General features: G+C 26.1%; 4 protein-coding genes across 4 annotated transcripts in view; 2 read left to right on the top strand and 2 right to left on the bottom strand.

Annotated features, from left to right (window-relative positions):
* The window catches only part of LOC145845658 (uncharacterized), a 13470-nt gene extending 8896 nt beyond the window's left edge, over window positions 1-4574 (top strand). Inside the window, exons 4-8 of the mRNA XM_082952775.1 lie at window positions 724-852; window positions 2290-2431; window positions 2887-3118; window positions 3383-3419; window positions 4025-4574. Of these exons, the coding sequence (XP_082808901.1) occupies window positions 724-852; window positions 2290-2431; window positions 2887-3118; window positions 3383-3419; window positions 4025-4058 (574 nt within the window). The 3' untranslated portion in view covers window positions 4059-4574. The remainder of the gene's footprint in view (window positions 1-723; window positions 853-2289; window positions 2432-2886; window positions 3119-3382; window positions 3420-4024) is intronic.
* Window positions 4575-16382: 11808 nt separating this feature from the next.
* On the bottom strand, window positions 16383-18612 carry LOC145845657 (dehydrogenase/reductase SDR family member 11-like). The gene is made up of 4 exons (XM_082952774.1): window positions 18480-18612; window positions 17975-18196; window positions 17263-17543; window positions 16383-16874 (listed from the first exon to the last, which is right to left on the bottom strand). The coding sequence occupies exons 1-4, from the start codon at window positions 18573-18575 to the stop codon at window positions 16727-16729; spliced, it is 747 nt and encodes a 248-aa protein (XP_082808900.1). The 5' UTR covers window positions 18576-18612; the 3' UTR covers window positions 16383-16726.
* A 12349-nt stretch (window positions 18613-30961) lies between these two features.
* Window positions 30962-34063, top strand: LOC145845661 (TBC1 domain family member 15-like). Its single transcript, XM_082952777.1, has one exon. It carries the CDS (start codon window positions 31069-31071, stop codon window positions 32923-32925), a length of 1857 nt encoding a protein of 618 aa, XP_082808903.1. The 5' UTR covers window positions 30962-31068; the 3' UTR covers window positions 32926-34063.
* A 10662-nt stretch (window positions 34064-44725) lies between these two features.
* Window positions 44726-67403, bottom strand: LOC145845660 (threonine synthase-like 2). The gene is made up of 10 exons (XM_082952776.1): window positions 67292-67403; window positions 65455-65565; window positions 59598-59792; window positions 57863-58005; window positions 56196-56436; window positions 54308-54429; window positions 54066-54162; window positions 51490-51635; window positions 48286-48408; window positions 44726-44872 (listed from the first exon to the last, which is right to left on the bottom strand). The coding sequence occupies exons 1-10, from the start codon at window positions 67401-67403 to the stop codon at window positions 44726-44728; spliced, it is 1437 nt and encodes a 478-aa protein (XP_082808902.1).
* Window positions 67404-72089: the final 4686 nt, after the last annotated feature.

Raw genomic sequence — 72089 nt, 5'->3', positions numbered from 1 at the left:
AAAGGAAGACTACTGTATAATTTGTTTTTATTTATATTCCAGTGAACTTGTTTTACTAGGATCTTTTGTTAACAAGCTATTAAATCTATATTTTAAACAGTTAAAAGTTAAATATTGATAAAAGGTTTAATTATGGCTTGAAGTTTTTAAAAACAGTTTATGTAATCAGTGTTTTATGATATGATTTATAATTTTATAATTAACTTTAAGATTTATACTTGTAACAATCTATACCTTAAGTAAGGTTGATAAAGATAACATCGGCTAAAGGATACAGGGGCTAAGCCTATACTTTCGTTTACCGTGAGACAAGCTCAAGTTGACATAAAAGGTTGCTTGATGGTAGAACATGTTAAACCGTATGTAGTTTCTGTTGCAGCTGACTGATGAGTTTCAATAAGAACGAAATCCGGGTCTCAGTCTACCGAAAGCTTGTAGTCTGATGATCGAATTGGTATGATCAAACCTTTATGTTAACTTGCGCTTGTCTCACGGCAAACGAAAGTCAAGGATTAACTCCTGTAGACTTTCGCCATTGTTGTATTTTATCGTATTCAATACGAGCGTACCAGCTGTCTTGCCTAGTGGACAATGTATTAAACATTGCACGGTAAAAGACAATGCTGACGTCACTAATCAACACCAGCAAACGGTTGCTTCATGGTAGAACATCATAAATTGTATGTATTTTTTGTATTTATTATAAACTTAAATATTTTAAAGGTTTGTTTTCTGTGCAATTCAATCCAGAGAACTTGTTACAAACTGCATGCAGATTGCTCCACTTGTTGTTCCCACACACCAACTTTCCTACTACATCCATCTCACTGACCTTCTCATTTTACAAGCAGAGTTAGTAATAAAAAATTTTTAAATCTGTAACATTTTATTAAGTTGAATAGAGTTTAAAGATTATTAAGGATCTTGTTTTGAAAATTTAAAAGTTTTATTTTATTTAGAGTATTGGGTCATACACATCAAAATTTATCATTTTTTTAGTAAACTTATTTACTATTTGAACTTTACAGAACTGTAGTTGTATAACTATAATACATAAAGTATTAGCTCATTGTATCGTATTTCATAACTATCATTATCTTTAAAAAATGTTTATTAATTAAAACTAAATGATTTTAATAGATTAAATAAGGAGTTATTCTTCATGTAATGTATACAGTTTCGAATTAGTTTTCATACAAGAAATACAATTAAGATTGGGAGGTACTTTGCAGAACAAAAAAAAAAACAAAAAAAAACGTGTAAACTTTTTAGCTTAGAGAAATATGAAATTAAAAAAGACTTATCACTTAAAAAAAGACAACAACTCTGCATACATAATCAAACTACTTGTTAAAAAAAATCTATTGCCGAAAATACTTGTACATTTGCATTTTAATTATTTGACCAATTAATTTAATTAAATACGTTATAATGTGTATGTTTGTAAAATATGTAAAATATCAATCAATAAATTTAACTTTAGTTTGTTTAGACAGTTTTTGCAAAAAGCACTGAAACAATTTCAACAATTAAAAAAAAGTTTATATATAACAGGGTGTTTAGAAAAACTCGAGCTTTAAATTTTCAGCCATATAAAATTTTACAAGAAGGAAATATCACATCCAAAACAAAATAACGTTCGAAAACTTCACTAGAAGTAAAAAATGTTCGCTAAAGTTCTATTGTCGGAAGGAATTTTGTTTTATTTAAATAACACTTGCAACTTAACTAAAATATATTTTTGATTTTAAAAAATTCTTAAAACTTAAATCTTTTTATATCTTATCTCTGATTCTTTTTTAAAAGTTTTGAATATTGATATAAAGGTTTAAAATAAATTAATTATGACGTAGTTGTACAAATTTATAAAACACATGCTAATAAAACAACAATTAATAACAATAATTGAGTTATATTTTCAATTCCATTTCCTTTTCCTTTACATTTCCAGAAACTTGCGTATTTAGTTTTGGTTTTTCTTTTTCGATGAGCATTGATTCGAAACTATAATGCTCACCTCGGGCACCCCTTTTAAGGACTTTTAAATTATTATCGATATTAGGACTTCAATATGAAAAATATACTCTTGTTAAGTTGCAAGTGGTATTTAAAGTTCGCCAAAGTAAAATTAATAAAAAAATAATAGTAGTACAAACTTTAATTTAGTTAGTTAAAGAGTTTTACGTTATAGTTATATATAGTTTATAAATTAAAACATTTAATTTTAACAACTCAAGCAAAATATTTGTAGCGTAAGAATTATATATTTACAAATATATTATATTTAAGTGCACAACTTAACCCATTGAGATCAACCTTAAGGAGTTTACTTGATGAAATGATAGAGGCTTATAACACTTTTGCACCCAAATCAATTTTTACTGATTCTAACAAACGGCAAGTCCACACAACTGCATCCAATTTAGCTTTAGTGAGTAACTTGTATGTCGTTGAAAATAATTATTGTTTTATTCACAACTTTTCTTGTAAATACAACAACTTCTTCCATTGCTAAAATTTTAGTAAAAACTATGTCTATCAACTTTGTGACTCAAAAGTTTTATTTTTATACAATGTTTCTCCTTATAATTTTATTTTAATAAGTTGTATTATAACTGTGGATCCCTCTAAGGTAGAAACACTCTATAATGAATCAGTTTTGAATCATTAAAATTTTATTTTTTATTTTGCAGAAAAATTAAGTTGAAGCTTTAATTGTTTTGCTTAAAACTAAAAGTATATAAAACTTTGTCTCACGATTAATAATGTGTTCTTTTACATCAAAAGTAAAATATAGTACAGTCGAAACTGTTTGTTGTAGTTTTTAGGAAAACTATAACTTACCCATTCAAACTAAAGACCTGACCTAATTTTTTTATTAAAAAGATGCTGCCTGAATTCACAACAAGACTGCACCAGCGCGACATGGATATGATCCTTGTCACTCCTGTGAAGCGTAGAATGCTGCTCAAAATGTTTGTGGTTTCATGCTTCATGCGCGCCACACAAAGCGCCCATGTCAGGAGAAGGAAGCAAGCCAGTGACGTGGTGTGGAAGCAGGCGGGACGGGTCTCGTACGTGGACGAAGGATTTTACGATGAATGCAGGGACAACAGGAGTAAGTTTTAATTTTTATTAAAAGCTAAACGTATATATTTTTTCACATTTGAATATTTTGTAAATAAAATAGTATCATTAAATATGTATTTTTAAAACTAGTTACAAGCTTCTTATTTAAATATTTTGTTTATTTTGTTATCATTTGCAGGTATTCAATTTGTAAAAAAAAAATTATGAGGATTATAATTACCATTTGTTAAAACCATTTCTTATCGAAGTTAAAAGTTTGTAAACTGAATAACTAATTTAATTTTAAATGTAGGGTTTTTGGAGCGTAGAGGTCTACTTTCCAGTCGCAAGTTTGTTTTAGTTTTGATTTAACATTTTTTGTTTACTTAACTAAGCATATGTTTAGTTTTTACAATTTTGTAATGTTTAAATGTGTATTAAAGATTCTTGAAGCTTATTTTTTATAAAAATACACGTGTTTTTTTGCTTACCTTACTTATAATTTTGGAAAACTATGCTGTGATTCAAACTTACGCTCATTGAAATTCATAATAGACTGCAGAGTTTCTGCTTTAAACTATTTAAGATTAAAACTTTGTTGAGTTGTTAGTTTTGAGCTGTGTTCGAATTGCGAACTCAAGCGGCAGACTTCTATACATAATATAAAGTTTTATTATAAATTAGTTTCAAAATATCTGGTAGAAACAATTTGTGATCAAATAAGAGTTTATGAAATATGATGACATAAATTAACAAAGTAATTAATTACTAGCAAGTGATGTATACTTAAAAAATAAAAAAGAGAAAGACAATTTAAACTATACATAATTGAAGAAGATTACACAAACAAATGTAAGAATCTAGTTCTAAAGTAACTCAACTTATGTTTTTTTTTCTCTCAGACATAAAAACTGTAAATAATAACAGAATGAAATTACCTTTTAATTATTTGCAGGCCTCAAAGCATATACGAGTCTACAAACTGTTGAAAAATTCAACTTAACTTTTATAGCTTTATAAATTAAGCACACTGTTATTTCTCTTGTACACCCAATATTATTAATCACTATTAACTGCTTTATTTTGCCTTAGAGTTTTATTTTGCTTAATCTTCGCTCATCTTTTAATTTCATCAGATAGTACGTTTTGTTTACTTAATCAAGCTTAGTATTGACATTTTTATTACTGTGACGTTAGTACATTCGTGCCAATAAGATGGTTCCTTGTTATAGTAATTATGCATTTATTTATTTTTATAATCATCACCTCTTTAAGTTTATACACATTTTATTCTAAAGATTAGTGTTTATAAACATCAAAATTGTTTTAATTAATATGATACAAATGATAGTATTTAGAAATTCTTTATGCCTGACGATTTATAATCTAAAATACAGCTTTTATAATTTTTTTTTTAACTTAAAAACTATATATTTATATGGTTTTTGCACTTTCGGTTTTTATTATGCTAATATGCTCGAATAAACGAAAAATCAGCTTTTAAACATATACTATTAAACTGACTTTTATTTTAAATATTTTAAGTAAATACGTAACAAGTACTAACCAAAAAGTTAATAATTTGAACTGTTTAATATAGTGATATAATAAATTGTGATCTACTGGATCCAAGATCCGAAACCGGCTATCTTTTGCTTGGAACCGGATCCGATCGGATCCTAACTTAAAAAAAAGATCCGTAAACGGAACCGGCCGGATCCTAGCTGAAATTTGGCCGGGTCCGAGCCAGTTAGTTTGGAAAGACTTTGTTTTCCGCGATCAGCTTCTTTCAGTTTTATATACTTAGGTTATTGTGATTTTAATATAATATATAGAAAATTAGTCAAGCGAAACAGACTAATTAAACTTTAGTTAATCAATCATTTTTTGTAAAAATACAGGTACATACAGCAGTTCATCAAAAAGTTATTAAGTTTTCATCTTTATTATGACCATTATTTAATTTACTTTTGATACAAGTTTGGAAAAGTTTTGGAGTAGAAAATATTTTTCTAGTTCCATTGTGACAAATTTAGGGAGATATGATTTGGTTCTTCTTTTAAATAAATAAATAAAACATTAGAAACAGGGTTTACACACGGTCAGGATGGTTTTGTAAATTTAAGAACTTTTAAAATTTCAGAAAATATATATTCTAGATTTTAATTTAAGTAAGATTTAGTCGAATTTAATTTCTTATAACTCATTTTTTTATAACCATGTTGTTTGATAAAAACTTAAGTTTTAATAATTTTAAAAAATAAGAAAAACATTTCAAAGCATTTGATAAAACTCAAGATGACTTAGTAAAGTTCCATTGTCAAAAAGAGTTGCAACCCTGTAGAAATATAAGATTAATCATATTATTTTTAATATAATCAATTTCTAACAGTTAGATAGTTTATTTCTCCTAAATAAAAAATGTCAATTGCATGGAAATTGTCAACGTAAGTGAGGAAGACCCTTGTTATGCAATTTGCAGTCTTTGCAATAAACTCATTAAAAAAGGTAATGCTAATTCGTACAGCACTTCTTCTTTACTAAAGCATTTGAAATCAAATCATTAAAGAAAAAATTCAGAGGCAAGAAAATCGTCATCCAATAAAGCAGTCAGCGATAGTTCGTCTCTAAATTCAAAACAAAAAAAAAATAACAGCAATGAAACAAACTAGTATTGAGAGTTATCGCCCTGTGAAACAATGGAAAATAAACAATGAAAAGCAGTAAAAATTCATTAAAGAAAAGTTAATGCTATGGACAACCAACCATTTTCATTTACTAGCGAACAAGGTTCCATAGACTTGTTGGCTGCTGTAGAGTCAGGTTAATTGATTCAGAGCACTAAGTACTTCACTGATACAATGCTTCCTTAGACTTATGAAAATTCCAAGATAAAAATATAAACTGAGTTATCAGAAGCTTCGTTTTGTCATTTACAAGTGATATATGGGCAAATTCGAAAAAAAAAACGTCATATCTTTCTTTAACAGTGCATTAGTTAAATGAAAGCTTTAAGTACAAACACCGAGCTTTGCACTGTAAGGAAATAGAAGGTTCTCACACTGGATTTAATATTTGTGAAAACATAAAGGAGATGCTTGAAAGTTGGGTATTAATGTAAATCGCATTCTCGTTTTTCTGCGCGACAATGCATTTAACGTTAAGGCTGGTATGTTGATGTTAGAATCCTCTTTAGCAACCTGTTTCATTCACACGCTTAAACTGATAATTAAAGATTCACTGTTTTTAGAAAGTAAAATAAGTGTGTTAATAGCCAAGGCCCGTCAAACTATTGGCCACTTTAACCAATTTTCTACAGCGTAAGAGAAACTAAAAGAAATAAATCTAGGTCACTTGAGGTTCATCAGTGTAATTGCAAAAAGCCTTGTTACTTGTGCAAGATGTTGAAACAAGGTGGAACTCAACCTACCTAACGCTGACAAAATTAGAAAAACTAAAAACAAATGTCCGGAACTACGTGGCTAACAACAAATTTAAACTCGAAAATAGTCTTACAGTTGATGAATGGAAACATGTTAGCTTCCTTAATGAACTGCTCGAACATTTTATATAGTAACGCAGAAAGAAGTAAAAACAGTACATTACTGTCAAGTGTAATCCCGCATGCAGTAGAACTAAAAAATGTTTTTTCAATCATAAAGCTAATAGTCCACCAGGTCTAGATCAAAATAGTTCTACAACCTTGGCAGAAAATATAGAAGAGGCTTTCGAAGAATGTTTTATACTACTAATAACAGTACACGAATAATCCTCCATGATAACGACTTGTTATTAATCACAACAGCTGTTGATCCACGGTATTGACTTGATTTTTTCTCTGCTAATCTTAAACAGCAGATTGTAAGGCTACTGAAATCACAAGTAAAAAATCATAGTTGTCATGAGACTGGTCAAAGTGGTCAAGTTCCTCTAGTACCGCCTAATAAACCAAAAGCTAAAATACCTACAAATGATGTTCCTAAAGAAATTTTGTCGTTCTATTTTATATTTGAATCGTAAAGAAGTGTAAATACTCACGAAAGTTAGCAACAAGATTCAGTTGATTAGGAAATTAAGACAGAAATTAAGGCTTTTTTGGCTAAATAAAATTTATCTACTGAAGAAGTTAAAGAAGCTGAAGTCTTGTCTTTGTGGAACTTAAACAAGAAAATATACACTGGTTTTGCCAGGTTTGCAAGAAGGTATCTTTTGGCACCACCATCTTCTGTTTATTCTGAAAGGTTGTTTTTAGAAGCTGGTAACTTGTACGAACAACAGCGGAATCGGTTGCTTCCAAAAAACCGGCCAAAAACTTTTATTTCTTCATCACAAATTGAAAAAACAAGACTAGGTTTCTTTGTAGCTTAATGGCGTTGATATGAGTAAATTTTATTTACTAAATTACTTACTTTCTATATGTAAACAGTTATTAAAGAAAAATCGTAAGTAAAAGTTTAATGTAAAGCCTATCATTAAAAAAAGTTCGTTATTTTTTTAAAGCATTTTAACATTTAATTTTCTTTTACGTCATTCAAAATTAGTCGTACAAGTACCTTGAAGTTGAACATTTAAACTGAGATATCGTATAAGTAGATTTTTGTTTTTTTTTACAACGTTCTTTTTCCTAGTTTTCAAATAAAACATTTTGACAATAACATTGTATCTTTTTTGAATAAAATATTTGTTTTAAACAATTTTTACTAATTAATGGTATTATAATAAAACAATTTTATAAGTTTGTTCTCTATTGAAACTGCACAATCTTAATACATTTAGAGTCTGGAACCGGCCGGATCTTAAATTAGAAAAAATATCCGGAACCAGCCGGATCTTAAATAGTGGATCCGGTAGATCACTAATTATAAACTTGTTGAGTGATGTCTCTAGTTTAGTTTATGACTAGATTAATACAATTTGATAAAATTATTTTAAAGATTAAATGTAAACAATAAATAATTTTAAACAAAATAGTTATTGATTAAATCAAATCAATAACCATTTAAAAAAATTTCAACCATTAAAATATACTTTCTTATAATCAAAAGTTTTTCAAATGTTATATAACTTTTATACCATATGTAATAGTTAATGTACAATTGTTGTATCAAAGAAGTAAGGCATCTTTTTTGGTATGTAAATGCAGGTAAATTATAAAGTTATTTTTAGTTGGTAATGAAAATTTTAGAAACGAAGTAGGGAACATAAGTTAAAACAAAAGTTTTTTATGGATACAGTCTTTAAATAATGCCAAGTAGAACATCTAAACAGTTTTTTTAGCTATTTAAGTTAGTACAACTAACTATCAATCGGACTCCAGCTTATAAAAATCAACTAAGTTTTATGATTTGAGTTATAAATTAGAAAACAACTATTTATTTTAAATAAAACATTGTAGTAAAATGCGTCAATTTTTAGTAGAGTTTAACTTATTATTTAAGTATTTAATGAAACTTAATACTCAAGCTTGTTTTTATCAGTTATTAAACTAAAAATATTAAAAAAAAAGAGAGCATTTTTTGTAATACTTGAAGTGGCTAAGAAATTTTACAAATGCGGTGTCAAAGAAAACTTTTCTATCATTACAAATTTAATCTACAGGCATTGAGTTATTTTTTGTAAATATTTATTTAGCTGAGTAATAAAAATACTTCTTTCATGTGAAACATATTTGTTATTACACAATACAATTTTTAAATCTGCATTGAGTAACACAATTTACACTAACAGCATAAAACTATTGGTAATGGCAACATCTCCCATTAACAAATTTATTTATTCTAATGACATGAAACTTTTAGTATGATTTTTTAAAAACAATATCCCTCGGAAATTGAGATTATTTATGTTAATTTAAAGCAGGGGTCGGCAAACTGCGGCCCGCGGGCCAATTGCGGCCCGCGAAGGGTAAATCTGCGGCCCGCGAGCACATTATTTTTTTGAATGGAATGCGGCCCGCGAAAGAAAATTTTGTGGCCCGCGAGCATGTAAATGTGGCCCGCTGAGCAAAATATGTTTCAAGTTAAATTTTTTCGGTAACTCGATTTAATTTGATTAGTTTGGTTTTAAGTCTCTGTATAACATTTAAAAATAATTAGAAGAAATTACTGCTTTAGTTTAAAAATGTGAAAAAGACAAGTTAGCATTTTAACAGGATATTTTTCTGAGTTTCATAATAACTTCTTTTTTACAACAGCAAGTAATTATCTGAAAAAAGAGTGTAAAGAGTGCTTGAACTTAATAAGTTAGTTATATAATATCTATTTATTAAATAAACTAAATGCAAGTGTTTTCCATTTTGTACAAAAGTAATTCACAGTAATTAACTAAAGTGTAATTTCTTTATAGCTTAGATATATTTTTCACTGTTTTTTATACCTAAGTTTCTTTTATAGATTTTTTAATTTGTAAATGTTATATTTTACTGTAAAAACATTTAAAATAACATAGTGATAAGAAATAAGGTTTTTTTAATTTTTCTTTTGACACATTTTAATTTTTTAGAAGTTCTGTTTGCACTTAAATTAATTTATATGCACACCAACTTAAAAAGATGCTCATATTTTAAACCACTTTTTATTTAATACTTTAGTTAGTCTAAGTTTAGTTTATGCATAATTATCTAACATTGTTGTTTCTACATGTATCATCTAAATTTGTACAGACACATTTAAAAGAGTATATATGATATAAATTAATATAGTTTTTGTTAGGTATACATTTTCATTTTTTCAAACATTGTTTTTGTAAAACTAAGTTAACTTTTATGCCTTGCATATCAATACACACATTTGCTGATTTTTGGAGCTACCTAATAAATATAAACTAGACTTAGGTTGTAAATTTATCAAGGTTGTACACTGTTAATCAAAATAGTTCAAATTCATGCTAATAAACAACTAAACATTGACACACACTTAGACTATCGCTATTTTTAGACTTCAAATCTCAAGCCAACTAAGTCATTTTATAAGTTTTTGGCTAGAACTGTTTTTTGTATACAAAAATATCAGAAATGTTTTTGTTGACTTAGGCTGGCTTTTTGCTTGAAAGAGTGGCAAATTAAACTTATGATGTATGTTTTGCTCAATCCACAGTGTTAGTTTGAGTTATAATATATGTTAAATTTTAAGTCTTGCAGCTGATATAATTCAATACATTATTTATATTATTGTGTACATTTAAGTGTGAACAATCAGTGTTGCCAAAAAAAACTTGAATCCCGGAAAAGCTTTGAACTTGAAAATTAATGCTTAAAAGTTCTGGAAAAAAAACTTGAATTTGAGATTTTTTGAATAAACCTGGAATTTCAAACAACTTTTCAATGTAAAGTAATGAAATTTCGATTTGACACAAAAAATTTAGCAAATAAACATTTCTTTTTTAAAAAATATACTAAAGTAGCTTAACAGTGTTTTTAATATTGATATATTTTTTAAGACACATTATAAACTTTAATTAAACTTTATACTAAAATAAAAAGAAGGAATTGTTCTTCTAAAACCTCTGTATTGGTGCATTGCAGCTTACTTGTAAAATTTCACCGATTGTTGTGCTTCGTGTTGGAACTAAACCGAGAAATTCTACTAAAATGTCAAAGTTAGTAAAAACACCTCTAATAAAAATTCTCAGATGAGCAATAGTTTTTTTATCAGTGTTCTCTTGTTAACATATTGATTAAAGTCTTAATTTGATTTATGCCACTTTATAACCTTAATGCATTTCCTAAATACGACCTTTTGTTGTCATTGAAGAAATATACAAAAGTTTTTCATTACTACCAACATAAATTCTTTAAAAAAGTTTTCAATTATAAACGGTATCTCATTTTAAATAATAAATTTTGCTTCTTTATAACTTTCCTTAACAATTTTTTTCTGATAATTCTGTAGTTACTAAAGATAATCTTGTGCTTTGTTGGAACTGATTTTGGTGATTTGTTTTTTTATCGTTTCTCGCAATAACTCCTAACTAACTTTTTTTTTATTTTTGTAGCTCGTCTTATATTTTGCAATTAATATTTTTAAATGCAATATTCTTATTGCAGATAAAAAATTGCTATAATGCTTAATAAAAAACAAGTTTTTCTATTTCGCTAATGACTCAATAAAGTTAAATACTTATGTTAAAATTGTTTAAGAAACTTAATTGTCCATTCCAGCTGACTTGTAAGTTTTTTTGGCATGTAATTTATTTACTGTTAATAACTTTCGTTATTTCTTTATGCTGTGAACTTTGTTTTAACTGGGTTGCTACACAAACAGGCTATTTTAAAAGCTTAAAAACTTAGGTTTGTGTGAAACTTTTATTTCAAACACTTTAAAGAAATTTTTTAATTTTCAGAATTGTTTTTATGATTGTAGTGTAGTTTACTAATTGTAATTTTTTCTTGTTTTCTTACACTTTGTGTACTTTTTGATGATGATGATATATTTACTAGGTATTTAAGCTTAATTAACAACGATTTATTAGTTTTTTCAACTTTTAATAAACTTAGGCTGGTTTGATACAACTCAGACATTTTTGCTTTTTAAGTGGCAACTATGTAAAAGACTAGTTACTAATAAGATATTTTATTTAAGTATTCGAGAATTAATTATGTTAAAGAATTTGTTCTAGCTTTCTGGAATACAAACAGGTATTAACTTTATTAAGTTAACTAATTGCTAAATTTTTAAATTAATGTAAACTATTTAAAACGCAAAAACATTTTTTTGAAGTAAATATTCTTAGAAATACGAAAAAAGGGGTTAATAGTATAACAAATATATAAAAGTAACCCATAAATTGTTTTTCAATTTTGTTTTTTATAAAGAGTTAGGTTGTTAGTAAAGTTACAAAAGTATTAAGTTTAACTTATTAATGCTTATGAAAGTACATAGTTATTAACACTTAAGTATATTAGTCAATGTAAATTTTATTCTAATAAATGTTTATTTAAATAAGCATTCTATGTATAGCTAAAAGTCATTTAAAATGATAAGGTGAATAAAAGTAAAACATTTCTCTCGTGTGACTAAAACTAAAACCAAAAGATTATTCAAATGTCTATAAAACTAAAACTGCGGCCCGCGAGGACTTCGTAAACTTGAAATTTGGCCCGCGACCACCAACTGCCTGCCGACCCCTGATTTAAAGGCATAGTTGCCAGATTGTTATGAGAAAAACATCAAATAATTACTTAAGAGAACATTTAAAATGACGTAAAAAATTAAACGAAAAAAAAGAAGATTATAAAAATGCACTAATTAACTTAAAGATTAAATGCAGTAGGTTAAGTTTTAATTTAAAATTAATAAATAATACGTTTTATGAATTAGATGAAGTATGTAATAAAGATCCTAAAACAAATAACAAAAAACAATCAGAACAAAGTGAAAAAGTAACTTGGGAAACCAGCTTTAAACAATTTATAAACTTTAACAGAAATGAACAATGTAACAATACAGAATTATTAAGACTAACTTATAAGAGACCAAAAACACTGAGAAATATATTAATAAACAAAAATAACTTTACAAAAAAAGAAACCAACGAAACTGCTTTATGTGGAAATTTTGTAAATTATATTAAAAGTATGTCAAGTAATAATAAAACAATAAAAAATATAAAAATTTAACGTCATTTAAATAGCAAAAATTATGCAACATATGCAAAAATTTATACATAAGACAAACTATGAACAGCTTTATTAAGAGGTGGAATGCCCACAGAAACATATGGAAAACATTCAAACTAAAATAAACCATGAAATAAAAGACCAATTTGCTCTAATTATACATTAGAAAAAATTGCACAAGTAAAGTATACCAGAACATATTGAAAATGCATACACAGTCCAGTTTTTAGAAAGCCCTATAAGAACTAATTTAGACTATACAGAACAATGGTGGATAGAAAAAACTGAAGCAAAAATTAATTTAAACTGTGTTTTTAAGAAATAGTTTTAATAAAAAATTCAAAATGTCATTAAAATTTATTTTTTCTTCATCAAGTACAATATTAGGGGATTTTTCTTTATTGTTTGTTGTTTATAAAAATAGTTTTTTCTTAGTTACAGTAAACAAAAATAATTTTTTAAAGTTTTGTTATCTCAGTTTCTCAAATTAAAAAAATATATCTAACTTAACTGACTAATCTCAAATACAAGTGTTCTAAAAATCTAGAAGTAAAAGTATAAAATTTAGTATTTTAATAAAATAGTAATTTTTTGTTTTAGTTTTATTTTAAAATTTTCATTAAAAAAATCTAATTTACAGTATCTAAATTTCTCTAGTTGCTAGTATGTTTTTTGTTTTCTACAGAATTGAAAATGTTTGTTTTTTGATAAACGAAAGATCTCTTCTAAGTGTGTGTACAAGACTGAGGCTGATTTTTTTGATGGTTCTTGTCATTTTTTTTTTTAAACTGTATTAACTATAAAAATAAAAGATTTATTCTTTTAAAAGACCGAAGTTTTCAAACTTACAAAATATGACCTCTATTAAATTGTGCTGTGTCGTAGCCTAATTTACTGGTTGTGTTGTTTAGTTTCAACTATATATTTTTTTAGACTGACTTGAAGTTTGTAATATCTTAAACATTCACTTATATCCTATAACTCAGACATTGTTTTAACCTGATAAGATGAAAAATAACAAAAATTGTATCAAAATTCCAAAAATTGATGAACTTTTAATGTAAATTATATTAAAAAAATATAATTTTGGTTAAAATTATATTAAACATGCTTTTAAAGTCAATATGTTGTTCACTAAGTGTTGGTATTCAAACTTTGAATTGTTTTAACAATGAATTAAAAAAAAGTGTTTTGTTGCTATTTGCCCAAGACATCCGAAGAAAGATATAAAAAAACAATACTACCGGCCTATTTCAATTATATTTTTTACAAATTGCTTTGATGTATAAAATATTTTTTTTGATTAAAATGTTAGTGTGCGTATACTCTAGTTAACCTATTAACATTATTTAAAAAAAGGTACAATACATCAAACTTGTTGTCATTAAATTAGTATGCCTAGGTAAATAGTAGAGAGCAGGTGTTTTTTACTAAAAAAAATTAGTGAGTATTTAAAATATTTTCAACATAATTGTACCCTAAAATTGTACTTTTTTTGCTTCACCATAGTTTTTCTTAAATTTTTGCTACTAAGAAAAAAAAAGAATTAAAAAGTTTATAAACTGAATAAGTAGTTTAAAATTAAGTTGTTTTTAATATACATATTTAATTCTTAAGATAAAACGAAGTAAAATTAAATTCCAAAGGTGCATAGGATTTCAAAAAGTCTCAGTAACTTTTTATTAAGCAAGTTAAGTATCTTATGTATAAAATGAAATATTAAATTAATCTTATCAATTTTACATATGTTTTTTATTCGAACGACAAAAAAAGACGCTCAAAATATTTTATCCAAGGACCTGTTGCACGAAAAACCTTTCGGTTATCGAGTCATACACCACGGATACCTTTTAACGTCTTGTCCAGGACATTCATATTTACTATTTGTAAAACTCTTAGCTAACATATACTAGATACATAGTTTATTGAACGACAAAAAACGCTCAAAATATTTGGTCCTAGGACCTGTTGCACGAAGAACCTTTCGGTTATCGAGTCGTACACCACGGATAACTTTTAAATTCTTGTCCAGGATTATTAAGTAATATAAAACTAAAAGTTTTGAGATTGTTTTATTTTTGTTTAAAACATAAACTTTGTTTTTTGTAGCCCTGTAGTAAAGGTTGTAATATGTAGTTATCTTGTTTGTCTCTACTTATTTTTATTAATAATACTAATAAACTAATAAATTACTAACTCCTCTTTATCACAGTTGTTTAATTACACCAACTTAAAATTTATTAAGTTTTACTTTTTAAACAAGCTATTGTTTAGATACGAAAGGTAAGTCATTATAAATCTTAAACGGTATATAGATAGATAACTTGTGTGGCAAAAAAAATGTTCAAATTTTTAAAGTTTACAATAAGAAATCGTTTTTTTTTTCAGAATTTAAAAAAATGTTAACGATTTTGTTTTGGCTGTGTTTTAGAGCGAATATAACTACAAATTTTTGTTAAAACCTCGGAACAAACTGATATAATCTCATAAATATAAGTTATTAAGCTATGGGCGTTTTTAGTTATAATTTTTTTAATGTTTTTTTTTATGCGGTTTTAAAAAAAACTTCTGTTGTTCAAATGTTTTTTTATAAAGGGGTAAGTAAACTAAAAGTAATTGTTAAAGTTATACCTTAGTCTGATTTTTTAAAGTTTTCCTTTTTTGTTGTTTAAAAGGTCTACTTTATTTTAGTATGTTTTAAAATATACATTGACTGTCAAAAAGCAGATTTTTAAAATTCTTCTATTTCTTAACAAGTTGACGTAGTTTTTATCCTTTTTAGTTTAATAAAGTTTTATTTTTATTATTTGTATAAATATTTAATAGTATATTTATACATTCAAAACATATACAGAACTTGAAGTTTTTTGTATAGTTAGTAGTGAACATTTATTCTTTTTTATTGTTTTTGAGTTTAATAAAAAAATATTAGTATATTAACTCTTAAGTTAGACAATATCCTTTTACAATTACAAAATCTACTAACAGTTGGTAGTGAGAATAAAGAGAGGCACATAGATATTTAATGATTTTTTTAAAAACTGTAGCGCTACTTCTACTATTTTTTTTTATTTGTGCGTTTTTAACAATTTGAAAGTAGTTTTTAAGTAACATAGAGTTAAGTTAACTATATAAGTTCGATTAAGATTTTAAAAACTATTATTATTTTAAAACTGTTTATCTAAAGAAAGCAAATACGATCGTTTTTTTTTTTGTAAATAAAAATTTTAAACAAATATGTTTTCACAAAAAACATAACATAAACTAATTGGAGAAGTATGCAGATAGTTTTTTCAATTCCTTTTTATTGGTTATTTATTAAATAGTAATTAAAAGTTATTTTTTGTGTCAAACTTTTTAAAACAATGGTAAAACAAATAGTATCAAGATTCAATACATTGGGTTAAAGCTTTATGGTAGTTAAATTGGTTAAGTTAGCAAAAAACTTATCAAAATAGAATTATATTTAAAAAGCTGTCATAAAAAACCTTTATTTAGATAAATGTTATTTTCAATAGTGGTAACAAAAGAACATGCTTACTAAAGTTTTTGAACACAATTTGTTGCAGATACAATTTTTATTAAATCTTAAAAAGTATATATATATATATATATATATATATATATTATTGGTTATTTATTAAATAGTAATTAAAAGTTTTTTTATTGTGTCAAACTTTTTAAAATAATGGTAAAACAAATAGTATATATATGTATATATATAATTTATTCAAATGGCGATTTTAAAAATTCTGGAACATATGTTTCACAAAGCTTTAATTTTTCATAAAGCTTTGATCATCAGCCAGTTAAATTCAAAATACAAAGCACTGTACTAAAATTTCATTTGAATAAATTATTTAAAAGCCCTTCAAGTGGGCTCAGTTGAAAGTGTTTACGTTTAAACATTAACCTTATTTTATATGTATATATATATATATATATGTTTCTCGGATCAGTGAAATTCTGCTTAAAAAAAAAACAAAGTTAGCAGTTGAGCTATGACGGCATCAACCTCAAATTGCAGCGGACACTCGAGGGCTAACAGTTGGGCCTGATTATGACGTCATGAACATCCATCTGTAGCGGACACTCGAGGGCGTACATGACGGTGTCTGCCACCTGTTCGGCCTTCAGCCAACCTCGTTCGTCTGTCACCTTCTTCACGTTCTCCTCGGTTTTCAACAAGCTTTTAAAAGAAAGAGTTCGGTTAAAACAAAGTATGATAAGAATTTTGAAAAACCTAAGTAATAAGAGTTGAGTAAAAAACAAAATATTATTCTTATAAAAAGTTTTGAAGTTTCGAAAAATCTAGTTATTTTTTGATAGAAATTGTTCATTAAAAACTTTATAATCTGATAAGAATTTGTAAACTTTGAAAAAATATAAGTTCTTTTTTATAACTTAACGTATTAACAAATCAGTAGTTTGCGAGAAAAATTAATTGTGTTAGTTTGATCAACACTTAAAAAAATCTAAAAACATTTCAAGACAATTTATCAAAAAAATTAAATTACATAAGATTTACAAAAACCTAAAATATTTTTTCATATTATACTGTACCAACAAATCAGTACTTTGTAAGAAAAGGAGTCTTTATCGCGTCGGGAGAGATCGAAGTTACCCTGATCTTGCTCTTCTTCGCCCGCAGCTCCTGCCTCAAACCCTCTGCTAAACACGTGACCGCGAACTTGGTTGACGAGTAAAACACGGCCAGGTTTAGAACGTTGTGACCCGCCACGCTGTTCAGCATGACAACGTGGCCGTCACTGACACCCGATTGTTCCATTAGCTTGCAGGCTTCTTGCGTGCACATGCTTAGACCCAAGACGTTCACTTCGTACATGGTTCGCCACTCCTGTTATGAATGTTTTAGTGGTTTCAAATGTTTTATTTAGACTAAACAGTCTATGGTACATAGTACGCCACTCCTGTGTGTGTAAACTTGCTCAATACTTTTCCCATTTTTGCTTAGCTCGAATATCTAATTGGATTTAAAGTTGTTTATTTATTTTAAAAGTAACATAGCTTTGCGTGTTTTATGAATATAAGTGATTTTTTTATATTTTGATCAGTCCAAATGTTTGATTTTAGATTGATTTGTACGCTTTTTAAATTAACATAGCCACTCATGTAATTGTGTTGCTCAATACTTTGCTCAGTGTTATTTGGCTTAAAAGTTAGTTTCTATCTTTAAATAGTTTATGAATTTTAAAAACCAACACAGTTTAGCGTACTTATTTACAAAAACTAAAACCTCATCAAATTAAAACTGCTTCTACTTGTTACCTTGAAATCACCAGACAGCAGTGGGGCCGCGTGCGCAATTCCCGCGTTGTTCACGCAAATATGGACTTTTCCGAACTTCTCCTTGACGAAAGCGAATAGCGCACGAACCTGGTCTTCTTTTGTGATGTCACACTTGAACGCGTGCATCTTCCCAGGTCCCTGCTCGTTTATCCGGTCAGCCGTGCTTTTCAACCTCTCCTCGGTTCTCGCACATCCAATTACCTATAAATTTACTTATTTAATTTTTCAAGTTTGTTTTAAGCACGCAATATTCGTTTTTTGTCTTTATTTTTTTAATTTTTTTTTAAACCGGGTTTCAACTAAACGGCTCATCAGTTACGAAAAGTATTATTAAATATAAGTAAAAGAAGTTTTTTTTTGTTTAAGTTGATTTAAAGTTTATTCTGAAAACTAAATATTGCTTACTATTTAATAGTACAGAACTCTATTGTTTCTACTTTCAATCTGAAAGCTTAACAAATTGACATTATCTAAAATTAATTACTTGAACACCAGCTTTTACAAGTCTCAATGTAACTTGTTCACCAACTCCAATACTGGCCCCAGTTACAACTGCTATCTTGCCTTTCAAATCAGTCATTTTTTGTAGTTTATTAATTTAAAAAAATGTTCTACTTTGTTTTCAAAGGTTTAGAATTTAAAAAAAACAACTAAACGTTTATTTATAAATTTCTTTTTCCTAAAACCTTCTGGGAATTGTTTACATTGATAAATTTCGCAAAGTATAAAATTTATTTTCTAGTTTTTATATTTGTAGATGTAAACATAAAGTTTGTTTTTATTTTTTCTGTAATTTTTGAAATGAATTTAGAGTTCATTGAATTTTTTCATTAATAACACAATAAATTAAACAAAAATTAAATGTATTAAAAAATTATACTTTTTTCATAAAAAAAATCATTTAAGTTTCATAAACTTATAATTTAACTTCATGCTAATTAAGATCTTGCCTAAAATAAAAACTTTATCTTTTTATCGTTTGTTTTGTTTGTTAGAGTAGAAAACTCTGAATTCTAAAAATTATTTCTTTAGCTCATATTAGGTTTTAAAAGCATGTTGTGTACGACTCAATAACTGAAAGGTTTTTAGACCAAATTTTTGAGCGATTTTCTCTTATCGTCGATAAACAATACATCTGCAATTTTTTTAATGAATCTTTTTTTTACTAATTTTTAGCCTTGTGTATATAAAATATTTTGTACCATAAAAATTTGTTTAGTCTCTCAGAATGAACAACTTTCATAAATACTTTTCTAAGCAAAAAATAAAATTATTTAAAATATGTATAATTAAAAAAATCATACAAAACTATAAAAATGATTTACTTTAACAACTAAAACTACAGAATATTTGAAAAACACATTTAAAACAACTATTTGTAACAACAAAACTTTAGTCAAGTGTTATTAGCATTTGGAAAGTAGCAATTAACTAAACAAAGACCGAATTTTGTTAATAAATAATTGAATTTATGTCAATATTTACAAATAAAAATTGTTTAGTTTATTACTCTATTAGCATACAAGCATATAATAGTATCTAATATTTTATACTAAAAAATAGTGATAAATAGTATTTTTGTGCATTTATTAGTCAAAAGATAAATAGATACTGGTTTTAAAAATTAAATGATGGTAATATTATTTTAATTGTTTTTAATCTTCTGATGATAAAAAAAGAGAAACTTGAAAACATACGTGATTTAATGTTACAAAGATATATAGACTTTTAAGAGAAATTTACCCAAAATTATTATTTGTAAGTTTAAATAATACTTTATTAAAAAGGTGTATAACACTAAAGAACTGCTAGAAAAAGTTTTGTTTTTTTTCTTTTAAAAAATTCTATCTTAAATATTAAAAAAACTTTATGATAGACAATTTTAACTATCAAAATAGCTGATAGCTAAATCTTTTAAAATTAAGTTTGTAAGATTTATTAGTTCATTATAATTTCAGACAAAAAGCTAACAATTTGACTATATGTTTTTTGCTGACTAAACTACCATTGTAATTTCGCTTATTTTGTATTTAGTGTATTTTTCGTAACCTTAGTTGAAAAAAGAGCTGTTATTGTTTTATGTTTAAATATATTTTATGGAGGCTACCTTCAACTAGATTCTAGTACATACATTTATTTTTTTTCAATTTAGAATACCTTATGTTCCTTTATTTCTGTTTAAAAATTTTAGTTTACAACAGTTGCAATACTAAAAGTAAAACGAAACTAAGTTAGTACACATTTGGCTATAATAATTTATTATTAGCACGCTATTGATAACGTTTAAGTAAATATATTTCTAAAATAACGCATAATTTTTACTTCTTACGCTGTTTTATATTATATGCACTAATTAACAAAACATATGTTTTTTATTTTTTTAAAAGATGTATACTTATGGTATTTACAGCTATACTTTATTCAACTTTTATGAACAAATTATAGACATCCAAAATAGACTTATTTGCACTGTAAATTATATCAAATGTTTTATTTTGATACATTTTTAATAAAATTTTTTTAGTATAAAAAATGCCATTTTTAAATCATCAATGAAAAATACTATCTAAATTTCCGATTTTAAAATTAAAAAAGATTAATACTTTATACATTATAATTTAAATATTATCTTAATTCTCATATTCAATATTTGGTGATAATTAAAGGTCTTTGAATTTTTTTTACATCACTCTTGACTTTATACCATAACTATTTTGAATAAAATAAACTATTTCAACTACAATGAATAGTCTTTAGTATTGCTTAATTTAAAAAACGTAGTGTAAAATATAAAATATATGTCACTCAAAGGCTATGAGAATTTAAGGTAACAATACAACATTTTGTGAAGTCATTGTGAAAATAACTAGTTTTGACTTACAACTAGATATTCTGGAGCAGGGGCGTGTCTAGACTTTCTTAAGTAGGGTTGCACAATTTTTTTGTTTAATATTAGAGTATTTTGTGTACATAGTAGCTCTAACAATATACTTTAGAAACCTACATAACTGTCTACTACATAACTTTCAAAAATTTCTCAGTTATGTTAAAAGATTAAACATAAAACAATTAAATAGTACCAGTAATAGTAACAGAATGCAAAATTTTGATAAGTAATCCATTTTTTTAATTTTTAGTAAATATTTTAAATATAAACCTAAGTCCTGTTTTTCTGACAATGTGAAAACTTTACCTTACATTGTGAGGCTAACATAAATAACGAAATATTTCATACATAAGGAATTAAAAACAAAGTACTAATCAAAGTTAGTAATTAACTTGTCTTAATAGTATTAAAAATATTCAATAATATTAACAAAATACTTAGTCAAACAGTTTTAATTAGTTTGATTTAGCTTAAAGTAAAATTTAAATCAAAAAAAGATTATATATTTTAAAACAAGCTAATAGCAGACGTGAACAACTACTTTACAACTTGATGAAAAAAGTAAACTGTTTTTATAGTTTTATAAATTCATGGTTTTTCTAATGTTATGAAAAATAGAACAGTAAAAGATGTGTTCGAAAGTTTCTTAAGTTAAAAATTAAACCCCTTCAAAATGTAAAATCATTTATTAATAGTTTTCCAAAACACTTTTGATTAGATAGTTTTGAATGAAAAGTTTCTGTTATCAAATTGTGCAACTTTAAAAATTATATATTTTTCTATAGTTTATACATTTTTTAAACCAGGGGTTGACAGGCTGGAGGTACTCGCGGACCAAATTTTAAATTTAAATTACTTCGAAGGTCGCAGTTTAAGTTTTTAACACACGTGTAAAATTAATAAGCTTAAGTTTTAAATATTCTTATAAAAAAGTCAGTACGAGTTTCAAATACACATACAGGGGTTATTAAAAAAAATTAAAATTTTGTCGTAATGAACTCTCTATCTGTATATAAAGTATTATTGTTATGCTTAGCAAGTTAATTACTTAACTATCACCTAGCACCAAAACAAACATGCTTAAAAGTTAACTTAAGGCCACTCCTTTTTTTCAAGTCTTCTTTTCATTCTTTTTGATAAATCTTTTTATAATTTGAATTAATCCTTTCCTTTTTACTTAAAATATAGATTTCAGTGTGTCAGATTAACAAGCTCGCGGGCTTCAGAATCACCTTTCGCAGGCCAAATCAAATAAAAAATAAAAACATGCTCGCAGACCGCATATTCACTCTTTGAGGGCTGCAGTTGGCCCACGTGCAACGTGTTGCCGACCTTGAACTTAACTTTACTTGATATGAATTTTAGCAAAATATTTTAAAATAAAACCATTTCAGTCGCTTTTTTATTACGTTTATTTCAGATTTTAAGGGTCGCACAGGAAACCATTCTAAATACGCCATTGGTAATGTATAAAGAAACGCTAGCGGCGCACTAAGTTACATTTTTGGGTGTACAAATTTTTTTCTGAAGTTTAGTGTGCGCTAACTTTGATCAGGCTGACGACCACTGACCTGACTTTAAATTATGACAAAAACACTTTATATTGTTAAAGTATGTAATTAAAAAAAATATTTTTAGAAATGTACATAATATCTGAATACAAATAAGTAAACAAGTTTTGTATAAAGCATAAAAGTCTAAACAAAAAAATAAAAAGATATACAAAAAAAAATTAAAAGTAGGAGATACATTAACTAAACTTTATATCAATTTAGACAATATTACTGAAGTAAAATATTATAAATTTTAAATTCATCAAATAAAAATTGCTTGAGTATAAAAAATAAATTTAAAACTAGTATACATACTTTAATAATTTGATAAGAAATTTCGTTATTTAGACTTTCCGTAAATAGGTATAGTACAGTCAGTAACTACTTGCGGATCTATTCATTTCTTTATCTTCCAAACAATTATACCTTATTTTATATTTTTTAATTTTTTACTATTAATCTATAATACTTTTTTAAGCAGATTTTTATAAAATTTTGAAATGTTTTAAATTTACTTTTATAATTTTCAAATTAAATAACAAATAAGTTGCAAAAATTAAAAAAAATTGATTAGTTGGCGATAAAAAATTTGATCTAAACTCAATCAATCAAAAAAAAAATTTACATGATATGTCTTTTTTCTAAATATCCTAACTCGAATATACAAACGCATGACATATTATTTATTTTCAAGTTTTGTGTTTTATCTTCTTTTACATATTAAATACTTGTTTTTCAAAAATTGGTTTGATAGTTACATACAGTTTGAGTTAGTTTTGTGCTCAGCAATGTTTTAGCTAGTTATAGAACGAAGAGTCAGTGTTAAAGTTAGGGTCAGCGTTAAGGCTAGGGTTAGAATCAGGGTTAGGGTCAGGGTTACAGTTATGATAGGTTTATGTTAGAGTCAGGATGAATACGTACAAAAGGATTCTGTGCAAAAGTTTCCCTTAGTGCAAAATAGACACCTACCCAATTTTTGCATACCAATAAAGTTTATAGATTTCTAAAATAAAATTGTCACACAAGTACTCAAGCATGAAATTTTTAGTTAAAACAGGCAAATATATGATCATTAACCAAATTTCTGATAATAGCGTACTGAGTCTTTTGATTAACTGTATTTATAATCGTTTTTTTTAAGTTAGTATACATTAAACTTATTTTTAGTTTTTTGAACTCAATATACAACTAGATTCAAACTATAACTTTTATTTCAATTAATTTATAAAACTATGTTATGTTTTATAATAAAGTTATACTTTTAAAAGCTGTAATAATTTAAGTTTTGATAAGATTAAACTTTTCTTGACACTTCAATATCTTACTTCAAAAATTCACATAACTCATTTTTTAACAATAGATAGTTCGTGTTTAACTATTCAGTTGTTTACTAATTAATAAAAATAAAGTTTCAAATCTAACTAATATCGTCAAAAGACAATAAGTATAAAAGTAATAATGATGAGCAAAGGGTAATTAACAATACATAAGTACTTTTAATTACAATAAAACTAAAATTAAATGAATAAAACATACGTAAGAACTTTAAAAATGCTTATGAAAACAAAAAAACAGTATAATCAAAATATTTATGCTTACACAACTTAGGTTTTTTTTATAAAATACATAGAGCCTCAAGTTTAATTAAATCAAAAATGCTATAACAGCTTTTAATTATTTTAATTTTTTTCAAGTTACAATTATTTGCACAGTCAGGGTTATTAACTAGGTGTTTTGCAAAATCAGATCTTTTTGAAGCATTTACGAATCTTTTAGATTTATTTTCCTTATTACTCATTTTTCGAAATTCATCAATAATTTTTGGAGTATGTATGTTCTTTTATAATTTTAGCAAACTGCCTTGAAGCCATAACCAACATAAATATCTTCACAAAAGCAGTTAAACTGGTAAACTACCATATTTTTTTATATTCTGATATCGGATTTTTGCCCCTAAGTCTAATCAATAGTATAAATAATGAAATAACTCTCAGTTTTGCTGAGTGATAAGATTTTACTTATAAATTGGTTGACTTTTTTCTCGATAGTTCTTAAGTTTTTATTGACATAAGGTAATAATAAAGTAATCGAACATTTCTCCGGTCCTGCTGGCTTTATTTTGTTTAAAGTTTTAAGGTGTAAATAAATAAATTTATTTACAAGTTCTTGTGGATAGCCAATTTTACTTTGTATCAGTTTTATCTGATTTATTTCATCAGTAAATAGTTCTCTTGAACAGATTTTATATGCTTGATGGCAGAGAGTAATTATCAAGTTTGTCTTTCTTTTCATACTTAAAAATGAATGAAAGTTTCAATAGTTCCCAGTAAAAGTTTTCTTTTTATAAACATATGTCAAAAATTGGTTCTTGTGTAATTTAACTAAAACGTCAAGAAAATCCAAATCATCGTTATTTTCATTTTCTGGTGTAAATGTTTTAATGGATGTGTTTTGTTAAACATATTTAAGAGTTAATCTTTTGAAAAGTTGTATAGTGTTCAAGTTTAATTGCTTCTGCGAAAGAAGCTATATCAGTCAGACTTCGAGGCATTTAAAAACCAGGATAAAAGAACATTTACCTGTTTGAGTGTTGAAACTCATTGAAAAATAACCTGAAATTAAGACAACGGCAACCAAAAATGCAGCAAAAAGATTTTCAGTTGCAGAACATCTGATAAATAATAGAGATTGTGGTAGGAAATACAACATATCAAGATTTAGAATAATCCATCATTGCAATAGTGTATTTGATCTCGTGAAGTTGGAGACTATTTTTATATCTTCAGAGAAACTAGAATTGTGCAAACAAAAGGAGTTTGATTACAAAGTGTCTTTATTAAGTTAAATTGTCTATTTTGTTTCCGTTAGTAGTATTTGAGTTTAATTAAAAAATACTTTACACTGATTATTTATTGCGTTAATTACTTTGTTAGTTTTAACTTTTTGTGTTTTTAGTAAAAAAACGTATCGTAATTTTATATTTTGTTCTACTGTTAGGTTCTGACGAAAAGTAGTGAAATACGTATTAAACTGTCACATAAAAACTTGGGATAGTATTTTATATCTGTAATAATTTAAATAAAAATGTTTGATATTTTATAATACCTAATTTTTTATTAAGAATTGCAGATATATTTTTTTAGATTAATTTTTTGAACACAATTGTGTTGTAATTTTTAAATTGAATAAGTTTACAGTTGTTTAGTTTTGCATTTTTAAACAAATTAAAAACCATTTTGTCGTACACAGTCGTTCACATGAGCTCCGATCAGGTGATATGCCATAACTTTCCATTCCAGTGATACAATAAATAAGTTTTACAATAAAAGGATAGCAAAAATTATAGTTACATATGTTAATTAGCATAAAAACCATAAGGTAGCTACAGTTGTGACTTGAAAGTATTCACATTGTTTTCTTAAAAAATAAATAACTTCTACTAATATGGAAAAAAATGCATAAAGCTAGCTACAAATTATGTCCAACAAGAAAAAAAAAATATGGTAGAAAATACATCAGACTTATTTTTCCTTCTACAACAAAAAACGTTTTTTAAAGGTCAAGCAAGAAATTATTTATTTACCACAATATTAAATTAAGGTTTTATTAAAGTGTACAGTTGATAAACAGTTAGATTTTAATAATTCAATAAAAAATTTTACAATCTATAAATACTTATTAGTCTTTCTGTTGAACTATTACTTTTTGGACGCATAAATCAATTTTGTTATTTAATGTAAAATTACATATAACGTAACACACTCACTTTTCCCAGGAAAACATTTACTATGCAAATGTAGAGTTTGAGACTGATGTTTGTTTACCTTAAAATGATGTTTATTTTTAATGTTGCTTTTGATCTTCTGATGTTAAACTCAAAAAGTTTTTAAGAATCCCTACACCATCCGGAAACACATTAAAAAATATCATGGGTACTACTATAATTCTTTTCTAAAGTTTTTGTTTTAACTGTTTATTTTATTCTTTATTTTCTTTAAATATAGGATAGGACCCACTTTGTTTTTTACTAAAGGGTCACCACATACTCAGGGTAACCAAGGCTAGTTCTAAATTTTATAAAAAATTGTGTGTACTCAGTCTAACTAAGATATTTTTCTTTAACATAAGACTGTTTTTTTTTTATTGTATAATTATGTTTTTTATCTTAAAGATTAATTTAATATTTTTCTTATATTTATTTTCATAAGTATAGTTATGTTCTTTACCAGCACAATTAAGTTAAATTTTTCTTAGTTTTTTGTTTATACTACTAAAAGATAAAAATTTGTAAACTCAGTTAAACTCAGACTAACTTTTGTTCACTCAGGCAGGATTTCTTGCAGCAAATACTTATAGTGGCAATTTTTTTTAATTGGAATTTTAAATTAGCAATCACACTCATTTTACAACTTATCAAAATTCAAAGTAACTTTTAGGATATTCTTAATTTAAGGTGGTGAGCTATTTAGGTTCTTTATGAAAGGTGAAAAAAATATATATTTGCCCTACAATTCATCAACAAATACAATATAAAAGGCAAAATTAAAAAAATAGAACAAAAACCTGCATTCATTACAATCAAAGACCACAAAAAAGATTTTCCAAATTAAGTAAATTGTAGAGTTTTGAACCCCTCCAGATACCTTTTCAACAAATTCACAAAAGCTAAATTAGACACAATAAATAAAAGAACAATAATAGGCTCAAAACTAAATCAATGGAAAAACACTGAAAGCGTTATAAACTAGTTCAATAAGCTAAAAATAACCCCTAAAACCCTATTCATAAAATTCTATATCACTAAATTTTACTCATCCATAACAAAAATAACTTTAATTAACTCATTAAAATTTGCTGAAAAATTCACACCAATCACAGACACCGACCAAAAATTAATATTACATATTGCAAGTCTACAATCTTTCATAAAAATAAAACATGGGAAAAAATAAACACCTCTGACCTCTTTAACAGTAGCATGGGATCTTACAATGGAGCTGAAGTGTGCAAAATGGTAGGACTCTTCATGTTAAGCGAAATTAAAAACTAATATATTTAATGTTGAAGATTTTGGTATCTATAGAGAGGATGGCCTTGCGGTCATCCAATCTAAATCGCCAAGAACCACAGAAAACACAACAAAAGAATTACACAAAATTTTTAACAAATGGGGTTTTAAAATAACAGTAGATGCAGGCCTAATCCATCGAACTTTTTAGATATCAAACTAAACTTACATAACAGAACATACATCCCATTTAGAAAACCAAATTCGGAGATCCTTTTTGTGAGCAATCGATCAAACCACCCTAATCAAATATTAAAACAATTACCTATAACTACAATTACAAAAACTCAAAAGTTAATTTAACTTTCATATTCAATTAAAAAATTACATTAATGTTTTCATCAAAGTCAGGGTTGCCATTTACTTAAGATACTCAGGACACTCAGGATATCTCAGGATGTTTTGAAGTTTTTGAAAATTTCCAGATAATCAGGATATTTTGAAATTTATTTTATAATTTCAGGCTGATTAGAATAGTTTTGTTTTTTATGAAAAACTCTAATAGTTTAAGGTTTTTTTTAATAATCTCTGGACATATTTTTTCAAATTTTGAATATTTAGTTTATTTAGTTTCAATATTTTGTTATTTTATAGCCAATTTTGTTAAAGAACTTGATTTTTATTATTAAAAAAAAATGTTTTTAAAGATTTGTAAAAAACCCAGAATGACTCAAGAAAGTTTTTTTTGAATTCAAAGAGTGAAAACAAGAATTAACAATGGTTTTTAAAGAATTCTTGTAAAGCCATACTTAAACTAAACATACAATCTAATAATAAAAAAGCAATAAAACTTTTATAAAAGTTTAAAAACCCTTTGTGCAGGGTTAAGTTTTCATTTCTATCTTTTAAATCCAAAGTATTTTGAAATTGTGTTTTTAAGTTTTAAGTGGTGTTTGTTAGCAATATTAAACTATTATAAATCATTCATTTTTATTTGCAATTGTACAAACTTAATTCTGTCTTCCCTTTAATATTTTTGTTATTAAATATTATATGGCTCTTAATTCTTCACATGCACAAGTATGAAGTTTTTAACAGTTATCTAATAAACATTTAGTTGTGAGAAGTGTTGCACTAAAAATTTAGCTACTAAGTTCTAGGAAATGTCTGCCAATTATTGTCTTGACTGATAAATAGTATAGTTTGGTGGAGTATAGAAGGTTTTTCCTAATCCTTATGGTGTCTTTAACCAGTTTATACATGTTTGTTTTTGATAAAACTAGTGCATGTGACCTCCTTTAGCTAACCCTTCCTGGCATTAAAGTAGTGTGAATCCATATATGATTGTCAAAAGTTATGTATGTGGTTTACTAATTGATTGACAACATATTGAGAGTGATTCGATTTTAAATTGACATGTGTAGCTTAAAAATTTGGTTTTTATGTGGTGCATATGTGTTGTTGTGCAGATCTAGCTTTTACATCTAAAAAAGACAAGTTTACAAAATTGGACTATAAGGTAATTTTTAAGTCAAATTTGCTAAAAACATTTTGATTCTTTTTGAGAGCCACTTAACTATTTGACCTGACTTACTTTATATGATCACTAAGCCAATTTAACTATATAGTTTTAATTTGTTCTGCTCAAAGAAGTATTTCTTCAGTATTTTGTACAGTATATTAGCAACCTAACCAATTAAAATGATTCTGCATCATCAAAGTTTTCTTGCAATAGGTAAAAATTGTCACTCATTTCTACCTTCGTCCATGCACAATTGTTATGAGTAAGGGATGATTTACAGCAATATACTACCATATGAGTCTTGTATTTGCTAATTTTTCTATATATTTTAGCCCATTCTGGTGCTTTTAGCAGAGCAAATTAATCTAGAGATATTTGGGTAGAAATCACTACCAACAAACTTAATGAGTATATTCTTTTATTTGTTTTTAATTTTCTTAAACCAGTTTATAACAAATTAAGTATTTTTTAATAATTCAATTTCAGAATATTAACATTCCTCATTTTGTAAATCAACTTATCTAAAATTGTCATACCTATTTGGCCAAAATTTTTTAAAGATGGCTAAATTACTTTATATTTAGATTTTTTCAAAAGTGTTTGTGATCCTTTAATGATATAAAAACTTCTTGTAGTAATCTTTAAATTTTGTACTCGTGCATGCCAAGAATAAAAAGCTAGTTAATACCTCCCAACAAGAAATGTTGGTCGATAATGTAGAGAAATCAAAGCTATGCAACTGCAGACTAAAATGTATGGTTTATGGCTATTGTTTACTAACATATGTAATCTGTTAAGTAAACATGGTGACATCAGAGAACATTAAGGGCATAGGAGGGGTAAACACCCTTTTTTGGTTTTTGATCTTATTTTATATAGTTTTTACTAAGCTACAAAATGCTTTTTACAGACTTAAAAAATTCAAAATAATTTTTGAGATATAGCCGGTCAAATTCGGAGGCAACAATAGGTTCCTTATGGGAGGCGCAAACTAAAACAGCAAAAATAAACTATTTCACTAAAAGTTTAACTTCTCCTACCTTCTTTGAGATAACTACCTCAAATTTTCAGGAAATGTTCCTTGATATATTTAGAAAATTCTGCGCAAAGAATAAAAAAAAAATTAAAAAATAAAAATTTTATATAAAAAATAATCAAAAAAACAGTTTTTTTTTTAGTTTTTTTGTTATAAGATTTTAATTTTTTAAAATTCTGTTCCAACATATTTTTTTAAATATTGCAAGGAACATTTCCTGTAAATTTGAGGTACTTATCTCAAAAAACGTAGGAGGAGATAGATTTTTAATGATTTCTAGTTGTTTGCTGTTTTAGTTTGCTCCTCCCATAAGGAACCTATTGTTGCCTCTGAGTTTGACCGGCCATATCTCAAAAATTATTTTGAATTTTTAAAATCTGTAATAAGCATCTTGTAGCTTAGTAAAAACTGTATAAAGTAAGATCAAAAACCAAAAAAGGGTGTTTACCCCTTCCCCCCCTATGCCCCTAAGCAAATATGTTGGGTGATCGAATCTATAACTATACAAGGAAAATGTTTTTCAATAACAGCAAATCATCAATTTAAAATATGATTTTAACAATAGTTAGAAATACTTTTAAATTAGCTGAAAAGTTTATAATAATTAACAACCACAAGATGTTTACAGCCCTTAGTGAAATACTTAAATTGCTCTTATAATCAAGCAAAAGCAAGCAATTTCACTACTATAGCAGACTCCTATGACATTAAAAAAGTTTTAACTAAGTTTATATATACTTTTAAATGTGGTTTTACAACAAAAAAATTACTTACAAAAATACTTTATACCAAACTAAGTTTTTGGTACATAATTGATACACACAAAATTGTAACATTTATTTCAATATAGTTAATGTTTACTTATATAAACATTAAACATAGTATTTTTATGAGTAGTTATGAATTTTTAAGTATTTAGTTTTTAACATATTTAAACAAAGTTACTATTTTTAGGTTGAAATTAAAATAGCTTTATAGGTATTTACTAATTAAATAACAAAAAACAACATTTTAAAAACAATAAAAAAAACATTTTTTTTATTGTAAACAAAAATTTTACACTAGCAATGGACACTGTTAAAGACAAAACAAACAATGAATCATCTTATGTTGCTGATAAAGTTGATTATGAAAAATCATATAACCAAGATGGTGTGTTTATTCACCTCTATTCCTCTGAAATAGATGAAGACAGGTTTATTGCAGGAGTTCTTTCTGTTTTTGAAGAAAATAGTGTTTGGTATATAAGATGGGCTCCTTTAAACACTTGTGATGAAATACAAAATAAAAAGGAAGATTGTAAAAATGATACAGAGTTAAATTGTAGTAAAGAAGAAGTTAAAGGTAAAGGTTTCAATTACTTTGAATATAGCTTTAAATTTCCAGTAACAGAGCTAAAACGCTTAAAGAAATCTAGTAAAAAACATACTGGATGGAAGTATATTTTATTTCAATTAAAAGACGGTCAGCAACTACCCCACGTTAATTTTCATAATTATGGTTATGATGAATTTGAAGAAGTTTTAGAACATCATGTTTTCTTGGTTAATTCTTATCAAGGTGGAGGATGGTTTGATGTGTCTCAAAAAAATCAAAATGCCCTAACTAAAACTTTTAATGAGTTAAATATTTTTTCTGAAGGAAGTAATAAAAATAAAACAAAAGAGAACGCACTTTTTCACAGCCCAATTTTTGGTACTGCTTACAATGGAATAAGTAAAATGACTTCAATACTTACAGATTTTCTTAATCCTGTTGAAAACCCTCCATATAAAAGACCTGCCAAAGAACAGGGTCAAATATTGAAACATTTTCCTCATCATAAGAATGACAATTTTACAGCAAGATTTCAAAGAGGCAAGGAGAGATTTCAGATTTCAAATAGCGATGATGATAACACAAATGGTTTTGAACATATTACATGCTGTGAAATTCCAGACAGAAAAGAAACAGAAGAAATGTTTCGACTTTCACCTTTATCTGATGATGAGTGGATTAGATTTAAAGATAAAGAAGGAAGAATTAATAAACCTGATGAAGTAAGTCAGAGAATTTTTTTTGGGTCAATTGAGGGCAGTTTAAGGAAAGAAGTTTGGAAATACCAGCTCGGTTTGTATGATTGGTCAAAAACTAAGGAAGAAAATGAAAAATACCAAAAATTGAAAGAAGAAGAGTATAATCGTATGAAATCACAATGGAAAATGTTCACAAAAGATCAATTAAACAGGTTTACTGATTTAAATTCAAGATTTTCTTTAATTGAAAAAGATGTTACAAGAACAGACCGAAAACGTGAATTTTTTGAAGAGCTTGACTCTTGGGGCTTACAAAAGCTTCAAGATATACTTAATACATACTGCATGTATGACTTTGATCTAGGTTATGTACAAGGTATGAGTGATTTGCTTGCTGTAATACTTGAGGTTTTAAAAAATGAATCTGATGCCTTTTGGTGTTTCGTTGGATACATGCAAGTAATGCATGATAACTTTGTCATGAGTCAGAAAGGGATGACTAAACAGCTAAGAGATCTTCAAATTTTAGTTGAGTTCTATGACCCTCAGCTTTGGGATCATCTTAACAATAAAGACTCATCTGAGATGTTTTTCTGTTTTAGATGGATTTTGATTAGATTCAAGAGAGAATTTGATTATGAAAATATACAAAAGCTTTGGGAAGTTTTTTGGACTCAGTATCCCTGCAAAAATTTTCACCTTGTCTACTGCTTAGCATTGTTAGATTCACAAAAATCCTATCTACTAAAAGAAGAATGTGGTTTTAATGAAATACTCAAACACATTAATGAAATGGCAGAACATATCGATTTAGAAGAAAGTTTAAAAACAGCTCAAGCTATTTATCAACAATTTGCAACAATATCTGGAGACTTACCACAGAGTGTGAAGAAAATATTGGACTTATAATTTATTCAAAACTTACATTTTTTTCACTACTTTAAATTAAAGTATTTTTTAAAGCAACTTCTACTTTTATTAACTATATTTTTGTATAAGTAGTAGAATGTCTCTAAAATATTTTTAACCTTAATTTCTTAATTATAAATAGTTTTTAGTATAATTTTTGTATAATTTAAAATATAAAATCGTCTAATATTTTTTTATCATGTTTTTATAAATAAGTCAAAATTTAAGTAACTAAAGCAGTTTTAAAAATCTCAATTACTATGTTGATATATTGTTAGTGGTTTTAATGGTCAATTTAAATTATAATATAGTTCAATTCTAAAAGGCCAATTTTTAAATATCATCAAATATTAAACACCTATTTTTTTTAGTTTCATAAAGCATGGCTTTAAATGTTCTCTACTTGAATTATTTTGTTAAGAAAATAATTGATTTTTATCCAAAAAAAAAGTATATAAATAAAAAATATATGTAACGTTAAAAGGCGTTAAATCCTGAATATATATACCACAGATGTTCTTGTGTTAAAACTTTATTTCAAGTAACGGCGTTTCATCCAATACTCTTTTTCTATAAGAAGTAAATTTAAAAAAGGTACTAAGAAATGTTAATAATTAAAATCACCTAAAACTTTTTCATTCCACTTATTTGATACTTTTTTAGTTTATCTGTTTTCTGGTGTACTTTATATGTTTAATTATTGAATTAAAATAATTTATCCCTTATACTTTTTGTGTTATTAATAAATAAAATTGCATTAATTTAATTTTGTTCAAAAATGTTTTTGTCTGCTGTTAGACTCTTATCTTTATCATAGGGTTGTCAAGTTTTCCTTCAAATCCCACTCTTAGTCAAATGTTTTCTAAAAGTTGTGTCAGAGTTTACATTCATTTTGTGATTTAAAGAATTTCAGCTTGCTAATTGAAATAAGTATTATTAGTAAATTTGTGAATTTTAGTGAACAAACTAACAAATTAAAGTTATTTAAAAAAATAGTGTTTACATAACTTTTTGCAAGCTCTAAAATAAATTTTCATTTTCGTTCAACTAATTCTTCAATCCAAAAATGCAGTTTTTTACGGCACTGCTGTTTATAATTTTTTTTTTTTGAAAATTTACATTTTTTACGTACATAAAATAAAACCGTAATAGCTTTTTTACTATAATCTTCAAAACTATTTAGTTACAGTTATTAGTTTCTCGTAGAGTATTATCATGTATGCTTTTATTTAAAAAAATTTAAAAATGTTCCTAAATGTGTTTTAATAAGTAGCTTTAAGTTATTTTGCGGAATACTTTGGAGTTACATGAGAATTCAAATTCGGACAAATTAAATTACGACAATTTAAATTCTTAAAAAAATATTTGAAAAACTATATTTCAATAACTAAATTATATTTGAAAAAAAGCACATGTGTAGATCTTGTTAATATCTACAAGCCACTTTTTTCTTTTTTTACAAAATCATAAATACTTTTCAAGGTATTTTAAATTACTATAAATAACTATGTTTTTTTATTTATTTAAGCCATATCTCAAAAAATATTTAATATTTTGTAAAAAGAAAAAATGAAAGGTAGTCATTAATATGACCTACATATGTATTTTTTTATATTTGACAAATATACATAACTTTTTTATTTGAGGTCATTTCAATGTTTTTAAAAGAATTTGAATTGTCGAAATTTGAATTGTTCGAATTTAAATAGTCGTGCATCCATACTTTGGCTATCTTAGTGCCTAACTTTTTTCTATCAAAGGATATATGTACAAAATAATCATTTATAATTCAAAAATTTAAGAAAAAAATCAATTTCTATTGAAGTTTTGAGATAAAAAACTAAGATTTACAACTCAAATAGTGGTAATAATTGGCATTGACAGTCATTAACGATCAAGTATTAAATCAAGATCTTTATAACTAGATTCCTGTTTAAAATTAAACGTTTCCACTCTTGACTAACTTAGATTAATTCGCAATTTTTTAAGTAGTTTGTGCTTTTTAATAGTTACTCTTAAAAGTAGTTACTCTTTTTTAATTTCAAACTACTTTGTATAAATTTGCTTTACGTCCTTATTCTCTTTTAAGCGATTTTATGTTTTATTATTTTAGGCAGGACTGCAAAAAAGAACCTTGAATCCTCAAAAAGCCTTGAGTTTGATAATTTAAGAAAAAAAAACCTGGAACACCCTGGAATTTCGAATAAAATTACTAATAACTTTTTATTTTAAACAATTTTTACATGTTAGATATATAACAGGGTTCGTGCACGTCAGGCTAAATCAGTCTAAGTCAGGCTAAATCAGTTTTTTTGAAAAAAGTTAGAAAACGTCAGGCTAAATCAGTTTTTATAATTAAAAATATGAGAATCTCAGTTTTTCTCAGTTCAAATGCTTGAAAACTTTTTATAAAATAAAAAAATAATCTTTTGAAAATCAGATTGAGATGTGAATTTATTTCTAAATAAAGATTTAGTTATTAAAGACAAAATCAGTCCGTATTTGTAAAAATAATTACTTAAAACCTTTTGTTGAATCTCAAAAAAAACCTTCATTATTTTGTTTTGCCTAAATTATATACGTCTAATTATGAAAATTCATAAAAAATACAGTTTAAGCATTACAGTTTAGTTAAACAACTTAGCTGTTTGTTTGAATTTGTTTACATCAGTTATGTTTTTCAGAGCTTAGTTGGTTGAACTGTTTTAATTTCCAATTTAAAGGCTTTATACCAAATACTTTTTAGATTAAAACGCTTAGCATTTAATTCATATATTTACTGTTTGTTTTAAGTTATTAGAGATATTCACAACACTAAAACTTAGCTTTAAGATATAAGTACTCAGTTTTGTGGGAGTACAAGTTTTAGGTCCAATTCATTTTTCCATGCAAGAACAAAACATTAAAGGTTTTTTTTTTAATTTAAATTTTTAAATCTGATATGATATCAACAATCACTTTATTTATTTAGAGTTTAGGATTTATAATTGTGTATCAATTTTAAGTATTAGTCAAAGTACTATAATAAACACGACAATGCACATTGTTTTATTATAAATCTCTGGTTATAATGTTTTTACTTAGTGCTTAATTAAATTAAACAATTGTGTTTAGTAATATATATTTAATCTATACACTAGTAACAGATCAGATATAAAACTTATTTTACAACTTGTCACTGAATTTGTTATGTTAAGAGCATAGGGGGGTCAATCACCCCTTTCCTAATTTATTCTTATTTTATTGAGTTATAACTAAGCTATGAGTTGCTTATTGCAGATTTTTAAAGCTCAAAATATTTTTGAGATCAAGCTAGTTGAAGTCAGAAACTACATTAGTACTAATCAAGACCCCCCAATACCTAAAATGACTTCTAAAGGGGATTTTCCTTATTTTAAAATGTGTCAGGCTAAATTGGTCTCAGTCAGGCTAAATGAAAAAAAAATTCGCGCACGAACCCTGATATAACTTTGATTAGATACGAAAAATCTATTATGTACAATAAATTGTTATATCAATTATTGTTTTATCTATTATGAAACACATTTAAAGTAACAATGTAATATTTTTTCACCATTTTACGCTATTTAAGATAGATTTTTACCTAAAATGTAAATTTATTTTAAAAATGGGCAAAAAAAACTTGTACTTTCGAAAATCTATAAAAAGTTCGAGAAAAAGAAGATTTTTTTTAATCCTTCGGCAGCCGCCTAAGTTATATCAAAAGATTATAAAAAACAAATTTTTTAGGATACCTAACAAATTTACATAAATTAAACCAAACACTATCATAATATGATAAATGTAGATCAAACTTAATTTTTTATATTTTTTCATTACTTATTTAGCCCCAGGCTCGAATCTACCTGTAGGTAGGCTGTGTGTTGTCCTCGCAAATTCTATTACAAAGTTGACTAAACTAAAAAAACAAACCTGAAAATTTTATCTTATTTAAATTGTTATGCTATGAGATATTCGTAGGGATTAGCAACTTAGACCCCGAAGATTTCACCTGGTCCGCTAAGTAGAAACCTCTTAGGTCGACGTATTTTCTAGCTTGAAAGCAACTTGTGAATAGTGATGTACCGGACCCGGATCCGGACATTTTTTCAAAATAGGATCCGGACTTTTTTTTCAAATTAGAATCCGGCCGGATCCGGATTTTATTTTCAAATTAAGATCCGGCCGGAACCGGACCCGGATATTTTTTTCAAATTAAAATCCGGCTGGAACCGGATTCTTAAAACTCTAAGTTATTTGTAATGTAAGTAGTATAAAAACTACTATGTACGATAATGCAGTTTTATATAACTAATTAAGTATAATTGTGTGAAGTTTATCTTTTATGTGTTATATCTAACTATATACTTTTGAATTTTGAAAAATTATAGTTTTAAAAAATTTAGACTGAAAAATATTAATGTGCTGCTAAAAATAATTAAATAATAAGTAGTTTATGATGTGTTATTAAGTTCTAGTTAAGATTTGAAGTTAGTAGCTGGTATGTTTGCTAATTTTTTGAACAATACTTACGTTTAATTTTTTTTAAATTGAAAGAACAAAAGAAAAACTTGAAATTTAAAGAACAATAAAAAACACTAAAATATATTTTTTGCTAAACTAATAAACTTTCCATGATCTTTGGCAACTAGAACATCACCTAATTTTAGCTAATATCAGGGTTGCAACCCTGTGATTCAAAAAAACTAACCTGAGTGATTATAAACTTTCCTGAGTCAGAATGAGGTTTTGAAAAACCAAAAAAATAATTACTTTAAGCTTATAATCAGTAGAACAGCTAGCCACAAGGTTAAATATTTTAAGTAATGTTTACAATTAAGGCTATAGGGGGGTTAAAACACTTTTTTACAAGTTGATCTTATTTAATAGAATACTATCTTAGCTACCAGATGCTTTTTATAGCTTTACAAAATTCAAATTATTTTTTGAGATATAAGCGGTCAAAGCCGGAGATTTCCATTGGGACCTAATGGAAGGCGCAAGCTAAAAACGCGGAAATATCCATTTCACTAAAAATCATTTTCCTCCTAGGTTTTTTAAGCTAGGTACCTCAAATTTTCAAAAAATATTCCTTACATAGTTTAAAAGCTTTTGGGGGTTGGAATTACAAATAACTGAAATTTACAAATTGAAGGTCTAAAATTAAAAAAAAACACCTTTTTTTAAAAAAAGGGGACTTTTTCTCAAAATAAAAAAATTACCCACACTCAAATGATTTAAAATTTAGAAAAGAGTAAACTGTGAAAATTTGAATAAGATTGCTTAAAAACTGTAGGAGGAGATAGATTTTTAATAAAATGATTTTTTTTTCGCCTTTCTAGTTTGCACCTCTTATAAGGAAGCGATTAAGCTAGCTGGCTTTGACCCCTTATATCTCAGAAACTACTTTGAATTTGGTTAAGCTGTAAAAAGTATCTGGTAGCTAAGATTAAAATCTATCAGATAAGATCAACTTGTAAAAATCAAGGTGGACCCCCTTATAGCTTTACCAATCTAAAATCAATTAAAATCAAGTTCTTGAACAAAAATAACTAGAAAATCACAAAACATTGAAAACTGGATCATCTCAAACTCATTCAAAATCTAAAAGAAAACTAGCCTGAGTTTTTCAAAAAATGTTAAAACTAGTCTGAGTTTTTATAAAAAACTAAACTAGCCTAAGGCGGCCTTAAATTTTCAAAAATTCCAAAAAAATTCAAACTAGCACGGTTGTCGCTGTTTAAGTCAAAAAAAAAAAACTAGCTAGAGTGAATATAGACTAGCCTGAGTCTAAAATAACTTTAATTTAATAATCAGTAGAACAGCTAGCCATAAGGTTGACAACTTGGTAGTAAAGATTTTAATTATAGACATAGGTAAAGAGTTGCATTTCTGAAATGTTTGTTTCATAGTCTAAATGAAAACAAATGAAAATTAGTCACGTGTACAAAATGAGCCAATCACGGTAGGTGTTTAATTTTCGAACGTATTTTCTAACGAAAACGACTCTTTTTAATCTACACAGGGTTTGTTTTTGAAAAAATTTAACTAGATCCGAATCGGCCGGATCTCTGTTAGGATCCGGCCGGAACCGGATCCGGATTTTTTTTTCATATCAAGATCCGGCCGGATCCGGATATCAGACAAAAATGGCAATATCCGGCCGGATCCGGACCCGGATAGTGAGTCCGGTACATCACTACTTGTGAAAAACAAGCAATAATGCGCATTTTTATAATAAACGTATTATTATTTTGACTTTCCGTTTACAGTAAAACTTAAAAATGATTATTTAAAAATTATACTTTTTCACGAAAGGTAGTTTTTGCACAAGACTAAAAAATGAAATTACCAAACAAGAGCTAGGAGGGGTTACAATGATAGTAAAAGAAAAATAATGAGAATAAAATAAAAGAACAAATTAAAAAAACAAGCTACCGATCAAGGGTTAAGGTAACAAGGCCAGTAAAAATGAGAAAAATAGACTAATTAAAAATAGTAAGAAGAAAAAAAGGACAGACCAAGGGTTAAGGGTGACAATAAAAAAAAGCAAAAGTTTAAACCCGTAAAAGTGTTAAAGTAACCCTTCGTGCAAAAGTGTTCCTTTGAGCAATTTGACACCTACCCAGTAAAACACCTACCTCTAAAATAATTTATAACAAAAAACTAGACTTTGTAAAAACTAACTTTTATAAAAAAATTACTTGCTATGTTATATTAACTAAAATGTAATGTTAAATAAAATAAGGTAAAGTCTGTAACCCTTGAGTCCTGTATAAAGGGATTACTTTTAGTAGAATTAAATACACAAATTAATGTAAATTCATTTTTAATTTTATTTTAACAAGCGGTATTTAGTTGAGTTATAAAAGTTTTTAGGTATTAAGATTTAAAAAGAGAGTTCGCACAAGATATTGTTAAAGTTTATTAGTATAATAAAAACAGTATTTGTTGAGCTTATTGTATACATTACTGTTTATTTACTAATTTTTAACTTATAAACATAATTTTATTAAACTTAAAGTTTATTAAAAATATGATCTTGATTTGTAATAAATGTTTTTAATCTAGTTAATGTGTTTAAATTTATAAATGTACCCTTGATCTTGGCAGAATGTTAAAAAAGTTTTACTTAAGTTTTTGAGGCAGTTCTTTTTATGTTGCAACGTTTTTATATTCAAGTGTTATACAGCTTCAAATTATCAATCTATTTTTACTGTAACTTTCTTTTAAATGATACAATTGTACTTTTGAATCATTAAATCAAAAATAAAAGTAGCATTTGGTATAAGTTAGTTAAGTTTAAGAAATGCAAGAACAGTTTTAATATCCTTTATGCTTAAAATGTAAGTAATAAAATTACTTTTACTAGATGTTGTAGATGACTTTAAGTTGAGTTATAAAAATATCTTGTATACATTTGAGTGAACTTCTGTATCGTATGTTGTTTATGTTAGCAAAAAGCTGGAAAACAGTTTAACACTCTGTTTTCTAAACAAACCTTCTCTAATGTTCATCTAACAATTATAAACAATTGCTTGTGTTTTTTTCGCGTTGAACAATGAAAAAATCTTGCACAGTAAAGAATTATAAAAATTTTAATCATAACTATCAAAATGTATTACGTTACTAAGTCCCTTAATATTCTTCTAAATTATAGATAGTACTTTATAGGATTTTGATAAATAAATTAATTCATGGTTTTTATCACATTGTGTTAGTATATCTAATTTCAAAAGCAAAAAAACAATATTGTAAAGTATGTGAACTAAATTATTAAAATAAATTTATAATATCATAATAAGTAATTAAATATGCAACGAAAGTTAAAACTAGAGTTAAATAGTTTAAATACTATTTTTTGAAATATAGTAGTGCTGTACAAACGATAAAAAATTGAAGTTTTATTGCCTTAAAATGGCAAATTTTAATATTTAATACACAGTTTGGCAAACTGCAGCCTACTAAAAAAATTCTGGCTCGACATACTAATAAAGAAGAAGCAAGGTTAAGTTTATTGATAAAAGTTTTTAAACAATTTTTTTTTCCGGCTGATATTAAACCTTGCTGTCCATCTTACGTTTATTTAAGTATACATTTGTACTATAATTGTTTTTTTTGTACTACATTTTTCAATACTGTTGCCCGCAGAAAACTTTTACAGTAATTATTGCACGTTCATCTCAAAAAGCTGCCGACCTCTACTCGAATACAACTAGAAAAAATTCTTTAAAATATACAGGGCTTAATATAAAACAATATTACTTGTTTTTCCACTACTATGAATATAAAACTACAAAAGGTATGTTTTCGTTATAATATTTTCCTGGACAAGACGTTAAAAGGCATCCAAGAGGTGTGCGACTCGATAACCGAAAGGTTCTTCGTGCACCAGGTTCAATTACCGAATATTTTTAGCGTTTTTTTTTCTTTCAGTAAATAAATTAACTAAAATTACTAAATTCCTAAAATTTTAAACATCGCTTAAAATACTTTGTAATATGCTACTTACTTTCAAAAAGTTGTGAATTTAATAGCTTAGAGTTGTGTTGATTATTTTTTATTTTTCTGATAACTAATAAATTATCATTGTTTATTTAAAATCGGTTACTCTCAAAAATTGAAACAATTCGTTCTAACTATTTATTAGAAATATTTATAATAAAAAATCTAAATTATGGTTACCAATGATAATGTTTTATTAGAAATTTCACTCAGTGAAAACAAAAATTAGAGTTTTGTGGTCTTTTGTAGTTAACGGACTCGATTTCATATACAACACTAATAGCAAAAAATTCATTAAAAATAAAACAAAAATTTAAGCATAAAATTCATAATAATTGTTCAGAAAATTACGTTATTGTTATTAAGTAATTATATCAATAAAATTTGGTAAAATATATTAAAATAACTTTACTACTTAGGTTTTTTGTTAACGTGTTAAAAAAATAATCTGAAGGTATTATCTGTCAGAACCATTGTAAACAAAAACAATGTAAACAGTTTAAACGTTAAATTACATTATGATTAGTCCATAAAAATATTTGAAATTAATAAATAAACAGAAGCAAGTTATAATTTCAGAGTGCCGAATAACTGCTAAGTTGATGGCAAATGATAATCAAAAACCGTCATATACCAAGCAACAGTAGTATCATAAATAATAAAATGTATTATGTCTGCTTTACAAGTAGAAGTTTTAAAAAGAGATTATACTAAGAAAGACCCTCAATCAACCTCCATAATTAAGTCAATTTAAAATACAAGTGTTGCACTGAATTTGCGAACTGTATTTAGAAACTGCACACTGAAAGCAAACAATATTGCAAACAGTGAAAGAAGACCTGCTCTGGACATGACATAAAACTGTTCTGGTGTACGACCCGATAACCAAAATGTTTTTTCATACACCAGGTCCTTGGACCAATCTTTTTAAGCGTATTTGTTGTCGTTCAATAAACAATATGAAAGAAGCTAACAAAATTTACACCTAAGAAGTTCCTTTAAAAACCATCTAAATTTGTTCTCATTATGACTTCAAATTACAAAAACAGAAAAAAAAAATCACTGAACAGAAGAAATGATTTTTTTTACTAAAATTCGACGCAATTTGTAAACTTCCTTTTCTGTGCCTTTTAAATTTGTTTTACATTAGGGAAACCCAGAAAATTTTATCTAAAATTTTAACCTCTAAGAGTTTGTGTTACGTTTAATATGTAATTAATGCTCAGTGATTTAACACTTTTTAACTTTTTTTTTATAAGTAAACTAACCTTTAATATTAAGATAACCTATTTATTTATCTAGTGTTTAATTTTTTGATTTATTTAAATAAAAATGTTCAGAAAATTTAGTAAAACTTATACATTTTTATCCTAAGTGCTAGTTTAAAACTAGTTGCTACACTTTATTATACTAATTGTTATACTTCAAAACAAATCTTGTGTTTCTTTCTAAATATTTACATAATATTTTACAAAGTTTGTTTGAGTTTGCAATATATCATTCATTTTCGCCTTTTATTATTTATTATTTTTAACGTTTTTTTTAAACATAACTAAGTACATTGCACCGAAACTTAGTAATAGTTTTTAATAAACTTTACTTGTGGAACTACAGTTTGCCGAACTACGATTTAAAGCAATGATTATATAAAATTAGTCGATATTTTTGCAAAACATTAGTATAAAACAAAGATTAACTTAAAATGAAAAAAAAACATTTTATTAGAAATAAAAATGATCAAATTAGATTAAAAACTAATTTTTCTGAACAAGTTTTTAAAATACAAAACTTATCAAGATTTAAAACGAGATAGATTTACTAGACATAGTAAAACTTATAAACACTTTTTCAAATCAAGTCTGTTTATTAAAGATAAACTTTTTATAAGTAACTTATAACGAAAATTGGGTTTTTTGTATTCAAAAACTTAAAATTGTTTGTTTAAAGCGTTAAATAAAGAGTTAGAATACACAAGACTAACTTTTACAGAGCTTAGATTATATTCAATACATTTTACAACCGTTTTATTAACAGTTTTATAAAATTAATTGTTAATTCACATTGAAACAAAGCATTTTTACAATAAATTAGAATTTAAAAAAAAATATGTTTACAAAATTAAAAAAGATGTTTTTACAAGATACTAAACAATTTTTTTCAAATGCTAAAACATATAGATCATATAAACATTAATTTATGTCACCGAACTAAAAAATAATCTTTTCAGAATACAAAAGTAGTTTAGCTTCTATTTGAAGTTATTGAACGAATTTTGTTCATAACAACTTGCTTCCAGTCTTGTTGCTTAGTGAGTACTTCACAGCTGTTTGTGTTAATTTTTGTTTTGTAAATTTAGTTTATAAACTAATGATACTGAGTTTATTTGATATTTATATAAAATTATGCTGATTTTTTACTAACCGTTGAGGTAGCTTTTGTAACTTTTTTATTTTGTTTGATTCAGCCATAGGCACTCGAGCTAAAGGAATGATTTCTGGAAACTTTTCTGCAGCAGCAGTAGACACACACATAGTTTCACCTCCACCTTCTAAAATGCTTGAACTAAAAAAAGTTTATTACTGTGCCTGATATTTATAAAAAGCAAATAGCAATTTAAACTTAGTAATAGTATAAATAGTTTTTGTTTTATGTTTTCTTTGGGTATAAAACAACATGAGTAGCTATTTCCTCTGCAACTGTAATAATTTAACTGATCGGGTTTAATCGTCTTTAAATTTATCTGCTCTTTAAAGAAGTGTAGTTTGCGATTAACAAAAAGAAGCTTACTTAATAAAGTTTATGTAAAGTAAGTTTTTTATTGAATTGCAACAAGTAAACCATGATTTGAAAATACTTAATTAAAAAAACTATTTTTTATGAACATTTATGTTAAACTAAGTCCGTTTTACAGAATAAAAAAACTAGTATAATGATCTCTTATCTAATATTTTGACATAAAACGTTGTTATTTGAAAGTGGGATAAAAGTAGTCATGACTATGATTAACTAAATCGAAACAAACTTATTATGACTTAAAAGTTAAATTAAAATTTATGTTTTATAGTACTTTAAATGTACTGAATAACTTTAAAACTTGGTTAAGGAATTTATAAACACGTCTAAAACTGTTAATTTTAATAACTAAAAGCGGGTAAAACTATTAAATTTTTAGAGCTAAATAAAAATTAAGGTAAATTTTTCAATATATGAAAAACTATAATACTAAAAAACATACGTTTAAAGATTTTTTATTAAATAACAGAAAATCTTTAAAAGAAAAAAATTAAAAAAAGAACTAGTACCCTTCGGTAAAGTTGTAGAAGTAAGCTAGCGCACAAGCTGTATGTGGATCTATCAAATACTTGTTTTCATTCCAACATTTTTCAATAGAACTTTTGATCATTTCGTCAGTTGCAACTGCAGTATGGATTAACGAAGAAACCTGATTAGCAATTTTTAACATTGTATAATACAAGCTGACTTATTTTCAAATCAGAAACGATTTAATCTCTAAGTTTAGCTCATTTAGTTATAAAAGATGGTTTAACGATAGTTTTAAAAAACATTTTTATTTTACTCAATTAAACATACTCGATTTATTAATTTGCAACCATTTTTGTTTAGATAAAATAACGTTTCTATTAAGAAATTTCTCATTAACAACCACGTGTGACCACAACTTGATCTCAATTAACATTAAAACTAAATGTCAAAAAATATCTAATTCTAAAGTAGTTTCATAAAATTTTAAAAAGGCTGATTTTAAAAATATTAACAAATACTTGTCAAAAATTGATCGGAATTCATTATTCAATAAATAAAAAGATTTCCGACACTTTTATGACCAATTTATCGACTTAATTCAAACTCTAATTAATCTCTTTATTCCACCTTATCCTAAAAATAACAAATGTAAAAAATATCCATCTAACATTAAAATTATTAAAAGAAAAACTTATTCTTTACAAAAAAAGTAAGAAAAAGTAATCATTCTCCAAAGATTATAAAATTAAATCAAAAGAATATGAATTAGCTGTTAAAAAATACAGTTTAGAATATGAAAAATACCTCTGCACTAACCAAAATTATAAAAAGTTTTATAGCTACGTTAAATCTAAAATTAAATTAAATATTTCTTTGCCTCCTCTATTTGATCACCATAAAAACAAAACAGTAACTTCAGATTTTGAAAGAGCCAACTTTTCAATAAAACTTTTCAAAATGCATTTAAACAAGATCAAAATCATCAAAGTTTTAAACAACCTAAAAAAAATGCAGCAAAATGAATTTTTTATAAAAGTTATAAAGACATTAACACATCGACTAAGCACCTTTTAGATAAAATCATCAGAACGCCAGAAAAAAAGTTCACCTTATTTTATTAAGCATGCTATTCCATCATTAGTTTTTCCTCTATTATTAATTTTCAATTGCTCCCTAGCATTATCAGAAATACCTAAACAATGGAAAACATCTTATGTAATTCCAGTATATAAAAAAGTTGTCAAACACGACCCATTAAATTATTGGCCAATATCCTTAACCAGTACGTTTTCCCGATTTTTTGAACACAATATTTCTCAAAAAATATTTAATCACCTCTTCGAATTTAATTTATTAACACCAAAACAGTTTGGCTTTGTTCCCCACCGATCATCAGGAATTTAACTATTGACATGTTTACATACTTGATCAATAACTTACTTGAACAATGAATCAGTCACAGTGGTCTATACTGACACCAAAAAACCTTTTGACTCTGTGTCACACATTAGATTATTAAAAACTATGACTCAATATGGTTTTGATGATAACTAAGTGAATCGATTCAACGAATTTTTAAATAGTAGGACACAAAGTGTACTCATTTACAACACATTATCAGGTCCTCTAAAAATTAACAGTGGAGTACCACAAGGTGGAGTCATTGGTCCTCTTCTTTTTTTAATTTACATCGACGATATTACTTTAAATATTCACATTCAAAGCGAAATAAGTCTGTTTGCAGATGACGCAAAAGTATTTAGCAAGTCAGAAACTTCTTTACAATTAACATTAGATAATATTTACGAATGGCTAAAAACAAGAAAACTTGATTTAAATCCAAAAAAAAAAAAAAGCCAAGCTCTAACCACAAATAAAAATAAACCTTATTAACCTTTTAATTAATAAACCAAAAATACCAGCAGTAAATTTTTTTAAAGACTTAGGAATATATATATATCTGAAAATTTAAAATGGAACGAACATGTAAATTATTTATATAAAATTGCTCAAAATTTATCTTATCAAATACTTAAAAGTTTTAAGACCAGTTCTGCTAGTATTCTTACTAAACTATTTAAAATCTACGTTCGTCCTAAACTCGAAACACAATACCCCTATATGGTCCCCCTATTTAAAAAAAGACATTATTAGGATTGAGTCTTTGCAGAGAAATTTTACCCGTTTTGTTTGTAATAGATGCAACATTTCAAATACCTCATACAAAGATAGATTAGTAAAGCTCAGATTGGAGTCTCTAGAGTATATAAGATGACAGTTTGATTTGATAACACTTTTTAAAATTGTTTATGGTAAATATAAAGTATTTTTAATCAGTTTTTTGTTATTGTCAGACCAATTATAATTTTAGAGGAAATGATAAAAAAATAAAATTTAAAAATAATTTTGATAACAGTCAGAAGCAAAATTCTTTTTCTGCAGAACAATATGTGGAATAATTTTCGGGTGGAACATTTTCGATTAAAACTAAAAAAAAAAGATTTAAATAATATAAACACGAGTAAAATACAGTGATTGTCGATTAAGAATTCGTTATAATGATGGTTTAAAATAATTTCTATTTACTTATTTTAAAGTATTAGTAGCACTAAGAGTAATTTTTCTTCCCTACGCCTTTCCCCTACAGATTATAAGTTGTTATACATAATTTTTGTAGATGTGTAATCTTTTATAGTCAATGCATAAGTTTGTATATGAGAATTTATTTTATTTTGTATTTTGTGCATACTAAGTTATAATTGATCATACAGGACTATTTGTTTGTAATTTTTTACTGTGTCATATTTGGTTTTTAATTTTCATTGAATGTAATTTGTTTGTTTCTTTTTTCGTGTGTATTGTTTAAGCGGCTCAGGTTTTAATGCCCGAGTCCATCTTCGCACAATAAACTCAAATAATAATAACAAATTAAAAATGTAGAAGACAACACAATCTTTGTTGATTTTCTTTTTAATTTATGATTTATACATAAAAAAAAAGTAAGTTTCAAAATAACATCAATAAGTTAAAAAAGTTATAATGTATTATGATTCAAAAAGATACGTTTAGTTTTTTTTTCATATTACTACACTGTTAAATGAAAAAAATAAAAAAAAATCTGAAGCATCAATAATTTTTTAGCTTTAAACTATTGGAACTTATGAAGTTTTATTAAGTTTATAAGTTTATATATTTTATATATAATGTTTATATTTTATTAAGCTTTTATAAAAGTTTTCACTAAAATATTCAACTAAAATGCTAAAAGTAAATACAGGTAAAAAAAAGTTTAGTATTAAAAGGCAATGTAATTTTAAACAAAACGCTATTTTTACCTACTGTAAACACACACTTGAGTTATTTTAAAAATAATCAAAGTTATTTTTAAAATTTACAACAAAAAAGGGCTAAATCATATTTTTGAAGGTAGTTATTTATTTAACTTTAAGTTGTTTAAGATTGAACTTATAATTTTTATCTATTATTTTAAAACCTTTTGTTGTTGTATCATCCTTTAGCAAACACTAGAATAAATCATAAATGTAATGCAGTAAAATTGATTAGAAAAAAAGAAAGTTTTACAAAACTTACTTTTTTGTGTAAATCTTGATGTAATTTTACACTATCGTCTCTGGAATAATATTTGGGCATAATTTCTCCTAACAAGTTGTCATCTGACATCATCCATAAGATACGTTCAAAATTTACTAGAAACTGTTTTACGTAAGTTTTAGACTATAAATTTATTATGACTTTTTTTATAAAATTTAACAAAAATTAACAAAAATTAACTGATAAATAACAACTAAGGGAACTGATTTTAAAATTAAGTCTTAGTGAAGTGTATTTATGTTTACGAAAATACTTGAATCACAACTTTAAAGTTTTAAAGATTTTTATGTTTTCCATCACATTAAGTTTTTAGCTTTTCAAATTTGTCTGTAGACTTTTTTTTTAAATACGTTTATTTATTTAAATACAATATCTATGAAACCATTAATCGACAATTATTCAACGCTACTGTCACAATATAGCTGTGTTAGACGAACTGGAAAGTGGAATTATTAAAGTACTGGAAGTAAAACAAATAACTGTTTCAATTATTTTTTATAAACGGAAACCAAACTTAAATAATAAAAAAGGCTGAAGATTTCGTTATAAAGTAACTACCGAATGTTTTTTATTGAAAAGTCCCATAATTTGTTTTGTATTACAAAAAGTAACAGTTCAATATTGTATTGAAGTGATCACAGATTACATTTATAAGTAATTACATGCACTTGTAATACTAACTTTATTTCGCTTCTACATTAACAGGTAATGTTTATTAAACCGGACAAAAAAGTAAAAAACCTTATGAAACTAATAAAGATATGAACTTAATAGTATAATAAGTGGTGCACGACTCAATAACCAAAAGGTTTTTTCGTACACCAGGTCTTTAGACCAAACTTTTTGGGCACTTTTCTATCGTTCAATAAACAATATATAACAAAATCATAATTAACTTATATTAACTAGAACATAAAATTATAACTAAATGACTAAGTTAAAGTAAATAAGATAATTGTTTTATATTTAAATCGATGTACTTGTTAGTTTTAAGAAAATCTGAGAAAATTAAAAGAAAAAACAACACTATGTATTTATTTACAATAAGTTTTAAAGAAATCACTTTGACTATCAGACTATAGCCCTCGGTATCTTGATATCCGGCTTTCGATCTTGTTGAAATTCGTTAGTTATTTGTAACTCATGAAAGCTGTAGTCGTTAATATACAAACAAACATGATGTATTACCACAAAGCTACTATTTTCTGACATGATAAGTGACGTTAGGATGTCTAATTGTCGTAAAACGTATAATAAATTATCTACTGGTAAGGCAGCTGGCACGCTCGTTTGTAAAAAAATTAAAATGAATGAAATAAATAAATAAAGTTATTATTTACAACATTTAGAAGTTTCAAACAAAACCGTAAAATAAAACAACATTGACAGAAGTTATTAGAACTGAAGCCCCGGTTTTCATGTGCCTTGAAACAAGCGCAAAACTTGTTACAGAAATCATTGATCGGAGTGATGTGATCGCAATAAAAAAAAGGGGGTAGCTGTCAACTTGCACGAAGGGACAAAATTGCACGAAGGCACAAAATTGCATGAAGATACTTTTGCACGAAGATACTTTTGCAAGAAGACATTTTTGCACGGGTCGAATTTTTAAATGTTTTTTTTAATTTTTTTTTATTAGATTTAATTTTTTTTTTAACTTTAGCTTTTTTATTGCTATCACTGTTATCCCTAGTCCTTACCCTCAATCGATAACTTCTTCTTTTAGTTATTTTTTTTTTCAATTAATGTTTTAAAATTATATATATATATATATATATATATTACTATTATTGTTACCCCTAACCCTTTTCCTCGGTCGGTAGCTTTTTTTTTTTTAATTAATTTATTTTTTTTATTTTTACTATCACTTTTACCCTTAACCTTTCCCTCGGTCAAAAACTTTTTTTTTATTTTTGTTTTTTTTATCAATCTATCCATTAGTTTTTTTTTTTTCTTTTTCTTTCTAATATATATTTTTTTTACTCTCGTACAAAATTGACCCTTGGTGCAAATTTGTCTTCATTTAATTTTATCCCTTCGTGCAATGTTGTCTTCTTGCAATTTTGACCCGTTCCCAAAAAAAAGAGCTTGTTTCAATGTTTAGTTTTGTTCTAATGACTTTATCTGTTAATTTTTATTAAACTGTCGTACTAAGTTAACAAACATATAAATGCATGTTAAATTCTAAAACAAAATTGATAAACTTATTTTAATAATTAGTTTATGAGTGTTTGAAAAACCTTATTCGTAAAACAAAAATAGTATGAGATTTATTAGAATAGAGAAAAAAACCATATTGTATACATATACTAATTGATCACATATATTATACACATATATTAATTGATCACAATCATGAAGCTTACTTATAAATTACCAGTTACTTTACGTTGCAACAACTTAACAAAAAAAATTAAACTCTATGTAAATACAAATTACATTTCAAAAAAAAAATCATAAGAAGATTTAAGCATATTTGAATTTAACTGGATACTAATGTACTATTAAACTAGGGTAGCCGTGAAATTTGCACCAGCGTACAAAATTGCACGAAGACAATTTTGCATGAGAGGATAAAATTGCTCGAAGATACTATTGCACGAGCAGACAATTTTGCACGGAGAAATTTTTGCACAGGTTAATTTTTAATTTTTCTTTTTTTATTTATTTTATTTTTTTATTATATTATCACTGTTACCCCAAACCCCGGTCGGTAGCTTTCTTTTCTTTTATTTAATCTTTGCTATTTTTTTTACTACTTTTATTTTATTTTTTTTTAATAAAACGGTTTTTTTTTTCTGCTTTTTTTTTAATAATTTTATTACTCTCGTTCAAAAATTTAACACGTGCAAAGCTGACCATTGGTGCAAAATTGTCTTCGTGCAATTTTGTTCTCGTGCAATTTAGTCCCCTTGTGCAATTTAGTAACCCCGTGCAATTTTGTCTTCGTGCAATTTAGACCCGTTCCCATTAAACTAAACCAAAGTAACAATTTCAATACTAAAATTGTAATATTCAAAAAGTAAAAACTTTGTTTAAGTTTTTACATACAAAGAGTTTTTGTACTTAGTTATTTTATAGCAATAAATAAAACACAAAAGCTAAGCTTTAAATACCAGCAAAGAGGTTTAGTAATTATCAACAATAACTTACATTTTATTCTTTAAAAAACTTTAAACGTACTGTCATGTTCATGGCAGGAGCCAATGTTGCGATTTGTCTTTGTTTACTCCAATCGTTTCTTGACACTATTTTGTGCAAAGTATCATTTGAATTAGTTACACAAACAGGTCTTAATGGAACTCCCATTTTCACTGCTAGAACGCAAGCTAAAAGATAGACGTATCAAGAATAAATAAAAAACTATAACTGTTAGTTTTTACTACAAATAACACTACAATTATTAGTTATTATTTTCTAAAAAACTCCTTGCTATTACTTTAAGCCTATATAACTAATATATGTTTACAAAATAACTTAGGGTTAGTTAATAATTCATATTACAAAACTTTAAAACTTATAGTTTTTTCAAAGAATCTATTTTTTTGTTGTTATTTAAAACTAAAAAGAAAAAACTTACCAGAAAATTTAACTGATAGTATATATGATTGTAAAACAAATCATAAAACTGTTTTAAAATAAGATAAATTAAAAACTGCTAAGGTAGCTATATTTTAATTAGGGTCATATGTGAGTAAATCACTTTTTTCATAACTTGATCTTATTTTGTAGAGTTGTAACTAAGCTACAAGTTGCTTTTTAAGATATAGCCCGTTAAAGTTGGAAAGTACAAAAGGTTTCTTGTTAGAAGAAAAAACTAAAACGGTAAATAAACAGAAACCAAAAAAATATATCATCTTCTATGTTTTTCTAGTAATTTAATAACATATTATAAGTAGCTTTAAAACCCTACAAAAATTTTGCACATATAATTTATTTTTTGTTTCATATTTTTTTTATTAATCTTTACTCTTATCCCTAACTAACCTTACCTATACATACGAAAAATTAATGAATTTTTTTTTTTTTATTGAAAATAACATGAAAAATTGAAATAGAAAATAAAGTTTGGTTTAATACATGCAATTTATTTGCAGAAAGCCCAAAACGTTTTCCCCGAAATATGTGTAATTTTTTTTTTTTTAAACATAAATTAAGTTTTGTTTTTATTTTACTTATAAATATACTTTAATTAGTTTTAAGTAAACTTAGCTTGAGCTAAATGTCGTTAAATTGTTTTTTAACACAAATGTCATTGTGTTTATATTTCAAACTTTCATTTAATTAACACATTTTTAATTTTTAATTACGTCAAATTTAATTGCATTGCAATTTTAGTCTGATTATATATTTATATTATTAATTGTTTAATTTTCATAAAGTTTGTTTTTATTACACTAGAAATTTAGGTTAGTTATATTTTTTTATAAATATTTTTAAAAGTTTCCCTAGACTTTTTTACTTTAGTTTCACAAAATTCAACCGTATAAAAGTGTACAAGTGACACCCGTTAAAAAGTATTAAGGCCTTAAGGGGGGGGGGGGGGTGTGTCCAACAGTTTTTTTTTTTTAAATTAACCTTAGCTTTTATATGAAAGCTTTAAGTACAAACTACAAACCAGTTTTTAAAGAATTCAAAAATATAATTTAACTTTTGAGATATTTTGTATTTTGTAAAAAGTTTCTGATACAAACGTATGGACTGCAAATGTTTCGGGTCAATTTTCTCGGAAATTTTAAAATTCACTAAAAATCTATCTTCTCCTTCATTTTTTAAGCAATCTTCTTCAAATTTTTAGGAAATGTTCCTTATGTTATAAGAAAAAACGGTACTTAGAATTAAAAGATTCAAAAAAAAATTTTATGACAAAAAAAAATAAATTTTTACTTGAATTTTTTTAAGTCCGAAGTAACTTTTTTTTTAATGTATAAAGATTACACTGTAAAAGTTTGTAGAAGATTGCTTGAAAAATGTAGGAGGAGATTGAAAAAAAATTATTAAATTTTATTTATTAATTTAATTTAATTAAAAAAATAATAGTAAAATTTCCCTAGATTTTTTTATTTTAGTTTTACAAAAGTCCATCGTATAAAAATGACACTCGTTCAAAAGTATTAACTCCTATAAAAGTAACACCTTTGCAAAAATGATACTACGTGCAAAAGTGGCTTTTTGACTCGTTTTCCAAAAACAAAAGCAAATGATGATGGCCGAAATAGATATTGGCCAAAAACTAAAAGTATTAAAAATATACCAAAAAGTCTAATTAGTAGAAACTATAAGTAAGATAACTGAAAAAAATACATTAACTCAAAGTATCAGAAATTAAAATGTTTGAAATGTAGTTGTTGTGTACCCATCAAATATTTGTTTAGACAGAGAACATTAACATTTGACTAGTGAGCTTAGTTTTTATTAAAAAAGTAATAAGAAAATACTTAACTGTAAAAATTATAAGTCGATAATAACTAACAAAATAGTTGATAAAATCATTACTCGTGTTAAATATTTGAATATATCTTAATGTATTAGCTTTAGTTTCAAATAGATACAAACAAATAAGATTAGCTTTTTTGTTTATAAAAATATTAATTAAAAGTTGTGACAAAGATATATGTTGCTAAAGTTGTCAAAAAAAAGTTAGCTATTACAAATAAAACTACTGTTGATATTTTCCAATAACGCATATTAAACTATTCTAAATAATAAATTATAAAAACAAATCACAAATACTTATCAAGTTTAAAAACACTAATAACCTGACAAATTACCACATGCACCGTTAGGTATGATGTTATTAACCATGTTTCCGATTTTCGTTGTCGTTTGTAAATAACCATAAATATGATGTGCCACCTAATATTAAACTAACTTAGTTTAAAATATTTACAGCAAACATTGAAAAGAATTTTAGGATAAAGTAGTTTTAATTTTTTTAATTAAAACAGTAGCTTAAAAAGAAGCTAGTTTTTTTTTCAATAAACACTATATTAACTCTTACTTGTACCATGATTCGGCACCAATTCAAAGAATTAAGTGTGGCTATAGAATGTTCTTCAACAAACTTAGAGTCTTCAATCATCTGCTGAAAAAATACTTCCATCTCTTCAAGTTCTCCTTCAACTGTTTTTTTTTAAATCTTACTTGTACTTCAAAAAGAGTGTATTAGATTAACTATAGGGAACTGATAATTATGGTCACTTCATAAAGCTTTAAAACTAAGCAAGTTTTTAACAGTTTACTATCATTTCTAACCAGCAATCATTTTAACCCGATCATATCTAACCAAATCATTTCTAACCTGATCACTTCTAACATGATTATTTCTAAGACGATTATTTCTGAGCCGATAATATTTAACTTGATCATATCTAACCTGATCATATCTAACCTGATCATTTCTAACCCGATCAGTAAAAATTCATTGCTTTTTAGATTTATTTTAAACTGTATTTGTTTAAAAACTAACTAGTCTTAATAAAGTTATTCTTGTATTAAAATATAGTTTACTTTTTCTAAACCAAAACTTAATGTTTTTATAGTTTACAATTGTAAATTTACAATGTGTATCTCTTTAATATAGTATTTAAAAACTCAAATTTTTTCTCCTGAAATACATATAATTTTTTTAGGTAGAAAAACATCAGAGAACACACTCTCCCCTCTGCAACGATAAACGTTTTCTGAAAGTCAAGTGAGTGAGTTTTAGCTAATCATATGTTATTCCACCTGCCCTATCTTTAAATTTATCAACAAAAATTCACCTGTTAATAAAGAAATAAAACTAAATCTATCTGTAAAAAAAAGTAGAACTTATAACTAACCAAAATAAAAATAAATAACTAATCCTAACCCTTGATTGAAAAAACCCCTTTGACACGTCGTTTAGCAAACACTAAGAAGGTTAAAATCTCAATATTTAAAAATAAAATAATTTTATTTCAACTTATTTTAATTTCAAATTAATTTCGTTATTATGATTTTTTTTTTCATATCGATCTGCTTAAACTAAACTTTTGTTTGATTAAATAAATAATATTAGTTTATTTTAATTCTTTTTAAATTCTGCAGTGTTGAATTCTTAAAGTAAGCTGTTATAACTATATTTAAGTTATATACTATTGTCATTTACGTAACTAGAATATATTTTTAATGCAAGTAAATTTAAAAGATTAAACTGTTACAAATATAATATTCAGATACAAAGATCTTTATACCACAGTCTATAAGCTATGATGTAAGTCTAGCGCAAGCTTTATATAGCTGTTGACTAATTTATTACTATATCAATAGCCGGTAAGTTTTAACTTTAAGCTTCAAAACTTGCACAAATTTTTCTACGACTTGCACAGACTTTTTTTTTCTGATACAAGTAGATATAATCAGGTCAGGGTTAGAAGCAGGGGCGGAACGCTGGAGCTGTAGCTCCACCTAAAAAACAAAAAATTATGCTTTTTTTTAGAGTTTAAGCCTTTAAACACGCTGCTTTAAATGACCCCTGATTCAGCTGTACAACCCCAAACTACGTCAAAGTAACTTTATTTCAAAGCTAAGGAATTAAGCTTTAAAATTATATATCTTTATTTATGTTAGCTTAAAAAGTAAGAAAGTTATGTTATCATGAAGTTGTACAAAAAGTACAGCCAAATGTGTACATGAACGTCGTTAATTTCTCTGCTAAATTAGTTTTTTAAAGTTTTTATATTTGATGTTCAAAATGTTCTTAAAATTAGAGCTGCAAGCTCAATTCTGTGTCAGCTTCATCTTAACTGTTTACAAGTTTTCAATACAAACAATTTTTAAAAGTTGAATTCTGGTGCTGCATGAACTTTCAGCACCATGTACATTTAATCATGATTGTTGTTTTAAATTTACTACAATGCGAGAACAATAAGACAAGGTGAATTCGAGCAGAAGAAACTCGAGGAGGGAGTACTCAAGAAGAGGTAATTCAAGCAGTGGCAACTCAAGCAGGAACAACTCGAGCTGGGGCAACTCGAGCAGGAAATACTCGAGTAGGGAAAACTCGAGCAGGAGCAATTCAAGCATGGAATACTCGATCAGGGACAACTCGAGCAGGAGCAATTCAAGCAGGGAAAACTTGAGCAGGAAAAACTCGAGCAGGAAAAACTTGAGCATGGGCAACCTCGTTTATTAAGTTACTTGCATGTTTTTTTTTAATTATTAGTTAGACAAGTTATAAAATTAAATTAGTAAATTTATAATTTTGCAAATACAGAAACTTACATGGACATAAATAAAAATAAAAATAGCTATAGTTGTTAGGAAAGGGTGGTAATATACAAAGGTATGAGTATGTGTTTTTTTTATATTTTTTTTATTATTTAATTAAAAAAACATGTTCAACTTTTTTTTATGAAAATTTAGCTATTTCTTCACAATACCTTTAAAGTTTTAATCTAAATGTTTCAAACAAGGGGATTTTTTAAATTTGACAATGTCAATCTGCAGCACCCCTAACAAAAAGACCACGCGTTACCACTGGTCAGAGGTAATCGGGTAAGAAATGATAGGGCTAAAAATAGTTGGGGTAGCAATGATCGGGTTAGAAATGATCGCAGGTTTAAAATGATCAGCTCCCGTTTTCAACTGTATTAGAAAAAGAAAACAAATAAATTCAGATAAAGATTAAGAACATCTATGGATTTAAAAATGTTGTTATTTAAAATTCGAAGTTGTGTGGGTGTTGTTAGATAGTCAGGAGTGTATTAAAACTTAATACTGTACTCTATCAATAAAATTTAGACTAATTTTTTATTTGTTAAATAGAACATTACTCTTCATAGTAATCTAACGCTTAAAACTACTTTTTTTTCTATAAGAAAAATATTTCCAAAGCTTTATAGTATTTATAAAATGTTTTAAATATATTCACCAACAAACAAAAGTACCAATTAAAAATTAAATTTACCTATATAACTAAAAACCAAGCTTTATTTCGAGTGTCTCTATTAAAGTTAACTATCAATAAAAAGTTATTTTAATCTAGTCAATAAGCATTGTGATATTTTTATAAAAACTAGCTAAATAAAAAAGAAGTTTGAGTATCAATTGGATCTGAATAACTCCGTTGAAGTGTGTTAACTCTCTTGACAAACAAAAACATATTTCAGTTCATTAAAGAAAAAGTAATGTGAAATTATTTTTTTCTTATATATTCCCGCGAACTTGCTTTGCTATGTTCCTTTATTAACACATAATTAGATTTAATTTTAAATATTTAAATAAAAAATATAAGTTAATCAATTTAAATAAACAAGATAAACAGTTCGTGAATACTTGTCGGCGTTTTTATATATCTAGCAGTTTAAAAAATGGGGTTTATTTAATTTTTATTTTTATGAGCATAATCTTATCAAAAGAAGTGAACAAAGTATACGTTTAAGGTTTGCTTAACTTAAAGAAGCCTTATTTATACCGGATTTGTTTTAAATTCGAATTTAGAATTGCTCACAAACATGAAGCCAAATGATATTTGAGCTAGGCTTTTAAGTAGAAAAACTAAAATAACAATATAAATGTAACCTGCAAAAACATGTGCTGTTGGATCTTGAACAGTTGTCATCATTAGTTTCTGAACTTCACTTATCATGTTGTGAGGATACATGACAACCGTTGAAACATTGGCTGCCGATTGCATTGAATACAAAGCGCTGCTTCCTGTATCACCACTAGTTACTGCAAAGTAAAAGTTTATTGAGCAAGTCATGTAAAAACTCGTAAAGTTTTTTTTAAATTCTCTTTACTACATTTAAATTTCTTGCAATAAATTAACAAATTAGTCTATGTCTTCTTTATTTTACTTTTCATAAAAAATTGAAGTTTAACATTATTGTTATAATTAATAGTAATACTAAAGGTTGGAAAAAGATATTTATGAGATATACACTATTTACTAGGTTTACTAATTAACAATGTTGTTTGTAGCTATTATTTTATTTTAACAATGCTCTATTTTAATATTAGGATATTTAGAGCTAAAATATTTTTGAACAAACAATTTTTAAATTTAAAAGTTATCGAAACAAAAAAATGTGCACCAGGTCCTAGGACAAAGTATTTTGAGCGTCTTTTTTTTGTCATTGAATAAACTGTTATAAATCTAATTGTTTTTATGTAGACTTTACAAAAATTTGAACCGTAAAGTTATTAATTAAGGAGTTTTTTTTAAGTTTTCTTATTTTTGTAAAAAAAAAACTTAGCTACCAGTTGTTTTAGCTTATTTTCTAAATTCAAAGTAAAACTTCAGATATAAGTATTCAAAGATAGAGAGTTCAAGAGGTTTTTTTCATAGGACGCGCAAAGTAAAAAGGCGAAAATATACTACTTAACTAAAAATTTATTTATAAAAAAACTAATTAAAATATATTTATATTGATCAATTGTTTCAAGCTTTCATTTTCTAATAATTTCAAACAAAATATAATAAACAACTTTTTTTTTTCTTAAATTATAAAAAAGTTTAAAGCCAACAAAAAAAACTTTTTTTTACTTAAATTATAAAAAAATTTAAAGCCAACAAAAAAAACTTTTTTTTACAATACATATATATTTTAAACTTTGAAAAATCTGATTTTTTTCAAGTTGTTCAGAACATTAAGGAAAAAACTCTTTAAAATAGAAGTGGAAAGAAATTTTCAGTGAGTTTTTCAAAATTCCGACAAAGTCGGCCTTGATTTTTTTTCTTACGGTTGAACTAGATGCCTAAAAAAAATTATTATATTTTAGAAGTTAATTAAAAATTTTAAATCTATAAAAAGTATATTTCAGTATATACTCTAATCATTTAAATAAAAGCTAATATTTTTGTAAAAATAAAAGTTGGATCCCCTTATGTATGTTTATTGAACAATAAAAGCGCTCAAAAAGTTTAGTCATACAACCTGGGTGTAGGAAAAAAGTTTTAAGTTCAAATTAAACTTTTAAGTTATATATTCCTACATCGCAGGTAAGCTTTTCTGTATTGTCTCGCTAGGACATTGATTATATAAACTACAAAGTTTAAATTTAAGTTGTACTTAAAGATTAATAAAAATGAGCTTTCTACAAGTTATAAGAATCTAAACAAATTCTAACAGTTAGTTTTGCTAAAAGACAAAAGTATAGAAATATAAAAACGTTAGTTATTGAATTTAAAAATACTTAGAAAAGACTAAGTTAAACGAACAAACGTTAAAAAATAGATAAAAAAAAAAATTAAGTTACTTTTAGTTTTATATTTGCTGACTTTTTGCGAAAAAAAAGTAGAAATCTTTAGACTAGGCACATACTTATAACACAAGTCATTTTTGAGTTTTTCTTCTCTAGAAAATAACTGATCAGTTGTGCAGTCACACTCATAGCTAGGTCCTTGAAAGCCATAGTCTCACCGTGCCATAGCTCCAAAACATTTAGTCCTCCATCTAACTTTTTAACTTGGACTACATCTTCAATATCGAAATTTTTGAAAGCTTCTTCGACGATTTCTTTAAAAATAATTTTTTTTATAAGAACTTCATTTTTTTTCGGTGCATAAAGTAAGTAAAACAATAAAAACAACACATTGTATAACTTAAAGTTTAATTAAAAAAAACTTTTAATAAAGATTCGTTAGTTTAACATCTAGATCAGGGCTTCCCAAAGTGGGCGATATCGCCCCCCTGGGGGCGATTTTAGTAAATCGGGGGGCGATAACTAGTTAAGGGGCGAAAGGGTGGGCGAAAACTAGTAAGGGGGCTAAAGGGGGGCGATTTTAAAGTTTTAGCAGTCATAAAAGTTTTACTTTTTATCTCGCTATTTTACTAATTTTAGCTTGCTATTAAATATTTGAACCTGAGGTAAAACTTAAACAAAAAAAAGTCCATCTAGGTCCTTCTAAATCAAGTACAGAGTTCGTACTTTTTAGAATTTGCGAGATTTTTACAATTTTCCAAAAAACACTAGATTTCCCTAGATAAAGTTGAAAAAATAATTAATTTCTCTGTATTCAACTTTTTATTTTTAGTTTTGGGCCAATTTTTATGATATGTACAATACATAACATAATTTTTTATAGATTAATTTATATTTTAGAGCTTAATTGAAAAAAAGCAGAGTTTAAAAACTAGAACAAAAATAAGAAAATATTACAGATTGTTTTTATTTTTGACAAAAATGTTTCATGATTTTTCACTAATTTTTTTTTTTTCCAAAGTTAGTTTTTGATAATTTTGATGGGAAACCTTCAAGTATATTTTACTGTTGATTCTTTTACTTTTCCAAAATTTCCTAAATCTAATTTTAGATTTAGGATAACTTAAAATCAACAAAACCTGAATTTAACTAACCAATTTAAAAAGTTAATGCTTCAAACTTAAGTTTTGATTTACTTGAAAGCTGACTGTTATAATATAGATTGATTTAATACATATCAGAAGACGTTTATTATTAAAAGTTTTTAAATATTATTCACAACCCTAACGTTTTTATTAATAAATATATTGTTGTTCAATACAAAATTATTTTTATGCACAATTCTATACATAAGTGCATATTTAGTTTCAGAAAATAAATTTATTTCTTAATAGTTTTGGAAATATTCTAATTCAAAGGTTAATTGTAGCAGTTAGTCCTGATTGTCAGAGTCTGCAAGTGCTTTTATTGTTAACTTTAAGTTTTTTTAAATAAGTTAATTAGAAATTAATAAAAAAGTTTAGTAAATGTTTATTATTTCGTTAAACAAATGACAGTCCTGTTTTATTTTATTTATTTTTTTGTATATATTTGAAAATAATGCTTAGATTTTATAAACTTCAATTGTTTATTGTATTTATTTTGACTGTTTAACCTTAATGAATTTAAACTATATCAAGCTATATTGTAACTCATTTAAGCAACTACAGTTTTAATTCTATAATGCACAATCATTCGTTAATGGCAGTTTACCAAGTATTATTTCTTTGAACGTTTTTAATTAGAATGCAAGTGTAAAAAACACTTTTTTAAAATCTTACTCGAGTATCAGTCTGTTAATATTGATTCTGTCATTTTTCGAAAGACATCTAAATCTAATTTAAGATTTAATTTAACTTAAAATTCACAAAAGCTGCAGATAGTTAAAAAAAAAATTATGGTAACACTAAATCAATTATTTTCATGAAAGATAAATGTTGAAACTTATACTGATTTCAAAGATATCAGCAGACATTTATTATTTAAACAATTTTTAAAGTTTAGTTGTAAAGTTGAGATCATTAAATGTAATTTATAGCATATATTTTGTTAATAATGGCTACTAAATCCAAAAAAGTTAGATATTACAAAGAATATTAATTACAACATGGTTTTATTGAGAATGAAAGTAACAGAACTCAACCTTTATGCCTAATATGCGAAATATTCTGTACTGAAGCTATGAAACCATCACAGATCAAAGATCATCTTAAAAGATTTCATTCAGAACATGTGAATAAAAATGTAAAGTTTTTTAGAAAACATCTACATGAGAAAACAAAACAGTGCAAAATCACAAACATATTCAAGAAATCTACACAAAGTTTTGAAGATTGCCTCACACCATTGGGGAAAAACGTTTATTCCTGTCTTAAAAACAGTTCTGGTAAAAATAATTCCTTGTAAAAACATCAGTAATGTTTTACGTTCGATTCTTCTAAGCAACAACACTGTGAGAAGACGTACAGATGAAATGTCAGAATATGTTGAACAAAAGTTAGATCAAATGATGTGCGATAATTTTTTTTCGATGCAGGTTGACGAGTCCACTTAGCTGGGAAATAAATGTCTTATGCTTGCTTGCGTGCGTTTAATAGTTGATAATACAACATACGAAGAACTAGCGTTCTCCCAACTAATGGAAACGCATAGCACAGGAAGGCTTGTGTGTAAAAAATGTTCACAATAGTACTTCTTAAATCAGTCGTCGGCTTGGTGTACACTGGTGCACACTAGTGTACATGAAATTTCTTTTAGAGTGCACAAGACTTTTTGGGTGCATGAAACTTATTTTGGGGTACATAACTTATTTTTAGTGCAGAAACTGAATTAAAGTTTTTTTTTAAATCTTTCTACATTTAAGACATATTTAACCTTGATATCTAATTGACCATTTTGTTGTTAATAAAACGACCATTTTTGTACTCTCCTAGTTCTATTCTGTTACATTATGTAAAAATTCTTCCACCCTTAGCCGCCCAAAGAAAAACCGAAGTGAGCGAACCTCATAGATTCTTAAAACAAAATAAAACGGTTAGTGTTCTATAGAGTGTTAATTTTATTAACTTTTATTGTTTAAAAGCGTTTTGCTAAATTAAAAATATTTTAGTAAGTATTTTAGACCTGGGTAATACAAGTAAAGTATTTTTGTAAAAATTATTTCATCGATATTAAAAGTTTATTGAAATGGATGGGGTAAACTGGTAAATTTAAAGTTAGCGTGTAAAAATTAAGTGGGTGTTACCGAATTATCAGCAAAAAAAAAAAACGATTAAAATACATATTCTTAAACACTAGCGGCGCTAAAGAATGCAAATCGGGGTGCACAGAATTTTAATTTTGAGATTTAGGGTTTACGGATTCGAAATAGCGTGCCGAACACTGTCCTAGGTCACAATAATACTGAATCATTTTATTACAATTTTGCTCGAGTTTTTTAATTTTCTTATATGTTAGTTTTTCGAGTTGTGCAGGTTGCAAGTACATTATTTTAACAAGTCGACACTAGAAAGCATTTATTAGTAAATATGACTTGCTGCCAACAAAAGTTGTCCACCACTAGCCTAAAAGTTATATTAGTTCAAAACAATTGACATTTAAACAGAATTGGTTACAGAATATACAAGGCTTTTTAATAGTTTAATATTTTAATAAACTTTATTGGGCTTATAAGAAAATAGTTGTAAATTATTTTCTCAAGCCCTGTAAACGACTTCGAACACAGCCTAAAAGTGCATGCATAAGAAGTACCAGACTAAATTACTTTTCGAACACAACTTTTTCGGCTCAAAAGTGTGTAACCAAAAAAAATACTTTATAAAATCATGGGGGCGATTTTTTTTTTAATTTCTGAAAAGGGGGCGATTTAGTAAATGAGTTTGGGAAACCCTGATCTAGATAGATAATACAAACCTAAAGTATATTGAAAACCAGAGGTGGGCAAACTGCAGTGCACGGGCTAAAAAAAGCCCAAAAACCAAAAATTTGCGGCCTACTGTGTACTTTCCAGGTTTACATACCTCTTTGAAAAAAAAAATTGCTATATGAATTTACAATTATGCACTTGAGTTAATATTTATTAGTTTCTAGTGCTTTTTTTTTTGCTTCTTTTATCGAATTTTGTTTTAAAATATTTTTTTAATTGATAACTACAATTATTTTTAACAGCTGCGGCCTACGGAAGACTTTATTATATGCAGTGCGGCCTGCATTTTTTTTTAAAGAAAATTACCACGTTTAACAATCGACCGACGTTTATAATAGTGTTACTTATACGCGACTCTGGTTATTATCTGACTCCTAGCGCGTCGTAATAGTATCGGTGAAGTTATTTAAATGTTTAGAAATGACTTAGCTAGGTTATTTAGCTAAGTCGACTTAATGAATTGCGAACTTAAACTTAGACTATAATTTAATGCTTAGCCTAATTAAATAGTTAGATTGTTAGAATGCTTAACTGATTGTATATAAAGAAATCTAGTCTAGAAATAAGCTGTATTATAATGAATATAAACTGCGATAACACATTAACAAAACATAGCAAACTATGAAAATAACTACTTCAATTCACAAGTTCATAAAACAAACAGTCGCCTTCGTACAAAAAATACGAGGCGAACACAACTTTTTTTTCAGGATATGATATTATTACAAAGCTAAATCTAGACTGGCCAAAAACTACTCGCGCTTTACTAAACTTAATATTACTATAAAACGCAATTAGATATAACAATTTAACAAAAAGAAGAATTGGTAATGTTTCTGAGAGGTTCACTGAGAAAATATATGATAAAGTAAGCCAGAATTTTCGCGCTGTAACTATTATTAACGAGTCAGTACACTAATAAACCCTTATTATAAAGTATAAATTATAATTTTAATTAATATTCAAACATAAGTTTAATTGCCACTGTGGAGAGTATGACTTTGGAAAGTTGTCTAAAGCGCTTCATTTAAGAATTGATCAGCATGTGCCAAAAATTCTCAAAAATAAATTAAAGGTATATCCTAAAAACATAACAAAACTATTTTGCAATATTTTAAATAAATTTTTTTATTTATTTAACACATTATATATCGATTGTGTATATATGTAAAATTAGTTCATTTATCTAAACTAAGATTTGTGATAATATATGTTGGCGAGTATACTTACAGTTCCCACCCGCACAAAACCAACTCTTTTTTTTAATTATTTTTTTTTTTTTTGCTTTTTTTTACTTTTTTTTTAACTTTTACTATCACTGTTACCCCTAACCCTTACCATTGGTCGAAAAGCGGTTCTCCGATTGCGAGTGGGAATTGATTACGGGTTGAGCGGTTCCCATGTTGGCGATATCGAAATTAAATGGCAGAATAAAGGATTGATATCTAAAAAAAGAACAATTGTTGTTTTAATTTTCTGCTAATTCGGCGATTATGATAATGAGTTTTGAAAACTCTGATGTAAAGTAGGAAAATATCGCTCAGTTTTTCTTCAAAGTTTAATACTTAAATTATTGAGTGAAGAAACTTAAGTTCTTCAATCTTCTTTTACAAAGTTTCACGCTTAAACTTTTAAAATAACTTCTACTACTTCTCAGCTAAAAATATTCTATATTGTTTGTATAATTTTATTATTATCAGAACATTATTTTAATTAACTTTTAAGTTTAACTTATTGGCGTTCTTTTTTTTCCAAAAATAAATCTCAAATTTTGGATGGTGGTGTATTAAAAAACAGACTTGTAAAAAATATTATTTTGGTAATTTATTTTATATTTAGCCAGATTTAAAGCTTTTAATTATTTTATAGGACTATAATGAACTTTAAGCTACACTACTCTGAATAGTTTTAAAAAGTCTAGTTTTCGATTTTGAATTTTGAATTTTTTTTTAAACTTTTACATGTTTAATTTTAACATTGTAAAATTGTAATTATCTTTTAATTAAAACTACCATTTTGCTTTTCTAGGTCTATTTCAGTTTCATCTATGAACAAGTTGAGTACCTTTTTGACTACTTCAGTATAAGATAAACCTTTCCACAGTAAAAGGTCTTCAGAAGAAACTATTTATAATAAAAGTTTATCATCAACTTAAAATGCTAATACTATTATGATAATATTTAAACAAAACAGGAAAAAAATACTATATGCACAGTTGACTATGAAAAATAAAAATAAATAAAACAACTAATTTTTAGTAACTTAAATATCAGACTTTATTTTATAATTTTTAATGAATAAAAGAACACTCAAATTTTTTTTTCCAATATATTTCGTCAAGTTCTCTTCAGGGAAATTACTATTGAAACAATACAATAAAACACAACAAGTATATATACAAAAATTTTACAAATTAATTAACTGATCAATTAAGTAAACGTTAATGTAATCAACAAAAATGTAATCAACAAAAACTTAAAAAATTAACACAAAATGGTCTTAACTATATAAGGCTAAGGTTTAGTCAAATTCTTTCTTATTACATAAATTTGGTTTGTTTAAATGTATTAAAGTGGCTTCAAGTCTAATTAATTCCAATGTATTTGAACATTGTCGAATTACACTGAAATTAGATTATGCAAACTTTTTTCCACAACTTGGATTATTCACAAGGTGTTCTGCTATCGCAGATTTTTTTATTGCATTTTTGACTGCAACACTCTTTTCGTCTTTTTTGTCTTTAATATACGAATTGATACACTTGGGAACATGTTTCTTTATTCTAGTTGTGACGTGTCGAGAAATTTGACCAATGTAGCTGCTGTCACATCAGCATTCAAACTTGTAAACTACAAGACTTTTTTCTTGAGGTGTCATTAGGTCTTTTTCCGAACGTTGAAGTATTGGTTTTGACATGAATAGAATCCTAGAATTCACCGCATAATTAAAGACAAAAAAGACGAAAAGAGTGTTGCAGTCAAAAATGCAATAAAAAAATCTGCGATAGCAGAACACCTTGTGAATAATCCAAGTTGTGAAAAAAAGTTTGTATTAGCTAATTTCAGTGTAATGCGACAATGTTCAAATACATTGGAATTAATTAGACTTGAAGCCACTTTAATACATTTAAACAAACCAAATTTATGTAATAAGAAAGAATTTGACTACACCTTAGCCTTATTTAGTAAAGACCATTTTGTGTTGATTTTTAAATTTTTGTTTGATTACATTTTATTGATTACCTTTACGTTTACTTAACTGATCAGTTAATTAATTTGTAAAATTTTTGTATATATACTTGTTGTGTTTTATTGTATTGTTTCAATTGTAATTTCCCTAAAGAGAATTTGACGAAATATATTGGAAGGAAAAAAATTGAGTGTTCTTTTTTTCATTAAAAACTAGCTTTTATGTTTCTACTATCTTAATATATCGATAAGACAAAAAAAAAACCGTTACTTTATGTTGTATTTACCTCTTTATAACATAAAATGACAAAACAAACGTCATTAAATATACATGTATTTACAAAATAAACTTTCTGTAGAGTAAAATAGTTTCTGTGCACACTAATGTGCCTAGATGCAAATCGTGAAAACCTCTACTATAGAAAACTAATTAAGATGTTTGTTTTTATAATTTGATAAATACTCAAAATTAGAGTATTGTATTTAGGTATTTGATAAATTTACTTTGTTCGACTTACAGAAAATACGTTTTATAATATTATACAAATTTAGGTAGGATGTTAAACATAAAAGTAGTTAAAAAAATTTTAACAAGTTTATATTTTATGTTTTTAAGTATATATTATAGAGATAAATTTATGTAAGTAAAAATTGTTAAAACTTTTTGGAATAGTTTCAGGCATGGTCATTCCACCGTCATCACAGTATGATGTGAAAAGAGATTTTTCAAAGCTGATTGGTTGAGACTTTCCCCGCGTGCTCACTACTTTCATATTTACTATGCTGGGAATAATATTTTCTAATTATTAAAAAAAATTTAATATACTAGAGGCCAAACTAAATTAAATAAAAACGAAAATAGCATTGCGAATGAGTTTGCCCGTGAAAACTGTTTAATTTAAAAAAACATCAATATATACTACAACCGTTGATGTACTAGATCCGGCTGTTTTGCTTAGATCAAGATCTGAAATCAAACAATTAACAATAGTATGATTCAAGCTTTTCTTATGAAATAAATAAACTTATAAAAAAAGTTTCTGTAATGAAAAAAACTAAGTAAACAAAAAAAATCTTGTTTTGTGCAGTTTTAAGTAAATCATCAAACATAAACAAGTCAACAAAACTGTATACTTTTACAAAAATTAATTGACCCATGTTGTTAAAGCTTTAACAATTTAAATTTTTTTCTCCTAACGCAGCATCCTAAAAGTTGTGCTACACCTGAATATTATTGATTGAACGACAAAAAGCGCTCAAAAAATTTTGCCCAAGGACTTAGTGTACGTAAAAACCTTCCGGTTATCAAGTCATACACCAAGGATACAGTTTAATGTCTTGTCGAAGACAATTTTCCAAGACAAATGTCCAGGACTAAATGAATATAAAAATAAGTTATTAAAAATGTATTTGATTCAGAAACGTTACACATGATAGTATATATTTTTCTTATTGATTTTATAAATGTAGATATTGAACTAACAAATGTAAACATAAGATAAAAAAAGAGCACAAGCATATTTGGAACACCTTGAAAACAACAGTCAGTTTTTCTGAATTCTAAGTAACTATGATCTATAAAAATTTATAACTAAAGAGAACCTACTTAAATAATGAAACCCTGCACTAATTTGCATAAGATTTTACATATAAAATGCTAGTTTACTTGTTTTTAATGACTTCAAGTTTACTTTAGAATTCAAATAATGTTAAATTACAGTAATCTAAATGAAGAAAATAAATCTACTTCGAATAAAGTTTTCTTACTTTAAATTAATGCTTTTGAAATTTAAGTTTTACTTAAGAATTTCCACACGCTTTCGAGCACAATATTTTCTAGTTTTTAGATCTTAAAATTCATAATAAACTGATTATACTACTTCAAGTATTTGATAATTAAATAAAAAAAGTTATATTTTAAGAATTTATTTAAACTTGGCAAATGAATAAAAAATGTTACTTTACCTTATAAAGATATTTTAATACTACCAATGTTAATCTCATGAACTTTAGTCATAGTATAATTTCAAAGTTTATCGAATAATTTGACACTTAAACTTAAAATTCAATTAAATAATTTACTAAAGATACCTTATTGTAAGAAAAAATAAAGTTTTTAATTTAAAAAAAACGTGAATCATCATAATAGACATTAAAAATAGTTTATAGGTAAAATGACATTACAAGTTTTTAGTTAAAACTATAAGAATAAGAGCTTAAAATTAGAAAAAAAAAATTAAACTTTCACTGATATATTTTCATTTTCGTTTATACAATGAATATTTTAACTGGAATAAGTATGATTAATAATTTTGTCAATACTTAAATATGTTAATATTATAATAAACAAATGTTGTTTAAAAATACTAAACACTTATTTTATTTTATAAAGTGTTTTATAAAAATTACTGTATACTTTTTAACAAATAAGTGAAGCTTTTCCTACAAAAGTTAAAAAGCCTATAGCCACCCTGTTTTTTTGTTGTTACTAAAACTACAACAATGTTTAAGGATAAATTCAAATTTATTCTTTTAGCTTGCACCTTATAGGCATAGATACTTCTTAATTGAATCGATAAAAAGATGTTTATTGTTTGATTCATAGTCATTCTTTATTTAATGTTCTTTAACAAAATTGATTGAATTGAAAAACAAAATGCCAAAAATTGTTAGCTAGAAAATAATAAAAGTAATAAACAATAACAAAATTAAAATCATTAGTCTAGTTTTCATTTTTTTGAAATGTTTAATACATTTGCATCTAGCACCTACGAGGTTTTGAATTTAAAGAAAAAAAATGATGCAGTAGATCACAATTATTGCTCCTATTGCTTTATAATTCTAAATTTCGGTTAGCTTGAGTTTCTGACTATTCAGTAGATCATTAAATTAAGTGTTACGGCTTTATACTTTTAAATTTATCGAAGTAATTGTCTTTTATTAAAAAGTTTAGTATAGAAAAAAACTAATCATGTATTTTATCTTTTTAAGAAGTAATTTGTAAAAAATCAATTTTATTAAATAATAATTATCGATCATTAAACTGCTAAACTATTAATTATACATACATTTTTAATATAACAATTATACATAAATGTATGCATTAAACTTACCTTAACATGTTTTGAAATTTTATTTAGACTGATCAGAAATTATATCAGCAAGTTATATCAGCAAGTTGGATTAACGACAGGACATCTGAGGAAAAGAATTAAACAGCATGTACCAAAAAGTGTAGAGAATTTTTGCTTTGCACACAAAAAAGATGATATACCAGTCAAGGCTTTAAACGCATCTAAACGTTCATTTATAGCAGAACATTTAGTTAATAATCCAACTTTTGCAAACAGTTATAATATAAATAGATTTATAATTAATAAAACTTGTAGTAATGTTTTAGATTTGATTAAATTAGAACCCATTTGTATTTTGTTAAGGAAACCTGTTTTATGTAAGCAAAAATATTTTGACTATACTGTTTCTTTATTTTAATAATATTTTAAAAGGATTGTTTTTATTTTATTTAAGTTTAGTTTTACTGTAGACCAACTATAACGTAAATGGACTTATTTGATTTTAACTGTTACTAATTGCTTTTTTCTTTTATTAATCTCTTGATTACTTGATAACTTGGTTACTATATAAATTTGTAAAATCTTACTACTTGTTAGCTTTGTACTCTACTGAAGAGAATTGCTCGAAATATATTTAGTGTTTTTGAAATTTTGTATCTTGTGTAATTTATTGTATGAGGAGAAATTATTAACTAAAGAATTAGTTAGTTTTAAAAGGATAAGTATAAATTACTACGTGATACTTATTCACAAAAATCTGTTAATATATCTCGAAAATAACTGTTACAGACTTAAACTTAGTAAAGGATTGTACTTCTTTTTAACTAGTCACCCAGGTTAGTGATTTTAAAATTTACACATTAAGCATAGAACGCTTTACAAATTCTAAAAAAATATCATTAAATACAGTAAGCTTCCTCATGAATACGCACTTTGAACACAGCCATAAGTATTTACTCAACAAAGAGACCTAAGATCTACAACAGGGGTCGGCAAACTGCGGCCCGCGGGCCAATTGCGGCCCGCGAAGGGTAAATCTGCGGCCCGCGAGCACGTTATTTTTTTGAATGGAATGCGGCCCGCGAAAGAAAATTTTGTGGCCCGCGAGCATGTAAAAATGGCCCGCTGATCAAAAATATATTTCAAGTAATTTTTTTTTCGGTAATTCGATTTAATTTGTTTAGTTTGGTTTTAAGGCTCTGATAAACATTTAAAAATAATTAGAAGAAGTTACTACTTTAATTTAAAAATGTGAAAAAGACAGATTAGCACTCTAACAGAATATTTTTCTTAGTTTCAAAATAACTTCTATTTTACAACAGCAAGTAATTATCTGAAAAAAGAGTGCTTGAATTTAATAAGTTAGTTATATTATACTTATTTATCAAATAAACTAAATGCAAATGTTTTCCATTTTGTACAAAAGCAATGCACAGTAATTAAATAAAGTGTCATTTCTTTATAGCTTAGATATTCTTTCCAATATTTTTTTACCTAAGTTTCTTTTATATATTTTTTATTTGTAAATGTTATGTTTTAGTGTAAAAACATTTAAAATAACATAGTAATAAGAAAAAAAAAGGTTTATTTAAGTTTTGTTTTGACACATTTTAATTTTTTAGAAGTTTTCTTTGCACTTTAACTAACTTATATGCACACCAACGTAAAAAAATGCTCATATTTTAAACCACTTTTTATAAAATACTTTAGTTAGTTTAAGTTTAGTTTATGCATAATTTTCTAAGTTTGTTTTTTCTACATGTAATATCTAAATTTGTACAGACACAATTAAAACAATATATATGACATAAACTAATATAGTTTTTGTTAGGTATGCATTTTCATTTTTCAAACATTGATTTTGTCAAACTAAGTTAACATTTATGCTTTGCATATCAATACACACATTTGCTGTTTTTTGGAGCTACCTATTTAATATAAACTAGACTTAGGGATAGTTTATAAACATTGACGTACACTCAGACTATCACTATTTGAAGACTTCAAATCTCAGGCCAACTAAGTCATTTTATAAGTTGTTGGCTAGAATTTTTTTTTGTATACAAAAATACCAGGAATGTTTTTGTTAATTCAGGCTGGCTTTTTTGCTTAAAAGAGTGGCAAATTAAACTTATGATTTAAGTTTTGCTCAACCCGAAGTGATAGTTTCAGTTATAATATATGTTATAATATAGCAAGTTCAAGCTTTGAACTTGAAAATTTATGCTTAAAAAATTTGGAAAAAAATTTGAATTTGAGAATTTTTAAAGAAGCCTGGAGTTTCAAACAATTTTTACATGTAAAGTAGTAAAATTTCGATTTGACATAAAAAATTTAGCAAATAAACATTTCTTTATTTAAAATTATACTAAAGTAGCTTAACAG

This window comes from Thalia democratica, unplaced genomic scaffold (assembly GCF_965202585.1).
Source record: "Thalia democratica unplaced genomic scaffold, ktThaDemo2.hap1.1 HAP1_SCAFFOLD_111, whole genome shotgun sequence".
NCBI lineage: Eukaryota > Metazoa > Chordata > Thaliacea > Salpida > Salpidae > Thalia > Thalia democratica.
Note: the sequence above shows the minus strand (reverse complement) of the source record. Positions and strands in the feature narration are given on the sequence as shown.

What these genes read in the sequence shown, in the direction of transcription:
- LOC145845661 (XM_082952777.1), top strand. Translation starts at nt 31,069, where the DNA reads ATGGACACTGTTAAAGACAAAACAAACAATGAATCATCTTATGTTGCT.
- LOC145845660 (XM_082952776.1), bottom strand. Translation starts at nt 67,403, where the DNA reads ATGAAAGTAGTGAGCACGCGGGGAAAGTCTCAACCAATCAGCTTTGAA. An exon ending in GCCTGAAACTATTCCAAAAA is followed by an intron (nt 65,566 to 67,291) that starts GTTTTAACAATT and finishes TATTATAAATAG; the next exon opens with TTTCTTCTGAAGACCTTTTA. An exon ending in CTCCTGCCATGAACATGACA is followed by an intron (nt 48,409 to 51,489) that starts GTACGTTTAAAG and finishes TACGTAAAACAG; the next exon opens with TTTCTAGTAAATTTTGAACG.
- LOC145845657 (XM_082952774.1), bottom strand. Translation starts at nt 18,575, where the DNA reads ATGACTGATTTGAAAGGCAAGATAGCAGTTGTAACTGGGGCCAGTATT. An exon ending in TTGTAAAAGCTGGTGTTCAA is followed by an intron (nt 18,197 to 18,479) that starts GTAATTAATTTT and finishes GTAAATTTATAG; the next exon opens with GTAATTGGATGTGCGAGAAC. An exon ending in TGCTGTCTGGTGATTTCAAG is followed by an intron (nt 17,544 to 17,974) that starts GTAACAAGTAGA and finishes CATTCATAACAG; the next exon opens with GAGTGGCGAACCATGTACGA.